The sequence below is a fragment of the Cavia porcellus genome, unplaced genomic scaffold (assembly GCF_034190915.1).
Source record: "Cavia porcellus strain 051 isolate PalLab524CR breed Dunkin Hartley unplaced genomic scaffold, mCavPor4.1 scaffold_3, whole genome shotgun sequence".
NCBI classification, from domain to species: domain Eukaryota; kingdom Metazoa; phylum Chordata; class Mammalia; order Rodentia; family Caviidae; genus Cavia; species Cavia porcellus.
In genome coordinates, this window is record NW_026947486.1 from 101,442,062 (window position 1) to 101,514,150 (window position 72,089).

Below are 72,089 nucleotides of genomic sequence, written 5' to 3' on the forward strand. Positions count from 1 at the left end.
TAAACTCTCTGGGTCTTTTCCACTCTCCTCTCTATTCCTGTGCCCTTTGGTGTCCATACTCCGGTGGGGCAGTGCAAAAATACAGCTCTAGTCCATCCTCAGAGGTGCAGGTGAGGCTAGGAGACAGAGAGAGGAGAGGCATCTGAAGACATCTGGGCCCATGACCCCTTTTCTGGCTACATACTACCAAACCTTGGCCATGAGAGACACAAGGAAGGCCAAGGGTAAAGACGTAGCAGGAGTGTGAGCAGGAGACAGACCAGAAGATCAGACAGTCAAAGAGCAGCATCCTACACTGCATGCTCACCCAAGCACAGAGAGCATTTAGCATGGCATATGACACCAAGAAGCTAGGGGGAATGGTACAATGATCTTACTGAAGGAAAAGAAGGCAGCTCAGTGAGAAGAGCTGAACTAATAAAGTATAAGGAGTAAGACTTGGCTATGTAAAAGGATTCACGGTAGCATGGGAGAAACTTGCTGTGTAACCATCCAGGGTCACAATCTGCTGCACCCTCAGAGTAACTGGTAGAAATGGTTAGACTTCTAGTGGTGAGTTCCCCACTAGAGGCAGGCATGTGGCTGGTTCTCATCCTCCCAGCACTGGGCATTCACTCACTGGTTCATCCCACAAGGTGTGGTGGCTTCCCGTATGCCAAGTGCTAGGGCTGTGGTTCTGACTCCATGGATTCCCCATCTCTCAATTCTGCAGTGGGGCTGAGGTGGAGGTGTGTTCTCTGAGAGCAACAGCACATGGTCACCCCACTTAGGTGTGATTCAGTCACAGCTGCTGTTACCAAATGTCCTCCCTGGCCTGAGGGGGTTACTTGAGCACCTGGGGAAACACACTTGTCGGGGTGCACAGGTTTTCTTCATCTTTTTATGAAGCAAACTCCAGAATTCCTTTCTTTAGTTTCCTGAGGAGGAGAACTTTACTGGGCCACTGGGAATGGGGTTGCTGATATTACATGTCCTCAGTTCCTTTTGGGACACATGCCTTGAACAAAAGGAAAGAAGACAAGGGTCTTCACTAACAGTTGACAGATTATGGAGTCTGGCTCAAATCTGGCCTACTCTGATGTTTTGTTTTGTTTTGTTTTTTGGTGTTTTGTTTTGTTTTTGTACTAGAGATCAAACTTTCAATTGCACACTTTCCAGGCAGGTGCTTATGCCGCTAACCTAAATCTCCAGCTTGATTTATTTTTAAAAAGATTTTAGAGACATAATCTATGCAAAATCAAATCACTCAATTAAAGTGTACTGTACAACTATCACCACTAAGCAATTTTACAATATATCTGTTCTTTTTAAAACAAGCAGAACCCTTGGCTGTCACTTCCAATTTGTACAGCTTGTTTTATAAATCAACTTTATTACAACATGGCTACATCCTTCATGTCCTTATTGTCCACCAGGACTGCTTTTTAGCACCACAATGGCAAAGACAAGAATTTACAGAATAAAGCACAAGGCTCCACAATGAACTTACTCTCATTCATTGCATCTGTCAACATGGTATTCCTGGTATGTACTTCTCTTCCCAGGCATTTTCTAGAGTGGTGTACTGGTTGCTGGGTCAAGTAGGCAGATTGGAGTAGTGACAAGATAGTATTAATTTTCTCTGGAGCATGATCTAAGGTCTTAACTGTACTGAAAACTATGCAATCCATGCCAGGATGCATGCCCCAGAGCCACTTAAGGAGAGCCCTAATTCTGTACTTCATCCCTGTCTTAGTTATTTTCATTGCCACTGGGATACAGTACCCTATATCCAAAAAATAATGGAGGAAAGGATTATTTTGGCTCACAGTTTGTGGAAGCTGCAGTCCATAGTAGGCTGGCTCTAAGGCAGGGCAGAATAGTAGAGAGGCAAGCAGAGGAGAAACAGCTCCTGGGATGGCAGCGAGAAACCGAGAAGATCAAGGGAAGAGAAAGGCAGATAAATCCTTTTAGGCCATGCCCCCAGTGACATGCCTCCTCCAGGGTGTGTCACCTCTCAGCATCACAGTTAGCCATAGACTCATCCATTGATTAATCCACCAATGAGTAGCATGTACCCATGATTTATGCACTTCCTCAAAGCTCCATCTATGAACCCATAATGCTTTGAAGGGACATCTAGATATAAACCATAACAGTCTCCGAACACAAGATGAGTATGAAAACTTTCAGTTTAGATTCACTAGATCTCACTGAGAGGCTCGTTTGAATCCCAGAGTGGGACACAAAGCAGCAAAATCTGGAGCTCAGGAGACAGCAGCTTCAATACCTACTTGGATTGAGCGCAAATTTGACTACAAAATGCTGGCCACAAAGAAGAGAGACCCCTGGTGGTGGTGATCAGTATCTTCACATCCTATCACAGGGCCAGCTGTGGGGAGCATATGCACAGACTGTCATAGCTGCTTTGGTAAGAAAGTATGAATAAGTTTCACTGGAGGGCAGGGGAATTCTCACTACTCAGAATGATATCCCCTGTCTGTAAGTTCTGTGTTTCTGGGTCTGGCCTTCACTACTAGAGACAGGTTTCTGACTAGTGAATCTAACTTCTTTAGAAATCATAGGAATCAACCTAAGCTGGATGAAGGGGAAATACGGAATTTTCTGACTCACATATTTAAATGATCATTTGTGGCTAGTTTCAGGGTTCAGTGGGCTCCTATATGCCCTTGACATACCTCTGTCACAGTGTGTGTGTGCAAGAATGTGTGTGTTTGTGTGTGTGTGTGTGTTATTGACACTATTAGATGTTCCAATTTTATCTTGTATAATCCCCATCTCAGCTTTAGAATCAGTCATTTCATCTATCAGGCTCTAAGACTATGAAAGGAGTGTGCATTGGCTTGATGGTCACAGAAGTCTAAGAACTGACTGCTTCATTGAGCTTAGGATGCTGATGATGCCTGTTCCCCCTGGGAGACGGGCTTTCCCCAAGCTCTGAAGCTTTCTTCCCAGTATCAGCATGAGCAATTCAATAGAAGTGTCATGGGAGAAAGAGGCAAGAATAGGGGTGCTGAGACCTTGTTGCTGGGGAGAAGGGCAGCAGCCCTGTGGTGAAAAATAGAGAAGACGCATGCAGGGACATGTGGGAGAGGAAGAATCATCTGTGAGTGACAGAAAAGGGCCTCCTAAGAGGATTGCTCTGGGAGGAGGAAGGTGCTGGTGCAGTGACAGCGAAACTTTCAGAACGTTCCTAATAACAAACATCCTGCTACAACACGTGTAGGTCACCACTATCGTGCTAAAGGAACAAAGGAAGTTTCCACGCTGTCTGGAAACTCTATTGTCTCCTTCATTTCATGGAATCCTCAGAAAGAAAGACAGGAATGCACGAAGCAGGTAGTGCAGAAGGTGACATAGATTACAATGATTGCTCCCGATATCCCAAGGGTTATAACAACATACATCCATTCCTCTAGGCGCAGTCTCTGCTCCATAAAACTAAAAATGCTGAAGAAAGAAGGCAGCTGAGGCAGCAAGATATCCAGAATCATAGGATCACAGTAAACGAACACTAGGGGATTTTTCTTTTCCATTTTTCTCCCTACACTGGGGGTAGAAGATGGGGCCTTGCCCAAGATAGGCAACTTTTCAGTCTCTGAGCCACAACCGCAGCCTAGCAGACTTCTTGCTGGAATACAAAATCCCAAGTTTCCAATCATTCAATAGCCCCCCGCCCAGCACACAGAAAAAGCCCTGTGCCCACCAGGTCTCAGGCTCCCTTCCCATACAGATGCACTCTGTGATTGGTAGCACTGGCAATGGAGCACTCACCACAACAAAGTGATTGCTCTAAGAACTCTCTCCTTCAACAGGTCCAACACTGATCATCCCTAACCAGGGCATTTGTTGCTGGGAAGTAAAGCATAATGAATCTGGTTAGAAATGCCAAGCTTGGAAAATGTTCCCCATCTGAGAGGGAAATTTTGCCTCAAGAATCTCCCAACAGGGACTAGGGATTTGGCTCAGTGGCTCGAGTGCTTGCCTGGTAAGCACAAAGTCATGAGTTTGAGTCCTAGTACCGAACACAAAACGAACAAAACAAAAACTCCCAATACTGCAACATTCTTCTCAGAGAAATCAGCAGAATCTTTTCTCCTATATGGAGCCTCAGGATAGCAAGGCCAGGGGAAACACCTTTCACCCTCTCAAGCAGCATCAGGCGCAAACATATGTAATAAAACATACGTAACAACATAGTACTAAACAATCTCTGAAAAGTTAGACCATCATTAAAATATAGCCTACAATCAAGAGACATGGTCCAGCAATGTGCTTTACACAAGAAACACATTTAATACAAATGGAGTCTTTAGACTGAAAGTCAAAGATGAGAAAACAACGCTCTATGTGACAGAGAACCAGAAAAAAAGTGGGGGTAGCTTGCAGATCAGCTACAGATAAATTAGAAAGCCATGACACTTTTATACAATGGAAAACTACTCAGCTATAAAGAAAGGTAACCTTGAGGCTCTTATAGGTAAATGGGTACAACTTGAGATCATGCTCAGAGGTAAAACGGTTCAGGATCACTTAGGTGAATAGCCGGTTGCCTCCCTAGCATAAAAACTAAAGGAGTTAGTGAGATACAAAATGCACAATGCACCCTGTGAAAGTGAGAGGAATTGTCTAAAAAGGGAAGGCAGTGGCCATTGTTAATCTATTACCATGATTTGAAAGCCATATTGTTTTCATCTTTCTGTTTAGTTTGGTTTTATTCTGTTTCAGTTTATCTAACCGTATTATATTTGCTGGCATGGAAACCTATTCCAGAAATAACAAAATACATCATAGTAACCATTAAAAAATAAATAAAATAAAATACAGCCCACAAAAGTAAGCCAGGATGTACTGTAGAATCTAAAGAACAGCACAACTCACAACTAAATCTTGTAAATAGTCTATATGTCCATCAACTGCTGACTGGATAAAGGAAATGTGGAATTTGTACATGACGGAGTGCTACTCTGCCATAAAGAAAGATAAACAAGCGATTTGTAGGCAAATTAGATGTACTTAGAGACCATGATGCTAAGTGAAATAAATCCAACACAAAACTTCAAGTATCACAGTTTTTTTTCCATATGAGAAACCCAAAATATAAATAAATTAAAGAGCAAAATAAAAGAAAGTAAGACGTAGGGAAATAGCTCTCTCGCAAATGAGAAGGGGATCAAGAGATGGAGGGAGGGGATGAAAGGAGACAAAACAAATTACTATTTGTTATGTACATTTACCAACTCCACACAAGGAATAGAAACAGTACAGTACGTACTGTAAACATGTACTAATAAAAGTATAAGTAAAATAAGTGAACAAAAAATACTGTAAAATAAAATACAAAGTTTAAATAGCACCTAACAGCTGACATAGTGTCCTAAATTCTAAGATGTAATAAAGACATCTCTTTCTCATACAAAAAAATTGGGAAAGTCATAATTTTCATGACAAAAAGTAATCGACCTGGCCCTAACATAAAAATGAATGAGGTATCACAGTTGTCTGACAAGGGTTTTAAAACAGCTGTCATGAAAATAATTCAAAAAGGGATTATAAATTCCCTTGACATAAAAGAAAAATAGAAAATGCTCCTCTGGCAACATGGCCCCTTGGAGTCCGATGAGTCTGGCTCATAGCCCTGCCCCCCAGGGTCTGCCGCGCACAGCCCCTCCCCCCGCCGAGGCCTGGGCACCCAAAGTTTTGCAGCGCCACTGCTCACATCCTGGCCAAAAGAAGAAAGAAACAAACAAGTGGACCGGGGATTTAGTTCAGTGGCACAAGCACCTGCCTGCCAAGCATGAGGTCCTGAGTTCAATACCCAATTACAATAACAACAGCAATAACAACAAAACACCAGGAACTAGAGCTTAGCCCTTTTACAAAAGGGAGGGCCTTCTAAAAAGCTTTCTAAATTTAAAACAGGGAACCAACATCATTACCAGGGACACAGAGAGGGCCACCAGGGCCCTGAGCCAATTCTCTGAGGGTGGAGGGTGGGAATGGGACAAGCTGGGAGAGCTGGCTTCAAATCCATGCACCAGTGAGGCAGACAATTCCCGAAGGTGGTAGGGAGCCAGGGAGGACCCAAGGGGACACCCAACATGTAAAGAGGCTTTCTATTTTCTCTCTCTCTCTCTCTCTCTCTCTCTCTCTCTCTCTCTCTCTCTCTCTCATGCTCACTCGACTGAGCCAATAACAAAGTACACCCCTGAAATGTCTTCTTAAGCACTGGAGAGAGTTAGATCCCCAAAACTTTAAAAAACAATGTCCAAGAAAGGCCTTTACACTTCACTGCACTAGAACCTGGCCAGGGTACCCCTGTAGAAAGCCAAGAGAGGTAACCATATAAAGAGAGTACAAATCACAACCATTCGCCAGTTAGATCTGTTTTGTAGAAAGAAAGGAAAATGGAGTGAAATGGCTTATATTCAAGTGTTCTTTATTCTTTTGTTTAAATATGCAACACCTAAAGTTAAAGGAGGAAAGGTTTATTTAGCTTACAGTTTGAGGAGGTTTTGTTCCGTAATTGGCTGGCCCCAAAGCAAGGTGACACAGGGCAGAGGGGCAACTGTTCAAGAAGGCGCAAAATAGCAAAAGAAACAAAACAGGGAGAGATTGTTAATTATTGTTAAAAAGCACCCAAGTATATGTCTTACTAACCCTCCTCAATTAGCTGGTTGGGGACCAAACCAACTTTCCTTGTCCCATTGGAAAAAGTTCAGACTTTGAGCCTCCAATAGAAAAAAAAAAAAAAAAAAAAAAAAAAAAGCACAACCCAGAGAGCGTCCTAGAAAAGAGTGCAGACTTAAAAGAAATTAAACAATATCTAGAGAGTTACAGGAATGACCCTGATGGATATATACAAGCTTTCCTCAGCATCACCTCTCTTTTCAAACTCACTTGAAAGGACACAAAGTTTCTCTTTAATGAGACCTTAAACTGAAGAAAAAATAAGTCATGAAAGCTGCATTGAGAGTAGGAAATGTCTATTTTGAGTGCCCAAAAATACAATGAATGAAATAGGTGACAATGAAGATCCTCCATATGGCCCTATTGAGGAAGAGGCCTATCTCTTATCTCTCATCACGCCCCACTGAGATTATCCAACATCCCTTGAAGAAAAGGCCCATTCACCTAATCTCTATTACATTACCAAAAAAGGACTAAGGGCAGCAAGGGTCAAGCCCATGAAATTACGCTAAACTGGGACAAATTTATCAGGAAAAAGAAGAACCCCCATCTGTAACTTATAAAACGCCTCAGAGATACTATGGCCAAGTACATCCTACTAGATCCTAAAAGTATGCAAGGTGAGGTCCTCCTCAAAGACAAATTTATCACCCAGTTTGCCTCTGATATCCACCACATATCTTAAAGCTGACAGCTGAACCCAACAAAGGTTATTTGAGCTAGATGATTATCTCCAGAAGGCTACAAAGACAGTTTTCAAAAGAGATCAAAAGAAAGTTCAACATGGAAAAAAAGAGAGACATAAGAAATTAGTTGCTGCTCTTCAGGGTTGCCCAAATAATGAAACCAAACTTTGCTGTGACTACAAAAATCCTTGACACTTTAAAAAGAACTGCCCCCCAACAAAAAACAAAGAAACCCAAAATAAACCTCCCAGCCCTTGTCCTGCTCATCAGAAGGACCACTGAAAGAGCCAATGTCCCCTTCAGAACCAAAAACTTTCCAGTGAGGGTCCCAGGGGCTTAATATTCAGGCTCCCCTCACTCCTATTCAAACAGAAGAGCCCTGGGCTGACATTAATGGGGGGCAAGTTCATAGACTTTTTGGTGGACACTGGCACATGGTTTCCTGTTTTTGCTTTCTCCTCCAAACCATGCTTTATGTGCACATGCTTTATGTTGAGGGCATTTCAGGACACCCTGTAGAAAGATTCTTCTCTAAACCTATTTTGTGTACCTGGGCAGAATTGAATTTTGTCCACTATTTTCTAATAATGCCTGAAATCCCAACCCTGCTGCTAGAAAAAAAAATTTACTCTCCAAAGCTCACATTCAAATCCTACTTCCTCTGAGGCACAGCTCCATGGGAATTTCCCCTTCCAAAAATTACAGGTAGACACAGCTGTATGGACAGATGGACACATAGTGGGGAGGGCAAAGACAACTTCACCAGTTCAGATTCATCCCATAGACCTTACACGTTTTCCCCACCAGAGACAGTACCCACCTCATCACAAAGTAAAAGAATGACTACAGCCTACAGTCCAAGGACTACTTAATCAGGGACTCTTATGAGAGGCTGTCAGCCTCTATAATATTCCCAGCATCAACATTAGGAAAGAGCCTAATAATAAGTGGATCTTGGGCCTCATCAGTGAGGCTGCGGTGCCTCTGTATCCAGCTGTGCCTGATTCCTAAACTTTGTTGACACAAACTCTGGCCTCAGCCAACTTCTTTTTTTTTAAAGAGATTAAGACGAAACAGGACATAACAAAGCAGATCAGAACAGAACAATGTAAGCAACACAGTATTTCACCAGAAGACAAGCTGTAATTAACAGTAACTACCATAATGTCTCTTTCTTTGAAATAGTTGAGTATAACTTCATATACAATAGTATCAAACATAACAAAATAGTATAAAAAGCATTCAAGAGAATGAAAGTACTACAGGGATTTCAGAACCAAATAACAGAAAACAAAACAACTTCTTTCCAGTTTTGGATCTTAAAGATGGTTTCTTTTCTATCCCCTTGGCATCCAAAAGTCAGGACATTCTTGTCTTTAAAAATCCACTTATGTGGATGGGACCATTAATCTGGACAATCCTTTCCCAGAGACTTTGAGATAGTCCTCATTTCTTTGGTCTTTCCTTAGCACAAGACCTGCTAGATTAAAAATAAGGCCATCATCCTTTTATAATATGTGGATGATTTGATCCTCATGGAGACACAGAGACGCAAATATTGGAGGAAACCGAGGCCCTCCTCAACTTCCTAGCCTCCTGAGATTATAAAGTTTTCTGAGAAAAGGCTCAAATCTGCCAGTCCTAGGTCACCTAGTTAGGGCTGCTCACTTCACAGGACAAAAGGGCATTAAGTTCAAAGAGAATCCAACCTATCTTAGACTACCTTTTGCCAAAACATATCAAGCAGCTGAGAGCCTTCCTAGTGGTGACTAGGTTTTGAAAAATTTGAGTTCCAAAATAAGCTGAAAGAGCCAGGCCCTTTTACCAACACCTTTGTAAAGGGAACCTGGAAAAAGAGAGTCACCTCCTTTTGTAGAGCCCAGAGACCCAACAGGCTTTCCAGGTCCCAGTGGAGGCCCTGTGAGAAGCCCCAGCACTGAGACTCCTAACTCAAGACAAATATATTCTCTTCTTGATTGAGAGACGCAGACTGGCTTTAGAGCTCTTACCCAGTCTCCCTAGGGCCCAGATCCCAACTAGTAGCCTATTTAGGCAAGGAACTAGACTTTGTCACCAGAGGATGGCCAGGCTGTTTGTGGGCTTTAGCAGTAGCAGGCACATTAGTATCTGAGGCTCTTACATTTACCTAGGTGAAGGGTTTCATAATCAAGTCCCCCCTATGATATTGGTAGACTTCTTAATGCCCCAGTTCATCCATTGGTGTCTGATGCACAGATTTTAAAACATGAGTTTCTCTGGTTGAAAGAACCAGCTGTAAATATTTAAGGCTGTCAGAGCCTTAATCCCACCTCCTTTCTGTCAGATCTCTGAGAGCTGAAAGTGAACGTAATTGTACAGAGGTTCTAATCCATACCCAACAGTTAAAAAAAAGGATTAATGAATCAGCTTCTCAGTGAATCACAAGATGAATTGTTCATTGATGGCAGCTCCTTTGTACAACATAGACTCAAAAAGGCAAGTTATGCAGGACTGGCCAAGTGAGAGTGTTACAGTCAGGCCTGTTACCTGATAGGTGCTATAAGGCAGAACTGATTGCTGTCACCCAAGCAGAGACATTGAAAGGAGATAAGAAAGTCAAGATTTATACTGATTTGAAATACATATATCATGTGGTCCATGCACATGCTGCAATCTAGAAGAACAAATGCATGTTAACCTCTGATGGATCTCCCATTAAACATGCCCCAGAAATTCTACAGTTCATTGAGTCTGTGCATGTGCCTCCTGGAGCAGCAATTATTTACTGTCAGGATTTCGGGGAGAACAAAGCCTATTGCTGTGGTCAATAGAAAGGCCACTGAGGGCCGGGGATATGGCTCAGTGGCACAGTGCTTGCCTGGTAAGCACAAGGTCATGAGTTCAATCCCTCGTATCAAAGGAAAAAAAAAAAGAAATGTCAATAAAAAGTCAAAGGCAGCTGCTTCTTGACAGCTAGAGTGCCCCTTCTTGTGGCCAATAGTCTACTCCCTACTTGCCTGCCTGTTTGTTCTGAAAAAGAAATACTACAGGCCAAGAGCCCGGGATGGATCCCTAATTCAAAAAAAAAAAAAAAAAAAGAAAAGAAAAGAAAGAAAGAAAGAAAAAGAAAAAAAAGGTAGGCTACCCCTAAATGTCACCAGTTTCCACCAAGGAGCTTGGCTCAGAAAGTAAAATTCTCCATGATATTTGCCATTGAAGACAAAAACTACCCTTACTCTAGTTACCAATTTCTTCCTGGGGAAGGACTAAATGAGGTAACACAACAGGTGGTTAAAGGATGCAACGTACATGTCAAGGTCAGTCCTCAGAATGCTCAACTAAAACCACAAAAAATACAATATTGAGGCAGTTGGCCATGGAAAGACTGGCAGATTGATTTCACCCACATGCTTGGGGGCCAACACAGTCAGTTCTATTGGTTCTGGTTGTAACCCATATGAGTTGCACTTCCTACCCAAACTAAAAATGCCCAAGAAGTAGTCAAGGTCCTTGTCCATAAGATTATTCCAGGGTTTTGGGTGCCTCAGAGTCTACGAAGCAACAATAGGCCTGCTTTTCACTTAAAAATTACCTAGGGAGTCTCAAAGGCTTTGGGCATTGAGTATCAGCTTCACTGTGCATGGTGACCTCAGTCATAAGGACAGGTAAAGTGAGCTAATGGAATACTCAAGAGACACTGTCTTAAGCTGGCACAACGGTATAAATCCCTTTAAAAATGTTTTCTATCGGTGTCCCTTGTATGAGCCAAAAAATACACCCAGGTTTCAGGGGCTATCTCCCTTTTAAACTTCCATATGGGAAACCCTCCCTCAAATGACATCCTAATCAATGAATAAACTGAGAAAGCCTTGAGGCAGGTTAGGTCTTTAGCCCAGTTCCAATAAATCCTGTCAGTCTTGGGACAAATGAGTCCCAGGTCTACTCTGTCTAGCAAGTCTCTCTTTTACTCTGGGACCCTGGTACTGGTACATTAGATACAAAAAACTGAAGCAAACTGAAATGGAAAGGTCCCTACCTGATTATCTTTTCCACTCCCACTGCAGTTAAAGTGACAGGACGTGACACCTGGTTTCATCACTCCAGAATAACGCTATAGACTGCCTCCATGAGCTTCCATAACATGCCTCCAGATCATCCCAAGGCCACATCCAAAACCTCCTCTACCTGTGAATCTGTGGAGGCCCTTAAGTTCCGTTCAAAAGACAAAATAAAGATAGGTGATGTCAAAATCTATTTACACATGTCAAGTAGTTCAGTTTTATTCTTTTTGGGGGGAGGTACTGGAAATTGAACTCATGACCTTGCACTTTCCAGGCAGGTGCTTATGTCACTGAGCTATATCCCCAGCCCAGTTCAGTCTTATTCTATAGCCACTAAACAGGACCTCAGTGATACCATATATGATCTCTGATTTCAGGTTCTTTTTCTGACTTTACCCCAACACAAAGAGAATTCTTTTGCTTCTGCACTCTGATCCTATGTCCTCTGTCAGAGGAAAAGAAAGATATTGATGATTCATAAAGAGGATCCTAAACACCTTCTGTTTCTACTGTGTGTTTTACTGTAAATTTTACTTACAGTTGTGGCTCCAATTCAGTCATTTTCTGCCTGAGAAATGGGATCATTGCTTATGCTTTCCCTAGTTGGATCTGCCCACTGTCTGTTTTTTATGGGACAAAGATACTAAAACCAAATGGGTGGCATATCGACATATTTAATTAGATATGGTGCATAGATATAAGGCCAAATTTCCCATTCAAAAAAGTTAAAACACACTCATTAGACTGTCCTATGCACTCCACAAAAAAAAAAATGGTGGGAAAAAATTAAGAAAAGTAATTCAAGCTGGGGATTTAGCTCAGTGGCTTAAGCTCCTGCCTGGCAAGCATGAGGTCATGAGTTCAATACCTGGTACAGAAAAGAAAAACAGTTCAGTAGCTCAGCAGCAATAAAAATGCCTGCCTGGCAAATACAAGGTCCTGAGTTTCATTCCCAGTGCAAAAAAAAAAAAAAAAAAAAAAGAAAAAGAAAAAAAAAAGAAAAATAATTCATCTGGTAACATTTTAGCACTGTTTCTCAAAAAGGGCCCACTCAGGTTATAGCCAAAAATCTACTTCCTACTGATACAGGGGGAAGAAACTCCCAACCTACTAGATGTCCGGTATGAGTTCATGTTCTTTAAAACTGAAGAATGAATTTTAGGAAAATGGAGGTTAAGAGCAGAATATATTTACTGAGAGAAAGAAAGCTTGAGCCTGAGAGAGAGACACAGGGGGTCCCAAGTGAGTTGCCAAGGACCCTGCTTTTCCTAGGGATTTTATAGAGCAAAACTCCAAGGCGAGGCAGGTCCAAGGTGGTAAAAAATGGAAACTCACAAGGTGGGACAAAACTATGGCCAATCAATAAGATTAACTGTTCGAGTAAAATTGACTAAGTTGGGGACAAATGGGAAGCTGAGTCACGTAGCAAGGGAGCATGCATACAGAGCAGTGACTCTTCCTGTAGGGGGCTGGGTTAGTGACTCTTGGCTTCCTTGAGGTGTTAGAGACTTACTTAAAATATCAATCCCTGATGTTTATCCTTAGGAAGTCTGTGGGTGTACTGGTTTTATCTTTTGTCTTGGTCTGGCGCACAGTGGAAGTGTCTGTCTCCCGCAAGGTACATCATATTTTGCACTGGCTCCTTTGAAGGCCCAGCCCTTTCTGACTGCCTATAGTATTTCTATCTAACTCAGTTGCCTGTAACATTACCAGTCTCACAAACAGAGCTCCTGCTAGTCTATGTGTCCCCACCATACTTGTTCTATGACACACACCTGATCCACAATAAATTTTGATCTTGGGAAATACAGTCCTTAGATTCCTATAAATGTGAGGAAAGTTGGGGCTTGTTCAGATAAAACCTCAATCCTGATGTTGCAACTGCCTTTAATCACTCTGAACTGAACCAATTAAAAACATTTATATCATAAGATACTGATATCGGAGCTGGGGATTTAGCTCAGCAGCAGAAGCACCTGCCTTGCAAGCAGGTGGTCGTGATTTTGATCCCCGGTACTGATAAAAAAAATACTGATATCTCTCTGTCTTGACAGAAGTGAGAGCCTGTTATCCTCATTGTTTTAAGAATTACAGCCCTCCTAGCTGCATTGGGAGGAATTACCCATAAAATACTTGCCAATTCAGCTCAAATAATCAGCCTCACTGCTAATATGACTGACATGGCCTAAGGGTCTCAGAGCAATTTCAGGAATCTCAAGGTTTCTCTAAATTCACTTACAAGAATGATGGTAGAACATCACGAAATTCTAGACTGGATGCTTAATCATGGTGCAGGGGGATCTATGCAGTACTATACAATAACTGCTGCACATACATTAGTGCCTGCAGACAGGACTCAAGTTATCTTTCAAAAAGTCAAATAGTTACATGACCAAGAGGTTATAAACTCTCTGGCTTCATGGATCTTACAAGTTAAGGGATGGCTTCCTTCCATGTCCACTTGGTTGTTGGGCCCTTTGGTAGTCATTTTTCTGTTGTTTATACTCGACTATGTACTCTCAACTTTCTCTCTTGCTTAATTACAGCAAAAATAAATGTCACAAAACTTCAGATGATGCTTCAAACAGACCCTCAAGCAAAAACTTCCTCTTTTTACCAAGGTCTGAAACACCAACCTCCCCCTAAAGACTTCCATCTACTACCATCCCAAATATGACCCTGTTCAGGGTCTGTAATTAACTTCCAGATTGGTTATGGCCTATTTCCCCAAACAGCAGTTGGGTGGAGGTCTGGGGGTGGGGTTACGGATGTAGGGAAAGGCAGGGAAAGACAAGCTTTATTAAAAATCAATAGGGAAACTTACTAAAAGAAGTTTCTGCCTCTACTGGTAAATTCTGCTTTTCCAGCAATTAAAGACAAAAGAGGAGAGAGAGAGAGAGAGAGAGAGAGAGAGAGAGAGAGAGAGAGAGAGAGAGAGAGAGAAGCTAGATTGAAAGAGGTGCAAGATAACCCAATTACCATAACAATTTATCAGGAGAGGAGTTAAGAGAACATGAGGAAGCTAGAAACATAAAAAGATCAAGAAAATCAGCCCCTCTCATTCACCTGATGAAATGCAAAGGAGATAAGGGGCAGCCGCCAAGGTCTTTTATTTAGTATATAAGATATGCACAAACACACATACACACACCTACACTATGCACACTTACATTCTCACTTTAACATCATTATATTATTGCACCAGATACATGCATGTAAACATATCCCTTTACTTAATCATTAAGTCTAAGCTACGGCCTATGAAGTCCCCTCTGCGCTTCCCCACTTATTCATTACAAAGGGTCAGGAAACCTCTAATAGCCCATATATATATATATGCAGACATGCCCGGGTTAGCATCAAAGACAGTTAAGAGAGCCAATCAGACTACAATTTCTAAGTGCCCAGGTGTTGAGGGTGGAGGGGAGGGAAAAATCACTAAATCACTAAATAAAAGGAGCCAGGAACAAGAGCTCAGAGGCATTCAGCTCTGATGTCCCCTGCCTCCCCAAGGCACTATCTTCTTTTCCTGCATCTTTTTTTTCCCAAATAAACCATCTTCTTTTATTTTAGACTCTCTCTTTAATTCATTACTGAAGCTGAGAGTTTATGTTCCCAGCGATTGCATGTTTCAGAGAGGATCAATGCATTCATCCCATCTTGCTCCAACACTGCTTACATTTAAAGGCACTAATGTCTATTTCCAAAGATAAAGAAGGCCCTGATAGTGTTTGATAATGACTGGCAAACACACATATGCAAAGTACCAGCATTAAATATTCCTAATCTTATAAAAAGTAAGAATTTGAGGAACCACATAATGTATACCTTTGAATATTTTTAAAAAATTGAAGAGGAGGGCCTGGGATTTAGCTCAGTGACTTAAGTGCCTGCCCAGCAAGTATGAGCTCATCCCCAGTACCAAAACAAACCAAAACAGAAACTGAAGCATATGAGGAAATTGCCTATTTGGTCTTAACTGGGGTAGAGAAAATGGGAAAGGAAAAGGATGATCCTAGAAATTCACATTCTCAGCTCAAGTTCTGAAAAATGAGCAGGAGTCTTCTGTTTCTGCCCCAAAAGAAACTCTTATGTCATGATGCTACAGCGCTGAGATTGCTGTAAACCAAACGCAGACTCCCATCCTGCTAGTGACTGGATTACAATGCAAGTTAAATATGAAACATGCAATGTTGCCTTTTACTAAGGTGAGAGCATTAATTAAAGAAATGGGACCCTGAACACTGGAAAGGATGTAAGAAATGAGTTCTTTTATTCATATGCAAAGAATGGATGTCAGAGTCAAAAAGAACAGCCAAAGTGGTACTTTATTTTTCAATTTTGCAAGAATGGGTGACAATCCAATGAACAGATTGACACACCACAAAGCATTTAAGCAATTTATCTCCCAGCATGCAGTTTCCTTTCTCCTCCTAGCATGCAATTTTCTTCTCCCTTTCCTCATTGGCTTGAGTACTGGGGAGAGGGGAGGATTATAGCCTCCAACCTTGGGGGTATACCCTTAACTGTTTCCCTCTGTAAACATTTTGTGGTTTTTTTTAAACAAATGATTAAACTGCAAGGGGTAACTTCTTAACTGACAGTGCTTTTCAAGGCCCAGTTAGCATAGTGAATTCCATACTTTATTGACTATCTACCCTCCTCCATTTGTTTTGATCCTCCCAGATGCATGACCTCAGTCACATCTTCAGGCAAGTAGAGTTTTTCACTCAGAGTTAAAGACATGATCCTAAAAATAGACCACTTTAAGTTTTTATTTCTTGCAAAGGGACATGGGAAGATCCTGCTAACGCTGAGGACCCCAAAATACTGCTGAATTTCTTCTGCCAACAGAAATCCCTGTTTGAGGTTAACCCTGGTTTGCCTGGAAACACTTTACTAGCCTTCCCTGAGGTAGTTTCTTGCACAGCACTTCTGATTCTCCTAAGAATTTATCCCACCCCAAACATCCATCTTTTTTCTAGGCCAAGTTTTAGTGCCAACAGGTTCCAAAAGGTGAAGCACAATAAGGAGATTTCTATGGATTTCAATAGACCAAAGATCCAGTTTACCCAGAGAGTCATAAATCTGGAGAAAAACTGTGGGAATGGATAATAGGAATGTGGAATAATGTAGGAGAGGGACATAAAGTTCAAATGTATTGATATAGGCTCATCAAATTCTAGATTTAATGATACAGCTCAAGAGGTAAGAAGAACTAAGGAGTAATATAATCCAAAATGTGTAAATTTTGTTGTAAAAAAGAGAGGGAGGAAAAAAAAAGAGCTCTAATGGATATAACAGCAAGGATGTTTAGGGGTGTCAAATAGCTGACTATATTAATGTTTTTGGATCATTGAACACAGCTGTTTGCAGTCTCTCTGTTTGAATGTCCACTTTGTATTCTTTGATACTGTGATTTGAGCAACTATTTCCAAGATGATAATATGTAATCTATTAACAGGTGATTTCTTACTGTTATGTTTTTTTTTTTTTTTTTTTTTGTAGTTCTGTATTATGTGTAACCTTACACAGCTTTGTTTTGTTTTGTGTTTTTCTCTTTTTCCTCTTAAATAAAATTAAAAAAAAAAAGAAATGGCTCCAGTAGTTTGGCTGGTTGATTAAAACATGGACCAAAAGGCGGACTGCACTAAGTGGAGTTCAAATCCCTGATCTGCCTTGGTAAACCATAACCAACAGTTTAGGCAAATCGAAATGTTAAAGTGGATTTATTATGTCAGATCCCTTGACTAACCTGGAGGATCCAAAGATCACATCATTAATAACTGTGAGATATAAATATACTTGATGATCTCAGTGGTTGCTGTTCTCTGAAGGCAGACATTCCACTAGAAACTACTGCCACTTAACCTTAAATACAATGGAGATAAATGGATTTCCGAAGTAGCAGGGGCCAAGTAAGAACACTTAATGACAAAAGTAGGTGAAGTTATTGTTAAGGGCAGTAATAAGAGTCTCACTTTCATAGACTTATGGCATGGGCTAGATGATTGTGGTACTTCTTGGCTAAGTAATCTGCTAGGTTCTTCCTTGATCTTTGTAAGCTGACAAGTTCTAGATAGAGCTCACCAAAGACTAAATTGAATCACCAAAAAAAGAAAAATCATAGCCTCTCAGTCAATTTCCAGATTTGAGTTACTGTATATGCCTAAAATTTCTTGAATTAAGAAGTGGGTATGTCTTTTTAAGACCTTATTAAACTTCCAAAAATGTATACTGCTTATGTTCATGCCAGCCTTCCATAAAGAAACCTATACAGCCTTTCACTGGGTGAATATGCATCAAGGAAAAGGAAATAATCAGACTTCAGAGACAACTGGCCTGACCATTGGAAATAACACTAATTCAAGATCTAAAACATTACTGTGGTCTACCAGTAAGTAGAAGCTTATAGACATTAGGTTATTAATGGAGTTTTAGCTCAGGCCCATCCTATAGTTAATTTCTCCACTTACACAGAACGTATAATTGGAAAAACCTATGCCTCAGCTGGTAGAATTCCCATATTGTTACCCTGACCTGTGGAGTGAGAACCATAATGGTGAGAAAACCCAAATAAAATCCTTTACCTAGGAAAGCAGTCAATGAAAAGCAATGCCACATTCCTGAAATGATTATTAAGGATTTCAAACAGGTGATGATTCCGATTGTAGCTGCTTGCCCGGATGTAATTTGAATGACCGAGCAAATTAGCATATTTGCTGAAACCTAGTAAGCAACTACTGATTTGCAAAATGCTTTATTCTCAATAACTATTAGTGAAAACTTTTGGAAATTTTGCTTTCCAGTATCGAGACTAGTAATACACTCTCACTCTCCTAGCCCCCAAGTATATCAGTTCCTGTCCCAGACATCAGTTATATTTTTCATTTTATTTTCCATTTATAAAATTTTTAAATATTTTTTCTGATCATTGTCTTTACTAGCCCATGTTTGTAGTACATACTGTTTATATCCTTGTGTGGAGTTGGTGCATATACATATCTTCATTCCTTTTTTTATCTCCTTTCCTTCCCTATCCTCTTCCTCTCTTTAAGGTCTTGAGCCTTTCCTCTTAGAGAAAGATCTATTCCCCTACTTCCTACTATCTATTTTTTATTTTGCTATTTATACTTTGAGTTTCTCAAATAAGAGGAACCATGTGATATTTAAGCATGTGTGTCTAATTTATTTCACCTAACATTATGATCTCTGGATGTACTTTATCATAATATATTTTGCAGAGATCTTAATCATCTTTCTGTTTTGCAAGACAACACACTAGTCTATTATATTAATGTGGTATAATAACTAATGAGCAACTTGTAACACTCAGCTGAATTGAATCAACTTGACTGGGTGTGGATGGCTCGCCTGAGGATTGTTGCCAACAGCATAAAAAGAAAACTGGAGGGGAAAACGGTATGCTCTTGATTCTCGTGGAGAAGTTTGTGCTAGTTTTCTTGGTGTGAACTCTGCTGTTCCCATGGTTGGAGGAGCTCAAGTCCTTGCTGTCACTGAGGATGGCTACATTTCTCTTTGGGGGAACTTTGGTCCTTACTTTGAGCATCACTTCCTGGCTCCAGTGAAGACCCTTCAGCCTGCTAGCACGGACTTTCTGGCTTCCTTCACTGACTTTTAGGTCTTCCCAGTGCAGTTCCTTCATATGAACTTGCGTGAGACAATATTGTAGGCTCATGTTCTCCAATTGGACTCATGGAGGATATTGCCATGGGCTGTAAGTCTTCAGCTGGATTCTTTGTTCTCCAATTGGACTCATGGAGGATATTGATGATAGGATTATTTCCAGAAGATGAAAAATATTTCCAAAAGATGAGGAGTATAAAACAAAAGAGGCCTTTATTCTGGGAACATGGAGAGAGAGGACCTCTCTCACGCGGACACGTGGTGTGGGAGAATATAAGTAGCCTAAGCTTAGGGCAGTGCCCTAAGGCCATTAGAGATGCACAGGTATTTCATTGGCACACGTTTGGCGCCAGGGGCAGATTCCGAAGGGTGGGGGGGGGTATAGGGTTACAGGTAAATCTCTAGGGGCGGGGGAGACAGGAGCTCCCTAATTCCAGCTGAGGCTTTTTCTGGCTACACTGTCCGGTCTGGGTCAACAACCCTTTCAATTGCCATGGGCTGTAAGTCTTCAGCTGGATTCTTTGGGTTTCTTGGTGTGTGGACAGATCTCCCACACTCTTTTGCATTTGAATCTTTGCGTGAATATTAGAAAATATTTTCTCTTGTAAACCCTGACTATACCAATTGATAATATTCTAACCTGAGTAGCAACCACACTATAGTGCTTTTCTCAGTGTTCATCCTCTTTAATTGGAAACTCAGTGAATTTTATGCTGTTTCATTAGGCAAAGCCTATAATCTTGCAAGATGTTACAAATTAGGGAAACTAGGTAAAGAGAAAAAGGGGAACCTCTATTTCAACTACACATCAATCTACAATGATGTCAAAGCTATATTTAAAAATAAATTCTACCAAGAAAAGTCCCCCTCCACCAGGAAACCCAAACCTCTATTTCTGAGGTCTTTCTTCCTTGGCTTAGGCGTTCTCTCTTCTCAGTAGGTACGCTCTTTCCTCCTGGTGTCAGTGAGGCAATTCCCAAGTCCCCCTCACCTCTGACCTTTCCAGAGAGCTGATTTTCAGCCCTCACTTTTAGGGCTCCATGGTCCCTTTGGGAGTTTTGGCCTCATAGCTAGCGTAGCCTGAGTCAGAGCTTCTCTCAATACTCAGGGTTTTCACTGGAAGGTCAGTGGTTTCCATGCTATTCCTGAAGCCAAGGCTTTTCTAAATGTAGATCTCTTTCCAGCCCAGGATTTGTGATCTCAGTACCAACCTGACATCATTCATCACCACTGTAGGTCCTACCAGAAAGGGACCACATCACAAGAACCTGAGGACAATCTTCTAACACAATCTTGTCTGTTTATTTAGACCACACAAGAGAAAGAAATGTTTCAAACTGGAAGTTTTTTCCACACCATGTCCATGGGTAAACATGTGCATATGTGATTGTATGTGCAGAGTGTGGAAAGAGGTCCCAGACAGCACACACTTTTCCTTACCCCAGGTCTTTAGGTAATCTCCTCTGCCTTTCCCTCCTCTACCTTTTCCAGGTACCCCTCAATATCAGGTAAGCTAACTTGGATCTCCTGGGGAATTGACCCCAAAGCCACAGTGGGAATTGGTTTTCTAATCTTGTAACTAACTGAGATCCGCTACTCTGCAGTGGTGATGAGACTTCTGACCCTGACATAGCAGCAAGTGACTGCTGTTTAAGTACTGCATACCATTAGTGTGATCACCATGCACTTTGAGGTCTATTGAATACTCAGAACAACCCTCCAAAGATATTTGATCACTGCCATTTTGCCCACAAGAAAATTGGAATCCAGAAAGAAATAGTAATTTGTGCAAAGTCACAGAGCTAGTAGCTAGCAGAGCCAGGATTTAAAATTTACCATGTCACTAAATCCAAATTGACATTGCCTTTGCCACAATACTGCCTCTCTTTGGAAACTAAAAGCAACAGCACGCTGTTCGCTGTACTTCTGCAGTTGGTGGTAGTGAGGGGGTAGTTTTGAGGACAATGTCTAGACTAAACTGTGACAGGATCAAAGGAAGACTGTGTGACCACACCTGAAGAAATGCTATGGAGGAGCCAACTATCCAGCCTTTCTGGTAAGCCATAGCAAACTGCACAGCTTCCAGGAAGAGAAAAGTCAGCGCCTGTCGAGAATCAGCCATGCTGGGGCTGAGAGGATCCAACAAGAAGCCAACCAACCAGCCTTTCTGGTAAGCCATGCAAGCCAGGTGGCTTCAAGGAAAAGAAAAGTCAGTGCCTCCTGTGAGTCTACTGACTTGCAGACTGAGAATCAACACCAACTCCCCGTAAGGAACTGGCTGGGTCAGAGGACAGGCTGAGTTGATAGTAACTAAGGAACATAAAGCAACTAAATGTGTGTATGTATTGTTTGGTTGATTTTGCAAACCTGGGGCCAGTGGTCTGAGCATTGCTTGGGAGGATGACAGTATGCAATATACCAAATATGGGAATTTCCTTCTATCTTGTCTTTGAAATCCAATGTTGTTCTCATTATTTTGATTTGTTCTGATTATTTTGCTTTATTCAATATTCTGTTTTGATTGGTTTGATTCTGTTTTGTTTTACCTGATGGAATGCACAACTGTTGTGAAGATAACAAGATGTACTATATTAGCTATTGTTATTTTCCTCGTATCCTGCTTTGAAGTTCTGTATCAACTTTTCTGCTGTTTTGATTGACTTTGTTCTGTTTTGTTTTGTTGAACTTTACCATCTTTAAAACAAACAAACAAATAAAAAAAGAAATGCTATGGAAGCCTTCACAGAACAAAAGAGAACAACACAGCATATTTTCTATGTACACAAGTGTAATTCTAACATGGCTCTGAAACACAGATTGTACCCAGCCAATCTATACTTTGATAGTGTGCTACCATATAAGAGAGATAAAGACACAAGCATTGTATAAAAGGCAAAATTCCACCATGCTCTGGGCTTAACCTTTGAATGTCAACCCGATGAGTCAGTGCTGGCTCAAATAAACACTACTTCTTGGAAAGAGCCTCGGTGTCCACTCTCTCTATATGAAAATCCTGCTATATTTCTTGGGGGCTTGCCAGGAGGCAGAGATGGTATTTCACCTCCCTTGTTGCTGGGCTGTGAATCTTCCACTACTAGGAAAAGTGATATCATCAGGCACCAGCAGACCATTTGATTCATAGGAGATTAACTCCTCCCATCTCTTTAGGGCAAGAGTCTCCAAAGCACAGGCCTAGGAACTAGCTTGGGAGCATTGCCCATCAGACTGGTAAGAGCTGGGTTCATTTTTGTACCTGCCCCTAAGAGGCAGAAGGGAGCCTCATTACCTCCCAGAGTTGCCCAAGTAAATTTCATCAAAACCAAAACTGTGACCAAAACTGTTGGAGTTATTGTGTATTTGCATGTGAATGAGACAGGCAGTAGGAAGGTTCCAACCTGACCAAATAGGCCAAAGCCAATGTACAGCTCAATCTGTGATTCCCAGGTAACCTCATACAGCTTATAGCCATGTCAGACCTCCTCAAGAGTCTGATCTGGGGCAGATTTACTGAGCCTGCCAATGCCAAGAGATACCTAACATATCTCTGCCAAAAGAGTTACTGGAGATAGATGAAGTCAGTGTGTGTTCCCTCCCTATTAGCTCCTCACTTCCCCATTTTCCTCTCTTGTGCCTGAAAGTTGTCTAATCAGGGGGGGAGATGGGTGGAAAATAGAAAAAATTGATTCCTCTAGAATGTATGTTAAAAAAAAATTTAAAAGGGATATTCAAGTCACTATGGTGGTAAGTTAACTCCTGGAAAACTCCAGACATTCTCTAAAATTCATTGGCCATCAACTGGGATGGGCTGGCCTCCTAGGGCTCACCTGATAAGGAAGGGTCATTATAAAGGATCTAGGCCACCTCAAACAATTTCCTTACATTGGCTGTTAACAAGACTTGGTCCTGTCAAGAACACCTTGGCTAAAACCCTGTATTGAAAATAACTGCAGGATCATGATGGCTGGATAACAACCACCTCCAAATGTTGGTCAAAGAAAAAAAGTCTCATCTCCATATTCCCCACTGTAGGCATATGCCACCATCACCTGCTGCCCCCACTGCAGGGGCACTACCAGAGATGGCCCCCCAAGGTTGCCTCTTCTTCAGTGTCACCTGAGGCCTCACTGTAGATTTCTTCAACAGTACCCCCCCAAGCTTCCTGTTCTGACCCCTCACATACCTGTGGGCACCCATCAAGAGGACCTCTTAGGCTACCCAACCCTCTAGCACCACCAAGGCACTATACAGATACCACTTTGAGAGACAATGGGCACTCCTTTACTATACCAACAGTGGCAAACCCAGACAGACAAATGAGTGTTAGTGTACCAACCCTCCGCCACCACTGACCTCTTTAACTGGATGAATCATACCCCTTCCAATACAGAGAAACCTCGAGCAATGATGGATTCGATGCACTCCATTATCCAGATTCAGGGGTCCACATGGACTGATTGCCAGCTGCTCCTTTTGACCCTATTATATACCAAGAAATGTTGCTGGGTTACTCAGGCTGCCCTATGGTAGTTGAAAGAAAATGTCCTAGCCAGAACATTGGGCCCCTAAGTTTAAGCCCATGACTATTTCCCAGGAGAAGATCCCCAATGGGATCTGAATGCAAAATGGAGACTCACCATGACGGAGTAGTACCAGGAGGTGTTTCTAAATGGTTTAAAGGCCAGGAACAAAAGTTTCATGAACAAGGCCTCAGAGACATTCCAGGGTCATAAACAAAACAAAACAAAACAAAAAACAAACGTGAGCCAGTTCTAAAAGAGTCTATGTAAACCATTCCTTCTGTAAACCCTCCTTGACCCACAAGTGGCTGAGAACTAATGGATGGTAAATGTGGTGTTCATCAGCCAAGTTTAGGGAAATAAAAGAGTAAACTATAGAAGCTGGAGGGTTTTGCTGGAATCAACACTAGCCAAGTGTTAGATGTTGCCACAAAGGTGTTTGTCAACCAAGACTGGGAGGCCTGACTGAGAGAGGGTTGTCAGATGAAAAAAAAAGGCAGATTTGCTGATGGCTGCCCTGACAGAATGACCAAGACATCCCCAAAAGGTCATAGTCAAGGGCAAAGGGCAAAACCAAGGAGTAGGCCAATGGAGAAGTTGACAGAAGGGGCCACCCTAGCCAGGAATGAAGCTAGATTAAAACCAATGTGCCCACTGTCATAGGTAGAAGCATAAATGCCCTTATCAGCTGGAAAAATCCCTCCTTCCCCCTGAACAAGAGGACACAGGTCAAGTAGTACAGGGACAATTCCAGCCGGCTCAGAGGCCAGGTGGAGTGCCAGAGGATGATTTTATAGGACTGGCTTCCATGAGAAAATATAAAAATACTAGGACAGACTGGGTTCTATTATGTTAGGACCCCAAGAGCTTACTGTCTCAATAAATGTAGGGGGTTGGTCCATTGACTTCTGGGTGAGTACTGAGGCAGAGCATTCTGTGGTGACCCAACCCCAATATCCCCTCTCACAGAGATAAGCCACCATCATGAGGGCCACCGGCAACCAAACATACTGTCCTTACCATGCTCTGAAGATTTATTTTAGGTGGCAATAAAGTCATTTGGAAATTCTTATTCCTTCCTGACTGTCCTGTGGCTTTTATGAGTTGAGACCTGTTAAGAACGCTATAGGCCCAAATAACTCAACTCCTACACACAGGCTTCTCTGAATCTGTGTAAATCAGAAGCAAAAATCATGACTCTTTCAGTTCCCCAAAGAGAAGACTGGTGCCTCTACTGTCCCATGGAGAGGTCCCAACAAGGGACTTGAGTGTCCCTTCAGAATACCTGGGGTATAAGCTGAAGACAATCCACTCAGATTAGTCTGGAACATACTTCCAGTAACTGTAGTTAATTCTACAACCAGGGGCAGAGCCAATTCACCAGAAACAATATTTCATCCCGTGCAAGGCACTGATTTGGATCTAAAAAGAAGCTTCTAAATTACAGGATTCTTCTATCATTCCAGTCACCTTAGAACACACTTTGCTGTCATTTCAGAAGCTGGGCATGGATGACTCTCAGGCAGTTCAAGATTTGCAAGTCGTAAGCTAGGCCATTGTCACACTATACTCTGTTGTCCCAAACCACTACACTCTCTTGGGTCTTATCTGTGGCAAAGCTGCTTTGTTCTATGTGCCTAGAGCTCAAGGGTGCCTTATTCTGCATCAGCCTGAATCCAACAAGCCAGCTGATTTTTACTTTCAAGTAGAAAAATTTATAAAAGGCTTTTCCAAGGGTTCAAAAATTCTCCCATCGTGTTTGGCACAGCACCAGCTACAGATCTGAAAGCCTTCCCAACAGGCCAACATGACTGTGTCCTGTTTCAGTTCAGAGATGAGTTTTTGCAGGTTAAAAGGTCTTAGGAAAATTATATAGAAAGAACTTGACAGCTCCTTACTCTCCTGTGGCCAGCTACAAAGTTTCCAGGAAAAAGGCCCAGATTTGCCAGGAGGCAGTCAGATACCTCACTTTCTATTTGTTGAGGAGACAGCACCAACTCAGGTCCAAGAGAAAGTAGGCTGTTTGCTCAGTTCCAGTTCTGACAACCTAATGAAGGCTGAGAATTTCTCAGTGCCACAGATTTCTATTAAATCTAGATACCTAACTTCTCAGTCCTGGAAAAACCTCTTTATGAAGCCACAAGCGTGAGGAAAACAAAAATCTCTGTTTGGGACCAAGTACAGCACAAAGCCTTTGAAGAGATCAAATAGACCCTCACCAACGCACTGCACCTGGGATTTCCAGACACGGCTAAGCTTTCCTTATTGTACATCCACAAATGTATCAGCCTAGTAGCTGGTGTTTTAACTCATGTGTTAGGATTATGACATCGACTGGTAGTATACCTCTCTAAGCAACTCAACTCTGTTAGTCAGGGCTGGCCACCCTATTTGAGAGCACTTGCAGTTATAACCATCTTGGTGGCAGAAGTTGGCAAACAGACTGTGGGACAAGAGTTAACAGTCCAAGTGCCACACTCAGTACTGATATTAATACAATACAAGGAGCAGTACTGGTTAACTAATGCCCAGGTGGTCAGATATTAGGAGATGTTCTGTGGACAGCCCCACATTCACCTAAAAGTAGTATATAGATCCTAAACCTGGCTACCCTACTTTTTGTCAGATCAGGCCAGACAGATCATGAGTGTACTGAAATAATTGATGAGGTGTTTTCCAACCAGCCAGATTTGAGGAACTAGTTCCTCAAGCACCCTGACACTGAGTGTTTCACTGATGGCAACAGCTGTATAAAAGAGGGAGAATGCTTCATAGGGTACTCTGTGATACTGCTAAATTCTATCACTGAGGCAAAGTTTCTGCCAAGAGAACTTGGCACAAAAGGTCAAACTCATTGCACCAACCTGTGCCTTCCAACTGGTGTCAGGCATACACGTTAATATATACACAAACTTTAAGTATGCTTTCTGATAGAATTTTCCGTGTGACTAAAAAAGATAGAAATATGAGATAAAAGTGGCCTTTATTTTAAGAATGCAGAGAGAGACTTCATGACCTCAGGGTCTGGCTTTCTCTCTGCCAGACACGTGGTGTGGGGCATACATATAGCTTAGGTTTGGGGTGGTGCCTAAGGGGCATTACTGATGCACAGCCCACTGGAATTCATCTTGCACCACAGGTAAATTGCCTAGAGGCAGGGAAGGTGACCTCAAGATAGAGCCCCTTGGTTCCACCCCAGGCCTCCCACTGCTGCAGCTTCCCATTCAGGGCAAAGTCCTTTCACCTTCATCACCCTTCATGTATATGAGGCTTTATATTAAAAAAATCCTCAAACTCAAGAAAAAAAAGAAATTAAAAAATGGCAGAAAAATCTTTCAATGATTAGGTGCTGTATGGGCTCCTAAAAAAGTGACAGTCATGTACTGTTGGGGAGATACCACAGCTACTTGGGAAAACCATAAATCAGACTGAGAAGCAAAGCTCACAGCTTCCGGAACAACTGAATCAATGATTGTGGCTGCTGTGCTATTCCCTAATCCACTGGCAGAATGGGGTACTAATTACTTACAACATGAGAGTACTACTTTGTTTGAGAGACCAAGGATAGAAGGTTCTTCTTAGGTAGATAATAAAAATTTTAAAATGGCCAGAGAGAAATCCCAAGCCTTGGTTCTAGCTTTTGCCAAAATTTTTCATCAGGAAAATCAGATGGGTTGGACAGCTCTGGAGACCACTGTAGGTTGACATTTCTACATCCCATGGCTCTCCAGCATAACCCAGATAGTGTGTGAAAAAAGTAAGACATGTGCCCACCATAAACTGCATCAAGGACCCAAGATCACTCCTGGGGCACAAGGAGAGCCCCATTTAAAAATGTGGTTGTAGCCTTCAGTGAGCTTCCAAATCCATGGCTATAAGCACTTGTTAGTATTTGTGTATACCTACAAGGTGAGATAGAAGCCTTCTCCACCCATACAGAAAAGGGGCAAAGCTAAAAAAAAAAATCAAAAACAAAAACAAAACAAAACAAAAAAACCCAGAACAAATGAATCAGAATATAAAGCTAGAGCTGAGAAAACTGTCAGGAGATTCACTTGCACTTTGACCAACTCTTGCCAAAAGTCCTTCATAAATTAGGGCTAGCCCCATTAAACAATTGGAGTTTTCCTCGTATAAAATTCTCTATGGGTGGCCCCCTCCCCTTATTAAGGGCATAAGGGGGTTCTTAAAAGAGCTTAAAAATCTTACTCTAAAACAACAGATGCAGATGTTATGCTCTATTCTAGTCACTACGCCAAGGTGTTAAGAAATGACTGCCTTTGAATCTGACCATAGACACTCACTCTTATAAACCAGGAGATGCACTGTAGCTAAAACAGTAAAATAGTCAATCCCTAAAACTGCTCTAGAGGGGACCATTCACTGTTATCCTATCCACCCCTACTGCAGAAAAGGTAGCCAAGTAAGTCCCTTGGATTCATGACAGAAGAGTAAGAACAACATCTCAGAACTGAGAGTGCCTCCCTGACCTATGGGTGCTGTGTAAGCTAAGGATTAGAAAGAAGCCAAACTTGACTCCAGATACCCCACTGGGAAGTGGCAGCCCTGTGCAAGTCACTCTGGAGGCTGACAAGTCTAAACACACAAAAACCCAAAGATAACAACAGAAGCAGACTGCATCCCTTTTGTGTCCAGCCTCTTATTCACTGCTGTCCCTTGTTCTTAACTGTAAATGGGTCTCTAGCTCTGGTTTTCACTATAGCCCTAGCTGAGACTACTCTGGCTGGCTAGAAATGTGGCAAGAGGTGCCTACTAGCCCTCACCTTTTTCTTGTGGGTAAGGTATATTGCTGGTATTGGCTATTTTTACTAGGGGCCAGTTTGGGAGCCATTGAAGCTAGAAACTGACCACACACGCAGGGTTGCAGCATGGCAAGGACATGACCATACCAAAAAGAAAGGGCGCCTGGGGCAAGCAACATGAAAATATTGCTACAGCCCAGAAAAACACCAAGGCCCTAGAGGATGCTAGGGTTGCTAGGCTGAGGGTTGAAATTGACATCCTCCTTCTGAGTATATAAATAAACATGCTGTATTGGTTGAGCAGTTCTTATGCTCCCATCAGGAAGATTGGGGCTCCATCTGACACCAGCTTTGTCTCTTCTTTATTTTCTCATTCTATTTTGGGCCTTTACCTCAAGAACCTCAAGGGCCGCATGAGTTGCTGCAAGGCCCCATTCATAATTGTGAGCTCCCTGTCATGTGACTCATATGTCTGTATAACCAGGTCAGGCCAGGGAGTCACTCAGACCTTACTATACCATACCCATTTCTCATGCCAAGACAAGGTCCTGGAGACCTACAAACTCAATAAGACCACCTATTCTATCTGCCAACAGGTGAATCAATACATGTGTTTCAGTATTCCCCAACTGAGAAATGGTGCTTTTTGATGTGTGTGTAGCTATTAATAGATACTCTTCACCAGTCCAAAATTGTAGATGCCTACCATAAGAACAAAAATATAGGCTCAATGACAAATATATGTACAAACAGTCCTTGCCCCAATCCATGTGTTACAGTGAATGCTGGGCTTATTGCCCCTATTAGAGCTGTGTCTCATGGGTAACTTAAAAGGATAAAGATAAGGTGGTACTACTCCAAAAGGGGCTTGCCACCTCCAGCTGTAAATTGGGAGCCTATAATTCTGTTAATTTTACTATCTGAAATCTAAAAGACCCAAAATTGAAAAATAGCCTCAGGATTGATATATATATCACTGACCCAGAAACTATGTTAAATTTCAAGAAGGTTACCGTCTCACTCTAAGCCTCAACTCATAAGACCTTGAATTCCTTTTCTAAGGGCATAAAAAGTAGTTCCCTCCCATTTCAGTACAACAAAAAACTTGTTTCTTGCCTTAGCAAAGACTATAGTCGAGATCCTAAATGTCACTTCTTGTTATATATGTGAGAAAATCAAGATGAGAGATCAATGGCCATGAAAGGCTAGAAAACTAGATCTTCATGAACCCTACAATACAACAAGGTACCCCAGCCCTACTGTTACAGCCAGCTGAGTTAGACAGAAATACTATAGGCAGTCAGACAGAGCCAGTGCAAAAGCATAGATACCTTGCAATTGTGTGAGAAAACAGACACCTCCTACTGTGGGCCAGGCCTCAAGACAAAAGATCAGACAAATGCACCCATATCCTAAGAACTGATATTCTAAATAGGTCTCTATCACCCCCAAAAAGCCAGAAGCCACTATCACAACCCACTAGGAGAGTCATTGCTCATTAAACATGCTGGATTTCTACGTGACTTGCTTCCCCATTTGTCCCTGATTTGATTAATTTTATCTGACCAATTAATCTTATTGATTAACCACAGTTCTGTTCCACCTTATTCTCATCTTGCACGTTCCCGGGTTTTCCTCACTTTGGATCTAGCTCACCTCGTGGTTTTACTCTATAAAAGGCCCTAGAAAAGACAGAATCTTTGGCAACCCACTTGGGAGACTTCTGCCTGTCTCTCTCTCTCTCTCTCTCTCTCTCTCTCTCTCTCTCTCTCTCTCTCTCTCTCTCTCTGTGTGTGTGTGTATCTGTCTGTCTGTCTCTGTCTCTCTCTCTGTGTCTTTCTCTGTCTCTCTTTAATTCTCTCTCTCTTTCTCACACAGATTTCTTTCTCTCAATAAATATATTCTGCTCTTAACCTCTGCTGTTCCTAAAATTCATTCTTCAATTTTAGAGAACACAAACTCCTCTGGACATATAGTTAGGTTAAAAGTTTCATTCCTCTATTTCACTACCATAGGAGTGAGGATCCTTAAAACCTCAATTATTAAAAAGATTGCCTTACCTGATAGAAAAATAAAAGGTTCACCATCTCTGTTAAAAGCCTCACCTGCCTAGCCCAAAGATTTTATGACTCACCTGCCTGGAAAACCAAATGGTGGAGGTCCCCAGCACCTTGAGCCAAATCTTCACCCTTTACCCAACTTCTCTCATCCTCTGGGGGGCTAAGATAGTATTGACATAGACATCAAATGGAGGGCCCCAGGCAGTTTATATTAGATATGCAAAAGAACAGCCTGTATTACACTCCCCCTAAATTGATCAGGGTCTTATGTGTTAAAGACAATTCCTCCATCTTTCTTCTTACTCCGTCTTACTAAGAGAGAAACCTGAGAGCCCAGGTATATGGGAACAGAGAGACAAACAAATATGATGCGCCCCACAAATTGACAGTTTAAAAGATGATAAATAGCCTCCCAAGCATATAATCCAATATTATTATTGTAATCCCAAATACTGTGTGCAGTGATCCAAAGTATTGTAATCCCTTTGTAGTCTTTCTCACAATCCAAAAAGTTATATTTACAATCCCACTGAGAGGTTATTGGAATCCCAGCACGTTAATTCCAATCTACCACCTCCAATGCAACCCAGGACGAGAATAAAGACACCAAGACATTCCAAGTTAAGGGGAGCCAAGGGGCCCTAAATCCAATCCTTATGGGGACATGTGGACAAAGGCCCTAATCCTAGACCTCTCTAGAATTTATTATCTGGTGAAGAAGGGGGGTGGCTCAGGGATAAGTGACAGTGAGCATGGCAGAGAATTAAGAGAATTAATTATCTGAGTAACTTGAGCTGGCTAGCCAGCTGGGGAGAAAAGCATCTCTGCAAGATGCAGAGATAAGGATACAGAAGGATCAATTTGCATAATTCAATTAAGGTAGCAGCTGAACTGTTTTAGGAGGCTGTTGTTTAGATTTCTGATACGTAAATTTTGTGCCCTGGGGAGTCATAGTCTCTTTACCTAGACACTCATACCCAGTTAAATGTCAATTCCTGGAGCTAATGACTCTAATATCCTGACCCCTCAGCTCATATCTTTTGCAGAGAGCATTATGTGAGGAACCAGAAGACAGTCTGATGGTTTTAGAGATTACATACAAGTACCTGACTAGCCTTATTTGCAATGATTAGAGCCAACCGAAGAGAGAAGGAAATACTACAGCCAGCTCTCTATATATCAGTATAAGGAAATAAGTCTCCATATAATCAAAGTTGCAGCAATTGTTTTGCATTCAAGTGGGATCACTGGATTTGTCCCCCACATCACTGGCCTGCCACCTGGGCAGAAAATGGGCACTGGGACTACTGCACATTATTTACATGCTAAACCACATACTGAGACTGTAAGCAGTTGTAAAAAGTATAACTAATAAAACTGCCACAGCTTTTAATTTATTAGGTAAACAACAAACCAAAATGCACAATGCTAATCTATCAAAAATACTTGGCCTTGGATTACTTCCTTGCTTCAAAAAAAGTTTATAAAAAATTTAACCTGTGCAACTGCTACCTGCAAATAGATCATAAACCACATAAAAATGATGGTTCATGTCCCAGTCCAGACCTAAAAAGCCAGTAGAGTTGTTTAAAAGGATGTTTTTCCACCTTCAAGTGATTCAAAATCTTCATAGATATTTTCCTCTTAATTTAAATATTTTACTCTGCCTAGCTCCCCTAGTCATCTGGTCTTACTCCAATCTCATTTAGGAACTTGTCAAAAACAAAAACAAACAAATAAAGGCCAAAAATAAAAACAAAGGCCTCGCATAAAATGATGCTATAAAAATAAAAACCTTTAAGCCAATATAATACTATTTGATCCAAATAGGGGGTCCTGAGCATTGAAGGGGGAATGTCACAGCACGCCTCCTAAACAAATGTGGTGAGGGCCTTCTCAGAACAAAAACAAGGTCACACAATTAGCTCCTATCCTGGCAAGTATAGTCCTAGAACTGCTCTGAACAAAGATAGTAACTAATCAGATTATACTATGTTAGTGTGTTACCACATAAGAGATAAAGACACAAGGGTTGTATGAAAGGCAAAGCTCCATCATGCCTGGGGCTCAGCCTTTAGATGTGAACCTGCAAAGTCAGTGCTGGCATAAATAAATGCTACTTCCTGGAAAGAGCCTCATGTCCTATCTTTCTAAGTGAAAATCCTGCTACAAAACCACAAAAAGTCACTGGTCACTGTAAGGTCTACTAGTGTAAGGTCTACTCAAGGTACTCAGGAAAATTCAAATAAGGAACTAAGACAGCAAAATGTCCCAGACCTTGGGGCAACCAAGCAGCAGACAGACCATCCTCTCATCTATTCCTCAGCCTTTCAAAGCTCTCAAGGAATCACACTTTAAGAGCCGAGGCTTCTCTGCAGCTCTTCGAATGCATCATCTGCACCTTGCTGTTAATCTCCTGGGACAGGATTATTGAAGTACTGCGGCATTAGAAACTTCACACCTGCTCCCAGGTGCACAGTTCAGGCTGGAAATGTTATGCTCCAGAGACTGCTTGAGGATTTCTCAGCACCCAGCAGTCTTTAGGAAGTAAAATTCTCAAAAGTAAAGTGGAAGGCCTCCAGGCTGGGCACTGAATCAGGTAGGGACAGTTGCTGGCTCCAGTGACAGTGTTCCTGCACTTTCCACTACCACAAGGACCCCTTTCCACTGGGAGCCAGGCCCTGATGCCACCATTAGGCTCCTGGATCACCTTAGCTGGGAACAGGCAGTGCCCATCTTCAAAAGTGACCATCTAAAGTGATTGCAGCTATGGGAGAGAAATGACAGCGTCTCAAGGACCCCGGGTTCTTGGGTCTCCAAGTCTTGGCCAAAGGGAGTAACCTGGGCCTGGGCAGAGATGTTTCCAGTGTCTTGGTCTCAGTGGGCTCCTGAAGCTCAGCGCTTGCTACTCCATCCCCCAGCCTGATTGGCTTCCATGACAGCCTCCTGGAACCACAAGGACAGGCAGGTTTAAATTCACTCTTGTAGACCCACTTATTTCTAGGTCCTGGCTCCCACATACGAAGTCCTAGCACTTAAATTTGCCAACTGCATACCAACAGTGCCAGCCTGGGACCAGTCTCAGAACTATTTTTTCCAATTATCATCACTGTATCTGGGGGCTATTGGCTCAGGCCTCAACACAATTTGCTGCTGTCTAGTTGAGAAGGGAAAATTTGCTTCCAGAGGCAGGACCAGCAAGGACCAATTGGAAGACTCGAAGCACACCGATGGAGAACCCTAGGACCTAAGAGACCTCTGGTATCTGTTGGAGGTGGAAAGGAACAACAGGGTCCATAAGTGGAAAATCAGTTCTTCAGGAGGCAACTACCAAGCAAATCCAAGGCCACTGTGACCCGCAGGAGAAGACCAGATTTATGAGAAAGTCTATTAAATACGAGTCCCTAAGCTCATACAGAGATCCAACATGTCAGTATGTTGGGCTAGACCCAAAAATTTGAATTTAAAATAAGTTCTTCCAAGACCCCTATACACACACACACACACACACACACACACACACACAGAGGTTTGAGAATCACTGACTAGGTACAGCAGATTTTAAAAATGTTTCCATCTGCTCTGGTTACGCTAAGAAAATTGGGCAGAAGGCCTCACTCAGTTCCTGAACCCTGGTTCGCCCCACTAGGCCCCCTGGGGTACGAAGTCATTAGACCGGAAACGGGAGCATTTCCAATGCAGTTTAAAGCTAGGAAGCTCCAGAGAGCCCCAGCCCCTCCCACGTCAACATCCTTATGGGCTCTAAACGCAGCGGGCGGCGTCAGGGCTGTCGGGAGATGTAGTTCACAACACGACTCCGCGCCTGCGTCCTGGGCATTTGCCGGTGAGCTTGGGAGAGCAGTGGGCGCTGAGGCGGTGAGTCCCGGAGCGACCAGAGGGTGTGGCCGTCCCTGGGGCGCGGGTGCGGGTAGCGGGGTTCCCTTCGCTGGCTTGGGCCAGGCGAACCGGTGGATTCCAGATGTGTCGCGGGCGGCGGGCGCCGAACGCTTCGAGGGGCGGCGGGCCCCTATCGAATCAGGGACCCCGCCGCCGCTCCTTGAGACCCGGCCAGGCCTTTCTGGGAGTCCTCCGGGCTGGGAGTGCTCCTCTGGGCGGCAGGACCTGGATGCCCAGCAGCGCTCGGGGACCACACCCAGAACACCAGAGTCCTTTTTTAAACCGGTTTTTAGACTTTTCAGGGATATGTCACTCTTGCCTTTAACCAAGTGCCCTCTTTTCTCACATTGCTGGACTCGTAGGCCCGGTGAAGGTGGGTTCACTACAGGGAGGTTTTGGGGGAAATCGGTTCCCCAGTGAAATTAACTTTTAACTGGGAAGGGTCGATGAAAGGAAACTCAGAGGGTCATTTCCCTGGTAGACGTGGTGGAAGGTTTTGGGTCAGTTAGGGAGGGCTGGCCAGCTGTGAGGCTGGATCGGATTAACGGGTGGGTCCACCGCCAAAAAAACACAGTTCCTGGCTGCCTTCCAGCAACGGTTAGACGGCTAGGCTCAGGAAAGTAGAAGCTTCCTAGAAAGGAGTCTTGACCAGCAACAAATCTTAATTGAACCTTTTCCTTGTGCCAGGCACACCGCTATTCGCTTTCCATGCAGTTGGATCCAGGCAAGATATTTTATGAAGTTAATGTTACAATTATGCATGTTTCAGATGGCCACTGGCTGTCAGGGCCACACAGCTAGCCGGTTATTATGCCTAAATTCATCTTCCACAAAATTCAGGTCAACATCATAATAAAGGGTGATATGGGAGCAGAGATAAAGAGACAGAGATTGATTCAGCAAATGCAGAGAGAACTCTAGTACATGGGCAGGTAAAAGTCCTGAGACCTGTTTAGGACCACTTATTAGCCTCTTCTGCAATCTCAATAAAAACACAGCGATGGTTTTAGATATTCTAATTATGGGGGAGTATCGATTCTAACCTCATAACCATTTCCCTTTGGCATTTTCACTATGACCTTGGAGGAGTTACTCAATTCCACTAGGTGTCAAATCTCCATTCCTCATCTTCATTGGGGAAATCACATTAATATCTTGCTCCTAAAGTTGGAAGAGGTTTAACTGAATTGATATATGCAGGATACTTAGAACAGTGCCTGGTATATTATATGAATTTGATGAGTCCTTCATTACGAATTCAGAGGAGATTCCTCATGGCTTGTCCTATGCAGTATATTTTTCTCATAGGAGAGCTACTTGACATGTTATAGAAGAATGAGATTCTTAGTGATTTTGACTGAACTATACATGTTTTGGGTGGAGAAGAATGAGAGATCGACAATCTTCTGTTTTTACAAAACATAACTCTACCTAGATTCACCTTGATTGAATGATATTAAGGTATACTGAGAGCTATATGGATATTCAAAATTATTTAAAAATAATGTTCACAGGCTTCCTATACAGTATTTTCATATATTCAGAAACACAAGATACTTGGAATTAGACTGGCAGTGGGGTTAAATATCAGTAGATCTATGGGGACTTATTACGGGTAAGGTTCATGTCATTGGGACTGTGGAATTACAGAGCAGAGCTCGCCAGTAGAAATTTGGCAGTGATATTTATTGTGCAACATGAAATTTAGCTAGAACATGAAATTCAGCTGAGAAACTGAATTTTGAAGTCATGTGCTACGTGGTGCAAGTGGCTAGCATATTGTAGAACACCATTGTAGAGAGTATGTGGAGGAACTTTGAGATTTTTTAAACTATTGAAATGTATTAGGAATTGGATGTATATGGATATTTTTCTCCGAAGTGAGTCTAGCTTTTACCAGACTCTCAAAATGATCAGAAAGATTATGAGTTGTTCACTTTGGTTAAAAACATAAGTTAAGGGCATTGAGTGTGCCCTATTGTAACCACTGCTGTTGTCATTTCTTGTGTCTCCCTTCCTTCAGCTGCAGGTGGCTCCCCGCAGGACTATTACAGAGACAAACAAACTGGAATCTGAGACCTCAGGCACCAGATAAACTCTAAGCTTCTGGAAGGGGCTATGGCTGTGGCCTTGGGCTGTGCAATCCAGGCCTCCTTGAATCAGGGCTCTGTGCTACAAGAGTATGACACTGACTGTGAGGTCTTCCGCCAGCGCTTCAGGCAGTTCCAATATACTGAAGCAGCTGGGCCTCATGAAGCCTTCAACAAACTGTGGGAGCTTTGCTGTCAGTGGCTAAAGCCAAAGATGCGTTCTAAGGAACAAATCCTGGAGCTGCTTGTACTGGAGCAATTTCTCACTATTTTGCCCACAGAGATAGAAACCTGGGTGAGGGAACACTGCCCAGAAAATAGAGAAAGAGTTGTATCACTGATAGAAGACCTACAGAGAGAACTTGAGATACCAGAACAACAGGTGAGAAAAAGGTTTGGGGTCTTTGTTGTTAGACCAAAAGAGGAACCAAAGCAGCTGGGTCAAGACCAGATATTTTATCCTTGTGTTATTATAGTTTTTCCATAGTCCTTTTCATTTTAATCTACTGCAGTTAACATATAAGTCAGCAGTTCTCCACCCTGAATAGACTTCATGCTGTTCTTTAACATAGACATTATAATGTGTCTTTTCCTATCTGTAAATGAGATTTACAAACAGTCCACATATATCAACCAGAATTGTCAATAATTTGCTGTATTTGATCTTGGCTCTTTTTATGTGTACTTGGGAGTAGACTTTTTCCTTTGTTAAAGTGTTTCTTTTGGGGAAAAAAAAGAAAGAAAGAAAATAAATGAGACAATAAATGTAGTCCCTAAAACTGAAAATATTTACTGTTTGGCTCCTTACGGAAGCAGCTTGTCAAACCCTAGTCAGCTCGAGTCTAGAACAGATAAAAAGGGAAAGGAGCACAGTCCATTATAAGCTAGTAGGCATTTCTGCATAAGAATGCCTAGACTTGACTTCAGCAGAAGAATTCATGAAGTGGTCAGATACCTTTATTTCTACTTAGAATCACTGTGATGGGGCAGTCAGGATTTCAGACTACGACTCAAGTACTATGAACAATATTGATGTTTCTCATGTAAGTTTTCAAAACGCAACAAGTCCTTTATCAACTAGAACAATAAATAGTGGAGTCTTCCTGGGATTTGCACAGTAAGACATTCCTAGAAAACCCAAGCCATGCTAAAGTATGCAAAAATGCTTTGTTTCTGATCAATAGGATGTGGTTTTACCTACACAGACTCTTGGAGGTAGATTCCACAATTGGTAGGAAAATGGAAAAACTCTACATTGAGAGCTCTTGTTTCTGGTCCACTAGCGGGCAGGGGCTTAGCAGTGCCCCTTGTTTAGAGCCACTACCATACAAAGCCTCTTCGGGAAGGGCAGGCTGAGCAGAGGGCAGTGTCTGGAAGGAGGGAGCTTGTGCTTCCATTTGGACATCAGAGACCCTGGGTGTGGGATGAGGTGAGTTTAGCAGGAGCTGGCGGGTTCCAGGGCAAATCAGCAGTCTTCCAATCATTCCTGCCTCCCTAGAGTAGCTTGGCCTAGTGGTTTCCCTTTCTTTTTATCTGTCATTTTGTTGCCTTTGTATGAATTTATCTCCTAGTGATCTAGGGAATCCCTGCTCAGTATAGGAGCCACTAACAATGGGTTGAACTTGAGCACTTAAAGTGTGGCCAGTGCTGACTCACACCCTGCATTGAGTGGGAAATGCATACCACATTCAGAAGATTTAGTATTAAGGGGGACAGTAGGTGGAGTTAAATTGATGACCTACTGAAATACTAATGGCTGGGATATCTTGGATTCAGTATATCAGCTGTGTAGGTTGACCTGTTGTATTTCTTCTCATGTACTGTTTCATGTGGCCACTGAATCATTTATAATTATATCCATGGCTCTCTTTGTACTGCTGATGGCCAGTGTACTACTTCTGAATGAGAAAAAGCTAACCATACATTCAGCAGGTCTGGACAGAAAGCATCAGGTTCTGGCATTTCCCCCAGGTTGATATGCATGACATACTCTTAGAAGAACTGGCACCAGTTGGAACAGTACCCATGCCACCAGATATGCATCTGGAGTCACCTGATCTTCAGGTAATGGGCCCTGTCCAGGAGGCCCCAGTCACAGAGGCCTGGATCCCACAAGCAGGGCCGCAGGAGCTGAACTACGGTGCTGCTGGAGCATGCCAGTCCTTTCTGGACCCTGGTAAGGAGAATGTCTTCTTTTTGCTCTTTGGTTTCTGTGTGAGAGCTCAAGATTGCTTAAGGGCTGGGGTTGGGTTGGAAATGTAGGTTTCCCAGTGGGAATAGACCATTCTATTCTAAGAGGAGTAGGAGAAAGAAGACAGGAGGAGAAAGAGGAGAAAGGGTAAAAACAAGGAGAAAAAAAGACAGAGTAAGGAAAATTTCTCTTCCTGGAATAGCAGGGAACAATGCACTTTGGAGAGAATAGCATTGAGAAGTGAGGAAATCAGTGCTCAGAGGACTTTGATCAAGAATGCTAGGTACCCTGGATGCAGCCTCATTTGTTCAGCAAATTTTGATCTGCAGGATCTGTGTTATTGCATGTACCTAGGGCTGCAGTAGCTTAAGAGCCTCATTCAAACTTAATACTCCAGCAACATGCTCTCTTTAGATCCTTTAAGAAGCTTCATTATTTTTCATAATGAAGGAGAAATACATATATCATGAAATCCCTACCTAGATCAGTATGTCGTATATTGTATGTCTGTATCACCTGGGCATGTTCAAGTGCACCAGGTGACTGTTGCCCACACAAAAGCTTGAGAAGCATGGCCTCAGACAGGACAAGGTGAATTCTAGAAGGAAAACTTCTGGGAGGAGAAAGGCCACTGTACCACATGGCCCAGATCCCCCTCCGTTTCCCTTCCCTGTGGGCTTTTTGTTTCTTGGTACACATACTCCATGGCCCAGCTCTTTCTTTGTCTCCACTAAGGCTTTAGCTCATGTGAAGCCAAGAGTCCTCTCCCTTTTCTCTCTGAGATACAGCTTCAACATGTTGGTGCTCTGACTGCATAATACTGGGAACAGAAGAAGATGACATAAGGGAATTAGGTGAGAACAGTCCAAATTACAGAAGTAGCAATGTCTGATGCACTCATGACTAGCAAAGGGCCATGTCAAAGTGGAACTATATAATATTGTCATTTATGTTCCAATCTTTACCTTCATTTCATGATACGCTAAATTTTAAAAGATTATGTATATTTACTTTCAACAAATGATAGAACTTAACTAGTCCTATTAAATTATGAATTTTTCTTCCTGTACATTCTGATTCTCCATGTTAATTATGTTTCTTTTGTCAGTGTTGCAGGTACAAAGATCATACAGCAACAGTATTATTGATGTTAATATTTTACTCTGAATCATGTGGAAATTGTATTTACCAAAAAAATGGGTATAATTAAGTTTTTAAAAGTACAAATTTGAGGCCAGGATATTATCCTGTTTATATCACTGTTTAAATCAATAAAATATGCTTAGCTTTGCAAAACTATAGAAGATTTACTGTTCCATCATTTAATGGTTACTTATTCATTTTACCTTTTTTAATGAGAAAATTTTGTTGTATCACATTAGTGCATCCTATTGGAGAGGAAAAGCGCAAGATACTGGCTATGTGAGAAGAAATTTAAAAGTAATGTAACAAATTGATTAATTTTATTTCAAAGGTTGGAATTTGTCCCTGTCACCAAAAAACTAAGTTATTGGGTAGATACAAAATGTGCATGTCACACACAAACAGGTGTGCACACAGGTTGGTCATTTAATGATGTTTATATAAGTAAACACACAGACACATTCCTTGAAAAACAAAAGACTGTTAGTTAAAAATAGGAAATGATTCAAGGAGGATACTAGCATTAGAAAAAAAGAAGAACTCTTGGCCAATCTAGGGTAATCTTTGTCAATTTTGTTTTCTTTCTTTTTTTTTTTTTTTTTTTTTTTTTTTTGTTGTTGTTGATACCAGGGATTGAACTCACAACCATGCGCTTAACAAGGCAGGTGCTTATGCCGCTGAGCTAAATCCCCAGCCCAATTTTGTTGTTTTCAAAGAAACAGCCTTGGTTTCAATGATTTTATCATTTCTATTTCATTAGCTAACCACCGTAATCTTTCTTATTTCCTTTCTAGTTGTTTACAGCTTAATTTGCTGTCTTTTTCTATAATTTTAAGGTGGAAAATTAGGTTATTATTTCAGTTTTTCCTTCTGTTTAATGGGATTCACAGGTATAAATTTCCTTATAAGCAAGCTTTATGTATATTCCTTACATTTTGGTATGCTGTGTGTTCATTTTTATTTATCTCAAAATATTTCTGATTTATTTTTTGATTGTTTTAAACTGATTAAGGAACATACTGTGTAATTTCTACTTATTTGTGAAAATTCCAATTTTTTATTTTATTTTGGTGGGAGACTATGCTTTGTAATTTTGATACTTCTACATTTTGGAATGTTTATTTTATGGTGCAGTGTCTAATATGCTCTGGAAATTTTTCTCTGTGTGTTTTTGAAGAATGTGTTCTGTTGTTAGAATGTTCTATGAATGTCTGTTATGTTTAGTTTGTTTATATTATTTTCTATATCTTCTGTTGCTGAACTTTTACCCAGATTTTCTGTCTACTTTTGCAGGATGCATTGAAGTATCCTACTGTAGACTACTGTAGGACTGTCTAGTTCTGCTACATTTGTCAGTTTTTGCTTCATGTATTTTGACTACATATATGTTCTTAGCTGTTATAGTTTCCTGATAGATTTATTCTCTTTATCATCATAAAATCATTATCTTTGTCTGCAGTTACTCTGTGGGGGGGGCAGAGAGAGAGAGAGAGAGAGAGAGAGAGAGAGAGAGAGAGGCAGACAGACACATATACGCTGGAAATTGAACCCAGGGCTTTCGCATAGAACTATATCCCTATCCCTTTTTACATGTTTTATTTAGACAAAGGTTCTCACTGAATTGCTAAGTTGCCCAGAGTGGGCTTGATCCTATCTTAGTCTATCAGAGTACTGAGAATACAGGTATGTATAGGCATGTGCCATCATGCTTGGCTTGATTACCCACCACCCCGTTTTCAAATGAAGAAACTGAACGTAGAAGGATTAATTGCTGTTTCTCTTCTCTATGTTGTTTCTTTCTTTCTTTCTTTGCTAATACTAATGATTGAATGCAGAGCCCTTGCACTGAGCTCCCTCCCCAGTCCTTTTCTATTTTGAGACAGGGTCTTGCCGAGTTGCTAAGTTACCAAGGCTCTGCCTGAACTTGTGATCCTCCTGTCTTAGTTTCCCAGAATCCTGGGAGTATAGGCATGTGCTACCATACCTGACTTTTTCTAGTTTTAATATCTAGGTTGCTTCATTATTTTGTGCATATTATTTATAGTATGTGTTTCTCCGTATCTTTACTTTCAGTCTCTTTAGCTTTGAACCTAAAGTGTATCTTCTATAGTCAATATAGAGCTGGACCTTTAAAAAAATCCCAGTATGAGCTTCTCTTACCTTTTCATTGAATTGCTTAATCCATTCACATTTTATCTTTTGAACTTGGTTAGATTTAATCTGTCATTTTACTTTCTATTTCAGTTTCATGCCCTTATTGTTCCTTTGACCCTTTCTGTTGCTTTTTTCTACATTGAGTAAACATTTATAACATTTTACTTAGTGAATTTTCAAAAATTTTAAGTTTACTTCCTTAGTTATCAATCTGTGGTTTTCCATGAATATCTGAATTTATAATCAGCTTCAAAGACATAGTAACTTAATACCAATGAGATATAGAAATATTTGTTTTATATAGTTTTATACCAATTTCTTCCTTTTTGTGATATTGCTGTCATACTCAGTATATCAAAATATTGTAACAGTTCATTCTTGTAGTTATTACTTTGTATAATTTTAAGACTTTTACAGAAGCTGAGAGAAAGAAAACACATACATAGTATAATTTTTATGTTTTCTTTTAAAAAGTTTTTGTTAAATTTATTTTTATTAGTATATGTTTGCAATAATAATGAATACATTCAGCATGTGGAGTTGGTACATGTACTTATCATATTGTAGTCCTTATACTTCCCTTAACCTTCTCTCTCTTCTCCCTCCATCCCTAGATCCTCTTCCCATCTACAAAAGATCTACTCCAACTTCTGTTGTATTCACATTATTTATCATTTCTGATTTTCTTTATTTGTTCCTGTGGATTTGAGTTACCAAAGCAGTTATTTCTTTGGCCCTGTATAACTTTGCTCTTACCCATCTTACCTGTGCTCTTATTAGCAAGCACATTACATTTCTGTTACAGCACTTGCCTTTTCAGTTGTTAGGAAAAGAAACAAACACTTTCAGTTAAACTATCCTTCCTAATTACATAATTACCTTTATCTTTGCTGTTTTTTAAAATGTGGATCAATTTCCATTTGGCATGAGGAACTTCCAAGTCTACTAAAATTTGTTCTCTCAATTTTGTTTCTTAAGAATATCTATTGTATATTCATTTTTGAAAGATAGTTTTTCTGAATATAAGATTCTTGGTTGAAAAATTTTCATTTTTCTCCCTTCACTTTGAGTATGTCATGTCATCTCGCTGCCTCCTAGCCTCCATTGTTTCTATGTGAACTGAGTTTTTTATTTCATTGAGTTTCACTTGTAACTGACTAGTCATTGCTTGCTTCCTGTCTTTCAAGGGTTTTTGGGTGTGATTTTTAGTATATGTCTATGGACCCCCTCGATAATATGATATGTTTGTGGGTCCCCTTGTGTTCATCCTGTTTGGAGTTCATTATACTTACTAGGTACTGGATTAATTTTTCTCAATATACCTGGAGAATTTGGGGCCATAATTTTTTTTCAATTTTTTTTCTGCTGACTAGTAGAAATAACTGGTTCAAGGACGACTGTGCATACATAAGGATTTGCCCCAGGAGAACAGATTAACATTTAATGTCAGATTAACATTTCTTAATAATACTTATTATTGTAGGGATTAGACTTCACTAAAATTGGCTAGCCATTCACTAAACAAATAAAAAACACAGTGCAAAGTTCTGGGGGGATGACATAGAGTTGCTGTAATATATTATCTAAAATGTCCAGTTTCCAAGAAAATTATGAGGCATGCATTAAATGGGAAAGTATGAACCCATATTATTGAGGGGAAAAGGCAACAGAGCCTGCTCATGAGTTTTTACTAGGTACCAGTTTTAACAGACTACAAGGTTGTCATTATTAACATGTTTCAAGAACTTGAGGAAAATGTGATTTAAAAAGTAAAAATGTTACAGCAGTATCATATTGGAGAATATCAATAAACAAATTATAAAAACAAATCAAATGGAAATTTCAGAGTTGAAAAATCAAATAACTCTCAGTTTTCCATTAATATAACAAATGCCTGAGATAATCTGTTTAGAAAAATGAAGTTTTATTTTGACTCATAGTTGTGGAGGGTTAGAGTGGCTGGCCCCTTTGATTTTTGGATTGTGGAAAGGCAGCACATGAGGGTAAAGAGCACATGGTGGAACAAAGCAATTTATCTCATAGCCATGAATGAAAAAGAAAGAGAAGAGACTGGGGTCCCACAATCCTCTTTAAGGGTATCCCCCCTCACGAAGTCCCATATCTTAAAGTTTTTACCACCTCCCAGTAGTGTCAAGCTGGGGACCAAGCCTTTAACACATGACCCTGTAAGGGACGTTGTAGATCTAAACTAGCATACTGTGATGAAAAGAATCACTAAAGTGGTTCTGATGTGATCCATCAGAAGAGAGAATCAGCGAACTTGATAACAAATTTTGCAAATTATGGTATGCTGTCATAAGAGCAGAGGCAAAAGTGAAAAATGAATGGGGTCTTAGGGAAAAGCAAGGTGACATTGAGTATATCACCTTGCATATATTTTAGTAAAAGTCCCTGCATGTAGCTGTGGGACAGAGGGTATCCAGGCCTCTTGGCTACACCATTCTGTGGTGGAAGTAACTGAAAGTGAGAGATAAGGGGAGCCATTGAGATACCTTGAAGTCACATTGTTCTTAAAGAATTTTAACAGATTTTCTCAAATCTTTCTTCATTTGCTTTGTGTCCTTAAGGACTGTCACCAGTTGGCTGAGGGTCCTTTTACTCAATGCAGGTAGAAATAGCAAACTTGATGTTAGCAGTTCTAGTTGAGTACCAGTGACTCTTACCCTTCAGGGTTACAGTTCTGAGCTTTCAGGACCAGTGCCTCTGAGTTCTTGATGTTCCAGCTCTTGGTAGCTCCTGCCACCTCTCTTAGCACCTCAGGAGTTAAGGCCATAACTACCTTGGCTGCTTTCCCCAGATCTTGCAATAGCTTCTGTTTCCTCTGTGGTGTCTCTACAGTTCACTGCAAGTCACCCCTGGTTCCCACCAGTCTTGGCTCTTCACTGCTCTGCTGTTTTCTAGAGCTTTTTAGGGCTAATAGCTCCAGTATTAGCACTTTTTATTGCAACCTTCTCATCCCTCTTTACCCAAGATATGAATCATAAGTCTCCTCAAGCAAGGCATTACTAGGCCTTGTGTTGCCGGAGAGGTGGGTAGTGCACAGGAGTTAAACTGATTCAAAAAGTGTAAAGGAGTTCTTATATAAAGGAGGGACAAGCACTTCATAGCCCTTCTTGGGGACTTTTACAGTAGTAACAGAGGGGATGAAGGGGTCATCGGAACACTGAATTGTAGAAACTTTCAGAGTGCTTATAAGGTAGTGTTATCTGGGGTAAGTTCATTCCTGCTTGGCCAAGGCAAGTATCTCCCCAAGTGGCTGTGGAGCAGTGTCAGCTTCACTAACAGATCTGCCAAACTTCATGGGAAGTAGCTGCTTGATTGACAGCTCTTGTGTTTCCCAGAAATGGAGGGGCTAAAATCATTACCGCTACTTCTTTCAAGGGCTCTTCAAGAGACATGGCTATGCTGACCAAGGCCCACTGGGTTTTGGAGATTCCAGGGATGTCAGCAGTGGGCCCTATCCCTCCCTGATCTTTGTCCTGTCGGTTGCCATTTTCTACTGATCCTCAGAAAGTCAGTAGCAGCAATTCAGAGCCATGCAGAGACATCATAGCTGTCAGAGGAGGCTTGGCTTCTGTCAGCATGTCCTAGAGAGTAGATGCTGAAGCAGCTGCAGAGGTGACAAAGAGGCTTAGGGTCAGTGGCTCCAGGCCACTCTTGGGGAGGAGAGCCAGAGCAAGAGGGTGGGGCGTGATAGTTGTCAGATCACATTGTCCCCCCATCTATTGAAGTTGAAAGGGTTAGTCCTCATTTTGTTTTCTTATCTCAAGATCATTTGGATAGACTTTATGTGTTTTGTTTTTTTATTTTTAAAAGTTATAACTAGTTTCACTGAGACATGGGTTTTCAGAGGTCATTACTTTCCTGGAGTCTACCTACAAGCTCCCTCTAAATTTAGATTATAAATCAATGTTTTACACCTAAGCCTTTGCTATTTACCACTAAGTTTCCCTATCTTACCACTAAGGCTCCCTATTTTATTGGACAACTGCTTTAGTTTGATCTGTGGCCCTCATTTTTATTTGACATTCAATTACCCTTTAGTGTCATCCAAATAAAAACAAAATAGAAAATTTAAACAGCGTTTGTTTGAAATCCATCTTTGTGTTGCCTAATATTTAAAAGGAAATATATGGTCTTTACTCCATAAAACAAATAAAATAAGACATTTTAGTCTACTTCTTAGATCTTGATATAATGTTCAGACGTGAAATTTTCCTTTGAATTAACATTAGCTATACTAGTTTGCTCATGCTATCTTAATAATACTAATATATAAAAATTACCCACATTTAAATTTCAAATTGATCATTTCCAACCCACATTTCATTGCAAAGCAGTACAGTTGGCCAGAGATGTGAAAGTGACGAAGTGGCATGGAAAACAGGGTGCCAACCTCAGTGGCTGTCAGTGAAGATGGGCTGGGAGCAGTGGCGAGACAGGGAGAGCAAGGGGTAGAAACTTCACCTGTGTGTCATGTCCTTACACTGATAGTTAGAAGCACAGTTTGATCATTAATTGATTTAACTTCAACAAAACCTATTTCTGGACAGTAACTGAAACAAGGCCTACTTTTCCTGGCTGTCAGCCCAGTTCAATTTCCATTTTAATTTGGCAGTCTTAACTGAACTTATTCCCTTAAACAGTTTACCACCCACTACTTTTACCTTTATGTCTTGACTCAGCATTCAGCAATATTTTCCTGTCTTAGCATGCTAAAATTTTATTGAACATTTACATCATATTTTTGCTCTAAGTTAAATAGATTATCAGAATAGGTGTATAAGTAATTTAGCAAATTGATTCTAGCACACAATTGATTCTCTCACCATCCATAGATTAGAGAGTAGTTTTTAAGTGAGAACAAAAGGATGTTTTTTTTTTATTTTTGTTTTCTTCTTATCTTTAAAAAAAAACTCTTATAAGCGAATCCAGATTAAATCATAGTAACTGAGGAAGAAGTGCATATTAAGGGGCCCCGTGTCCAAGAAATCAGCTGAATTCTGGAGAACCCTTTGATGAACTATACGATTATGCTTCTTTTCTTTCCTATAACCAGGATATCAATTGCCAAAGCTTGATGTGAACTTCCCACTGGAGCCCCGAGAAGAGCCATGGGTGAAGGACTTACAGGATTCCAAAGAAATGAAACAATTACTTGATTCCAAGATAGGTAAGCAGTTGTTCATTGATGTGCTAGGAAAGAAAGAATGGAAAAATGCAACCTTAATCCAGGTGAAGGGCTTGGTATTCCACTTAGGAATTTTTGTATTCCTACTAATGGTTTAATATGACTCTTGGATTTCCTTCATTTATTTTTCTCTTAGAATACAATTAACATCTTCAATTTTTATTTCTTTTCTCAGATTTTGAGATGGGGATAGGAAATGAAGAAGATGCTTCAAAACAGAAAAAACTGGAGAATATATATCCATTTATTGTAACTTTAGAGGGGAATTCTCTCCATGGTCCCGTTATGCAAAAAGACTATGTTCCATTAGAAAATCAGTGGGAACCACCCCCGGAGGATTTACAGACAGATTTAACAAAACTTGTGGACAATCAAAACCCCCCTTTAGGAGAGACACCTGAGAGCACCAACTTGGAAGAACCTCTCAACCCTAAGCCCCAAAAGAAAAAGAATCCAGGAGAGAAACCTCACCGATGTGCGCAGTGTGGAAAATGTTTTGCTCGGAAGTCACAACTTACTGGGCACCAGAGAATTCATTCAGGAGAGGAACCTCACAAGTGCCCTGAATGTGGAAAAAGATTCCTTCGTAGTTCAGACCTTTATAGACACCAGCGACTTCACACAGGAGAGAGACCCTATGAATGTACTGTATGTAAAAAGCGATTCACGCGACGGTCACACCTTATTGGGCACCAGAGAACTCATTCTGAAGAGGAAACATACAAATGCCTTGAATGTGGGAAAAGTTTTTGTCATGGGTCAAGTCTTAAACGACATCTGAAAACTCACACAGGTGAAAAACCTCATAGATGTCCTAATTGTGGGAAAAGTTTTAGTAGACTGACTGCGCTTACTTTGCACCAGAGAACACATACTGAAGAGAGACCTTTTAAATGTAATTACTGTGGGAAAAGCTTTAGGCAGAGACCAAGCCTTGTTATTCATTTAAGAATCCATACAGGGGAAAAGCCATACAAGTGTAGTCATTGTTCTAAAAGCTTCAGACAGAGAGCAGGCCTTATTATGCACCAAGTCACTCATTTTAGAGGACTTCTTTAGGAATTGTTGAGGGAAACAGGTCCTACAGAAACTTAACACTAACTTGAAAACATTGTAACCTGTAGTAACCTGTTTTTCTGGAAGGACATTTTTGTTTGAACTCATGAGAACAGCTTTGGGGGAGTGGGACTGGAGGGCTGGTTTTTGTTAGCATTTTTTATTTTGACAATTTAAAACTGCAGACAGTGTAAGAATTCCAAGTATTGATGTATTTCAGCCTTTCTTTACAAAATGTAGGAAGACTATTTGTTTAAAATCCATCTTCCAAGGTGTATGAGCTCTAGAATAGCCACCTACAGTAGCAGTTTTCCTAACTTGATTTATCCTGTCTCCACCTCTTTTATTAAAATGGAAAATTTTGTGTTCCACGCATAAATATGATGAAAGTCCCTTTAGGGGTAGGATCAGTATAATGGATAACCTTGCCTACCTGACATATCTATTGTAGCAGTACCATACATATTCTGCTGTGTAATTAAAGGTGAACTAAAGACTTTAGATGTGCCTAGGTGGCAGGAAGGGAGACAGTGAATTTTGCCAAATAAAATGTGAGGAACACAAGGATGGAGGGGTTATCACTTGCCTGGTGAGAACTGGGCTCTTTGCATTAAAATATTTATGTTTAAGAAAATTAATATTTTAACCTTTCCTTGTGAATTTTGCAAAGTTTTCTGGTCTGCTTAGTTGGAAGTCTGTGGCGGTAGTGCTTGGAGGGGAGTATTTGTTTGGTAATTAAGCTCTAGGTCTGGAATGGTCCACTTGAAGCCAGGTTTGATGTTGTACACATGTAATCCCAGAACTCTGGGGGGCGGGGGCTGAAGCAGGAGGATAGCATGTTCAAGTCCAGCCTCAGCAAATTGATGACTTACAAGAATTTGTCTCAAAATAAAATAATCAGAAAAGGGTTGGGGAAGGCCCTGGGCTTGATCTCATTACCACAAAAAGTAAAGAACCCACTTGAGTGTTGAAATTGTACAAGTAGGATGCAGTTTAACTGAGATTGAATTGAAGAACCAGTATCCATGGCTTTTTGCTCTCTTTTGATATTCACTTATATTCCTTTCAGTGCTTTTGAAATTTTACCCATTCTTTAATTCATTATCTTGCTAAGAATGTGTCACAAAACATTTGTTTCTGCAAGATATTCTGCAAGTTTTCAGAATTGCTTCCTCCTATTTCCCCTTCCTGGATTCATAGTGCACACCAGCTTATGAGACTTTGGGAGAGGTCTGCCAGAAAAGGAGGAGAAAGCACCTCTTTTGGCTCAATATTTTCCAAACTTACTTGGACCCAGTACACCCTTTTTCTTGTTCATCCAATAATAGCTGGCAGAACTATTCTGCAAATTGTCCCTTAGAACGCACTGCCTTAAACAGATACTTTTGTAACTATCAATATTGTTCTGTTGCTCCCAAGCTAGTTATCTCCAGTTGTTTTAAAGGTATTATAAAAATTCTTTAAAGATACATATCTTTTGTATAATACACACATCATTTCAAGGAGGTGAGGATCACTAATTTATATCATTTATAAATTTCTCAGTGATTCTTAACCTCTTAATTTTCCTTATAAGTACACACACACACACACAGATACATACACACATACCATTTTAAGGAGGTGAGGATCACAAATTCAGGCAAATTAAGTTGTCAGTGATTATCATCCTTTTTGAATTTTACTTATAATTACATATGCACACACAGCTGTTACTTATATAAACATTCTCATATAATCCTGGTAACAACTCAAATTCCCACATGAGGGAAGAAGTCTCATAATCAGTTAGTATGTGAAAATATTTATTGAGCCTAGTTCCTTGTTATGAGATACAAGAAATAAAACATTCAAGTGTTTTTCTTATATGAAGCTATCCAGTCATTCTTTCCTTAACTAGGACTAGGGAAGTATATCTCTTCTATTGCATTGAATTGCTTGCAACTGATGTCTAAGCGTTTGGGAGTATCTATTATGTGCCTAACTAGTCCTATTCTAAGCTTAACAGACACTAGTAAAGAAATACAGTTCGTGGGTCAGGCTCATAAAAGTGTTTGTAATGTATCTAGTTATAAACAAGAGTTGGGGAACACATAGAGAACAATGCAAGAGAGTTTGTAATTAAGTGCCAAATAATATCAAGTGCCAGAGCCAGGATGTGTCTTTAACTTTTCACATCCAGGTCCCTGTATGATGCTGCTATACAATTGGGGTTAAAATTGAGATCCCAGTAGCAATAAACATGTAATATGAGAGGAGTCTGAATGTAGAGATGAAAAATACCGAATGTAATGGCTTCTCTTTTCTCTTGTGGAATTGCATTCAAACCAGAATAGTGCCTTAGAATGGATGTGCCCAACTGCTCTGTATTTATACAATATTTTAATAAAATGAAATGTATATGCTATCCCTGGTTCTCTTGCATTAAGTAATTGTTTGAACAACTTCAGAGATGCTTCCCTGAACAGTGGCAATAAACATTACATTTGACTTCTGTCCCCATTCTGAGTTGGAATCACTTTTCTGTCTACAACCATAGTACACTGATTACATTGTTTTTAGCATTTAATACTGACAATTGTAGCTTGAAAAGTTAGCTACAGTCATTGTAGTAGCTACAACCTTATCTTGATTACAAATAAATATGAGATTTTTTATGAGGCAGAATGTCTCATATTCATATCTTTGTTACAGTGCCCTGTATATAATAAACATTAATAAATATCTGTGGCATTCAGTGAAGAAATGTGAAATATTTCTTGGAAACATTACATAGTTGTAATATTGCATGGGTATACCTAACTAAGGAATATACAGTACCAACCTCTGATGTATTGTGAAGGACAAAAAACAGTACACACTTTGTAAGTACTATAAAGATAAAATGAACTATATGTTTCAGGCCCTGCACAGTGTAGGTTTTCATGAGATACCAAACATATTATATTGTCATTCTTTTTAGTGATAAAGACATTTAAAGCTAAAGATGTTCTAAGTATGGCTTCGGTAATATTTATCTATAATGTTCTTAAGAATGATTTCAAAATTGTTATTTGAGTTTCCATTATAATTCCTCTTTGACTTAGGAGCTGTACAGTGTTGCCATTTTCCTTTTTAGTTTTTGGTTCTGTTCTATTGTGATTAGAAAATAAGTTTTATTCTATATCAACTTCTAAAGGTCATTTAAGCTTTTTAAAAAACATTTGTTAAAATGTTGTAGTTTCCTAGAGACTAAAAAATAAGGGTTCCATTTGTGGACACGAATTTTGAATGTATCTTTGGCCTGTCAGTTACTTTAATGCCTTTAGGATTATTCTTGTGGCAGGGCAGAGACAAAGAGACCAGGTTGCTGCGAATTCTGCATGTTCCTACTTATGTACTCTCCCCTTTTTCTTTCTTTGTTTTTTTTCTTGCTTTTTCTTTCTTTCTTTTTTTTTTTTTTTTTTTGATATATAACATTCTATGAATGTTGTATAGAAACCTGTTAATAGTTGTTAGTATTGACACTACCAGCAAACACAGGAAACTAAATGGAGGTAGAAGAGGCCTTGTAGTCCCTTTTAAGTGTTTGGCCACCCTCATCCTCTTGAGTCAGCATGGCCTATTCTGTAGTGTTTTAGGGAAATATATGGGTCTCCTTCTCAAGTGGCTCACCACTAGGTGGAGGAAAAGAGTCATTGCCCTTTGTTCCCTTGCACCTAAGTTCTGGATGGCATGCTGAAGAGGACCAGATTGACACCTCCTGGTCACCACATGAGCATTATTCCTTCAAGCCCCTCAGCTCTAGTCTCCTAAATATAATATCCGCACAAATGACCAGCGCTCACGCGTAAGCCCAGGCCCGGCTCCAGCTTTGTCTCTACTCCTGTAGCACGTGTGCAATGGGGATGGGGTGAAAATTATCTTAGTCTCTCCTAGGCATCAATAATCAGACTTCAATCCCCAATTCTGCAGCTTTATACACTGCAATTTGGGAAGAGGGAGAGAAAGGAATCTTGTGATGTGTAAGTTATGGAGTGATGGGTGCATAGCATAGCTTCTATCAAGTCTTTTCCACCTTACATTGTCAGAGATCTAGAAAGACCCAATTTTGTATTTTTAAAGGCTCTTAAGGCATAAAAACATTATAAAACATTTCATATATTTTAAATATTTACATTTCATAATTTCTTTATCTCAGTACAAAATATGAATGTGTAAATTACTGAAAATGATTTCAAAACTGTAAAATTGAGGCAGTGTCTGAAAATCAGGCCATATCTGTTGGCCCTGGAAGAGGCCCTACTTTCAAATATACAGTATTCTATAGTATTTCTTCAGTCATAGCTTTCCAACTAGGTTCCCTTCCCATGAAATGGGACAGTAGGTAACAAGTAGCAAAGAAAAAGCCTTTTTCTTCTTTTGAAAGAATAAAGGAAACACTTGGGCTCCCTTGTCTCTGGAGGCAGTGCCCTTCCTCCTGGGAAAGGTGGTGTCCCTCTTCCTAAGGTGGGACTTGCATGTGCTTCTCTCACCCCACACATACGCAGCAAGGGAAGTGGGAAGAGGGAAGAGGGAAGGAAGTCCCTAATGCTTTTCAGTTCCTTTACTTTCAAGCAAAGGAATATTATAATTAATACTGAGGAGTTCTGTGTTTACCCCACAAATGACCTTGGCACAATATCCGTGTCTTGATTTCTTCACTTATTATAGCAATTTTATACACTACCTGCAAATTATTTGCCCATATTTCCATCAAAAGACAAGGTCTGTATCCGCTGCCCTGAATCTGGGTAAACCTGAGGCTGCTACAAAAGGAATACAGAAGAAGTGACGCTGTCTACTTCTGAGGTAAGGTCATAAAAGACTTCGCAGCTTCTTTTTCACTAGGAGCACTTACTCTTGGATCCCTTTTGAGTCAGGCATGGTGGTGCAAGCCTGTAATCCCAGTACTTGGAAGGTGGAAGCAGAAGGATTGCTGCAAGTTCAAGACCAGTCTGGGCTACATAGTAAGTTCAAGACCAGCCTGATTTACAGAGTGAAACTGTCTGCAAAAGAGAAAAATAAATAAAAGTTTTAAAAAAGAAGTCTTGGAGAGGCTAGTGGTAGGCTCTCTAGTGGCTGCACAGGAATGAAATTTGATTATACTCTGGGAATTAAGTTGATATTAACCCAAACTAATATGTTATAAATTAAAGTATGAACTGTAATCTTTGGACCTGCTAAGAAATTTACCAAAAGATGTAAATAGCAAAGAAAAAAATTATATACTAAGATATCTATTTTAAACAAAAGAAGGCAGTAAAGGGACCACAGACAAGCATAAAGATAGAAAACAAACTGCAAAATTTAGATGTATAACCCATCTTATAAGCAAATTAAAGTGCACTAAAGCTCTAAGGAAAATGTAAAGATTATCTGAATGAAGTTTTTAAAAAAGCATTATTCAAATATAGGCTGGATACAAGAGACTCAAGACAAACAACTCAAATAAAAGAATGCAGAAACAGATTGAAATATCATATTGTATACTATAAAAATACAATCATTTGTCAATCAAAAATAAAAGGCAGACATGATACTGTATACCTGTTATCGCAGCTATTTAGGTGAGTAAAGCAGAACTGCAAGTTGAAGGCACCTGGGACATTTAGTGAGACATAAAAAAGGGACTGAGGATGTAGCTCAGTGGTAGAGCATCCTTGGATTCAATCCCTAGTACCACAAAATATATAAATAAAAAATTTCACAAAGATATTCAAACAATACCCAGAAGAGATCTAGAGTTTCTGTACATAATGAACTTTGAAACTATTGCTAAAGTCAAAGAAAGACTTTATGTAATGATAAAAGAAATCAATCTAGCAAGAGATAACAACAGTTAAAAATATTTGCAGCTAACAGTATATTCCTAAACTACATGAAGCAAAATCTGACAGAATTGAAGAAACAGAAAGCAGTAATAGTTGGAGAATTCAACATCCCTCTTTCAATTATGAATAGAACAACTAGGCAAAAGATCAACTAGTAAATAGAAAACTCAAACAGCACACCACCCAGCAACAGCAAGAAAGCACATTCCTCCCAAGTACACATGAAATATTTTCCAGAATACATCATATGCTAAACCATAAAACAAGCCTCAATAAATTTAAAGAAATGAAATCATATGACCTATGTTCTCTAACTAAAGAGGAATGAAATGAGAAGCCAAAAAGAGAAAGAAATTTAGAAACATCATAATTTTGCAGAAATTCAGCAATATACTACCAAGTAACAATTGTCTCAAAGGACATATCACAAAAAATAGAAAATACTCAAATGAAAATGAGCACAAAACATACTAAAACATATGAGATCATATGAGATAGAAGTCCAGCTGTTCTCTCTCTCTCTCTCTCTCTCTCTCTCTCTCTCTCTCTCTCTCTCTCTCTCTCTCTCTGTTTCTCTCTCTCTTTCTCTCTTTCCTCTTTTTCTCTTTCTTTCTTTGGACTCAGAGGAAGTTGACATTTTCATAGAAACTCTAATACTACTTGTGGTGTGGTGTCTTTTCCCAGGGCCCAGCCACACACAGACCAAAGATATTGGCTCAAGCCAACAGTTGCAGTTTTGCTAACCCAACAAAACATTTTTCCAAAAATGATAAATGACTAGTCCCCATCCCTGCTCTGTGCCCTCCTGCCTCCTGTTGCTTTGGGATCCGAAACAGTACAGTCTTCTCACAGTCCATCAGACACAGGGTCTCTTGTTTGCCTACTCAAAGAAGGCAGGTGTTTTTTTTTTTAGGTTTTTTTTATTTAAAGAGAAAGAAAAAAAAACAGAAAAAAGGGTAGAAATAATACAGAATTACAGAAAAATAAAAAGTAAGAAATCACCAGTTGATGTTACATATTGTCATCTTAGAACTATTTGTTCAGGTTACAAAATTAAAGCATGCAAAGTGACATTCAAATAGTGACACTGCCAACAGTTCTGCTCACTGATCCAACAAAAACTTAGTAATATGGTTATCAGTCCTACACATTTGTTTTTTATCTTAAAGAGGGTAAGGTTAAACTTATCAAAACAGAACAAAACAGTTCAAAAAGAAACAATTTAAAGAATTACAGATTTCAAAGCAAGTCCACTGGAGATCCTTATGTCCATCTTATTGTCTCTAGTTTCTTCCAAATAGTTGTCCCCATCTTTGCACACATTGAATACATACTGCATATTATAGAACTAATCAAATCATTATAGAATGATGAAGGCTTTTTAGCCTCAACATCTGACACTGGGGAAGACACTAATGACTACCATAGTGTCTCTCATTCTCTTTGTAGTAGTTGTCCTTATCTTTATGTATGCTGAAATTGAACTTAAGAGACTAGACTAATATCACTCTAAACAATGAATAATAGTGTTGCTAGATTTTATATCATAACGCTACAGAATTAGCTCTGGGTTTCTTAGTGTCTCTTCTTTGGAGTATCTGTTCACTATATATTGCATTATATAATCTGTTCCCATAAATAGTTTAAAAATTCTTCCCATGTGTGAATTTCTACATGTGTATCTATCCTCTCTGTATTATAGGGAAAAACAAATCATAACAAGACAGCAAAGCAAATTCCTAGAAAAACATGCGAAGGAAAAGATGCATAAGACCACACTATTAGGTGATCTACCATAGTTACTATGATTTCTCTTGTTATTTTCAATAGACTTGTCCACATCATCAGGCTTAATACAGTTAAGCATAGTATTACATAGCTATTTTTATAAAAACACAACTTTGAAATCATTGTTGGATTTGAGAGCGGTTAATAATCAAAACCGGTATGGGTATCTTTCACATCTTGTCATCTTCAGAGTAGTTGCCTCTACTTTTAGACTTGATACTATCAAGTATACCAAATTCGAATAAAATCAACCAAGGCAAAACCATGGTCTAACAAACCAGATTCAAATGAGATCAGTCATAGTAAGACAATGTAAGTAATACAAGGTTTCAGTCTAAGATAATAGGAAATTAAGGATAGTTACCATGATATAACTTGCTATTTTTGTGTTAGATGTCTGTGCCCTCAAATCTGATATGAGTGGACAGACCAGAACAAAATAAAGTCAAACTAAACAGAGCAATAAGACTACTGTGACTTTTAAATCCTGATACACTATTAACAGTGTCCTCTGCCTTCCCTTTTTAAGCTATTTTTCACCTTTCCCCTTCTCAGGATGCTTTGTATGTTTTGGGTCTCACTAGCCACTTTAGTTTTTAGATTAGGGGGCCAGCCCGTTGTCTGAGTGCTGCTGAACTTTTCTACCCCTGAGCTTGATCTTGAGCTGTACTCCTTTACCTAGTAAAGTCAACAAGGTTTTCCTTCCTTCCAGCTGTGTAGTTCTACACTGCCCAAAAGTGTCATAGCTTTCCAATCTATCTGTGGCTGCTGATGAGTTGTCCCTATTTCTCTCTGGTTTCCTGTCACATATAGCTTCGCTTTCTCATCTTTGACTTTCAGTTTTATTAACCCTTCTTTGGGTTGAGTGTATTTCCCATTTAGAGCATCTCAATGGAGCCTGTCTCCTAATCTACTCTGCCTGTTTTTGTCTTTTTTTTTTTTAGTATATCAAGGCTATCTACATTAAAGATTATAGCTTGCCGTGTCTGCCTCATGTCTGCTACTCCACTTTACTGCTATAATTTGTCCACCTTACTCCCTCATTCCACTGTCTGCCCCGTTCATTGAGGCCTCTCTGCCACTGTTGCTGGAATCCTGGTATCCCTTCCTCTCTCTCTCTGGAATGTCCTTCAGCACTCTCTGTAGGGTTGGGTTAGTGGCCATGAACTTCCACAGTTCTTTCTTGTCTTGGAAACATCTTATTTCACCATTAATTTTGAGAGAGAATTTTTCTGAGTACATCAGTCATGGTTGCAAATTATTTTCTTTCAAGGCTTGGATAATTCCCCCCAGGCTCTTCTCAGTTTGAGAGTTTGTGTTGATAAGTCTGTTGTTACTTTGATAATTTTCCCATTGTAAGTAATCTGCTTCTTTTCCCTGGCCGCTTTTAGTATTCTGTTCTTTTGGTGGATTTCTGGAATCTTGATTATTATATGTCTGGGTGTAGATCTGTTTTGGTTGTAGGTGGCTGGAGTTTTGTATGCCTCATTTGTCTGGATATCATTTCTTTTTCCTATGCTTGGGAAGTTTCCCTTTAATATATCTGTGAATATTCTTTGTAGTTCATTTTTGGTTACTGCTGCTTCCTCGCTCATGTGTTTATTCTCAAGTTATGTATCCTTTTGTCATCTTCTAGCCTTTGAATTGCTTCTTTCTGTTTCCTCATTATTTTAAAGAGGTCTTTTCTTTCGCAATCATATATCATAAATCTCTCTTCAAGTTTCAAAAGGCTAACTTCAGTTTCTGTCAAGGCATTTTGCCAGTTTTCAATGGAGTTTTTAGTTTCCTGGTAATGTCTTTGGAACTGTTTCATGTATTCTACGTTATGTTTAAATTCTTCATCAAAGATTTCTCTTTCTTTACTGATTTCCTCTGTTCTTCCATCTGTGTTCTCTTGAGAGGGGCTTATAATTTCTTTAATCTCTTTATATCTTGCCTCACTTGGATCAGAAGTACAGTTTTAAATTCGTCTATGAAGTCATGAAGGTATTTCTTTATATTGGCTGATGCTGTGTCTAGTATTGGATGGTTACTGTGCTGGTTGTCTTCTGTATTTACTTCTCCTGGGCTTATTTTCCCAGGTTTGGCAGCTGGAGATTTTTTTAAAATTTCTATCTCTTGTCATGTTTCTGATTTCTTTCAGACTGGTGTGTTCTGGGGGTCTCTGGCCCTCTCTGTATTGCTTAGGGTCTTTCTGAAGTTCATTGATTGGAGTTTTTGCTGCCCTCCCTAATTTGCCATTATCTGAGGTACAGGCAGGGATGCAGGGATGGTGCAGGCTAGCCTCCAGCCTCTGTGCCAGTCAATACCTTGTGAATGTCACAGAGTCACAACAATTTTGTATCTGCTTATTGGGTGCCAGCAGACATGTGGTTCAGCCCCAGCAGACCCTGCCAGTTCTCTCTGTGCCAGGGATGGCTGACTAATGTCACTGCAGTACAGGGCTCTGCCCAAATCCAAGCTGGTCTCCACCAGACCTCTCTGCACCAGGGGCGAATATCTGATGTCACAGTGGCACTGGGCTCTGCCCAATTCCAAGATGTCCTCCAGCCAGCGACAGCAGCAGCAGGACCCAGACCCTAGTACTCACTAGGACTCAATGCAGATCTTCCTCTTGGGTTCACTGCACACCGAGCTATGTGTCTTCCCAGCACAACGCAAATTGGTCAGAAAACTGTGCAGTGTCTGGCTTTGGAGCCCAGGAGCTTCACGCAGTCTCCTCTGGTGTGGCCAAGTGGCTCTGGCTGCTTCACAGGGCTCCAGGTCTCAATTTCCAGCAGTCACTGAGAGCCAATAATAGCTTTTCCCCTTGGATCCACTGCTCACTGTGCTGCGTCCTCCCGTTAAGGGTCTGAGATTCACCGACTCCCATTATCAGCAGCCAGGGTCTCAGTGTGTACATGGCTCAGTGAGCATGTCGGGCTTTAGCTCTCCACCCGTGCTTTTCCTTCCTCTTCCTAGTTTTATTTTTCCCTTCGGTTACTGCCTTGGTTAATAAGAATCAGTATCCATTCATCTGGCCCTCTCCATGTTGTCATATTCTAGCATCTGATCTGATTTCTCCACAGAGACTCTGCACCCAGCCCCCCAGGAAGCTGCCATTCCATCCGATTTTTTAGTTTTTTGTGTTTTTTTTGTTTTTTTTTTTTTTTTTTTTTTTGGTCATTCTAGCTAAACATTTGTCAATTTTACTGATTTTTTTTACTCATTCTCTTATTGTTTCTTCAGTGTCTATTTCATACACTTCTATTGTGGTTTTTATTATCTCCATCTTTTTTTAATTTAAAAAGCTTTTTTTGCTTTGTGTTTAGTTTCTTTTTGTAGTTTTTTTAATGTAGAAAGTTAGGTGAGTGCTTTGAGGCCTTTTATACAGATGTTTACAGTTCCAAATTTTCCTCCAAGAACTGTTTTAGATAATTTTCCATAGACTGGGCCACCTGCCTTTACTCCAGATGACCAAGCCCCACTCCTTTAAGTTGTATACAAGATATACAAGTTGTATATCTTGCCTTCTTTGAGATCAATGCCCATATGCCTTAGGTATGTAATAAATTTTCATTACTCTTTTTTATTTTTTATAGTTATTATCTATTTCTTTATTTTACTTAAAGTGAAAAAAATAATAAAAACAATGATACAAAACTTCAAGATAGTAATAATGGTTAATACATTGCATGTTTTTATTTTCAAAATAGTTGCTCATATTATGATATAGACATGAAAAATTGATCAAACAATATGAACACCAACCTTTATTTTCAGTGAACTAATATAAATTAATAGTATAACTATTTTTACTAGTGTGTGTATATATATAATTTTTTTCCTTTTTCCTTCCTTCTTTTCTCCTTTTCCCCATCCCAGTTTCTCTTCCCTGTTAAACAGTTTCTTCCCATCTCACAACCTTTATTGTACATTTTGGGTCTTATTTACTCTTTTAACTTCTTACATGATGTTTGTCTGATTAATTTCACTTATGAGTATGATGTCAAGTTGCATCCATTTGCCTATAAAAGGTTCAGGTTTATACTTTATCCTTCTTTATACATGAGTAATATTCCATTGTATAAAAGCACCAATTTTTTTCATTTCAGAAAGTTCAGATGTGTGTCTTACAATTTCTTCTATGTGTGATTTACAATTTGTATGTCAATATCTCCTGGACTTGTTCTGGGTGGGCTGGAGGCCTGAGATTGCATTTGGCTTTTTTGTCTTGTCATTTTTCTATTTCAAAAATTTTCCGTTTTGTTCTCTGTGATGATCCTTGTGGGTTTTTGTAGTAGATAGCTATATTACAACTATCAAGGTGTCTCTATGAAATGTCTGTTTTTCAGAGGTGTCTTCTGTGTGTAGGAGATTATTGGCTTATGTCTGTTACAAGATCCTACCTTCCCAATTAATTAAGAGTAGGATGTCAATATCTGGCTCTGTCCCTGGTCCTTTGATGTAGGGTTGTGGTGAGGTTATTACCCCAGAGATTACCACTATTGTTACAGAAGGAACAACAACTGATTACAACAGATATCACATCCTAGCTAAATTAGTAAAATTAGCAATAACAATAGCATCAAGCACAATCTAGAAACTGACAAATTGTGATAGCTATTGATTTTGTACTTTAGAATATAGAAGCAGAATCTATAGTTACATAAGAGAATTGATCATAAATTAGGAATTTGTATGCAAAGTGTTTCCCCTTCGTAGAGAGGTTTTAGACAGTGCATCAAACAAAGATAATAGGCCAGGAAGTAGAAGCAAAGCTGGTGGACAAAGGATGATTGCACAAGGTTCAGGAAACTAGAGAAGGGGAGACAATGCATGAGTATTTGAGGGACTATCTGAAGTTGGTCTCTGGGTGTGGGAGATGGAATCAGTTTTCTGTGGTTGAAGTTCTTCCCATTTAGAAAAGAGAGGAATAAAAGAGCAAAAGAAAGAAAAAAAAGTAAAGAAAGGAAAGGAAAAAATGAGAGAAAAGTGCTGGTTATCAAGTCCTGGATACTTCCTGAGCTGGGTGTGGGTTGCATGGAGACCTTAGTCACCTGTTGGCTCATTTTATTATTGTTATTTCAGACTTTTCACACCACCAGTCTCATGTGTCCATCTTGTGTACCTTAGTTGGGACCTTACTGTATCACAGGTATTCTGTCTGATCTCTGGGCCTTCCCAAGCAGTTCACCTCAGTTGTGGCAGCAGCAAGGGCAAAGGCTGCCCTCCTCTAGCATGGCTCACAGGAGTCCTGTGATGGCTAACAGGCAATACTACGTTTTTAAAAACCCATTCCTCAGTTGATGCACATTTGGGTTATTTCCAAGAGTTCACTATTACAGATTGTGCTGTGTAATCATGAGTGCACATATATCACTGTGGTATGAAGTTTTTAATTCTTCTGGGAAAATATCCAGAAGAGGAATAGCTGGGTCAAATGGGACCCTAATCCTAGTTTTTAAATCAATCTCCACACTGATTGTGCCAGCTTACACTCCCACCAACAGTGAAGAGGAGTTCCTTTCCCCCCACAGCCTTGCTAATATTTGCTATTGGCTGAGTTTTTAGTGATGGACATTCTTTCTGGAGTGAGATGGAGTCTCAGTGTTGTTTTAAATTGCATTTCTTGAATGAACAATGAGGTTAACATTTTTTCACATATTTATTTGCCATTTGTAGTTCTTCATTTGAGAAGTGTGTATTCATCTTAGATGCTCATTTTTGGATTAGGTCTTTGAATGTGGCAGGTTTCATTTTTTTCCAATTCTTTAGATGTTCTAGATAGAAGTCCTTTGAGGGACATGTGGCTAATATTTTTCCCAGTTTGTCAGTTGTCTCTTCACTCTGATGGTGATTTCTTTTGATGTGCAAAAGATTTTTAGGATGAGATCCCAGCTGTTGATTCTTTAAAGTACTTTCTATGTAGTTTGGCTTTTGTTAATGAAGTCTCTGCCTATATCTATGTCTTCAATATTTCTACCTACTTTCTCTTCCACTTGATTTAGTGTTTCTGTTTTAGTATTTAGATCGTTGATCCATTTTGACCTTAGTTTACGGCATGGTGATACACATGGTCTAGTTTTAGCCTTCCACATGTAGAAAGACAGTTTTTCCAGTACCATATATTAAAGAGGCTATCTTTCTTCCAATGAACATGTTTGGCTCATTTGTTGAAGATAAGATGGTTTAGTGTGCTTGTAGTTGCACCTGCATCTTCTGTGCTGTTCCACTGATCCTCAGGTCTGTGTTTTTGTTGTTGTTTTCTTTTGTTTTGTTAGTACCATGCTGATTTTATTGCAGTAGCTTTGTAGTATAATTTCAGATCAAGGATTATGATGTCTCTTGACTTGCCTTTGTTGCCCAGAATTGCTTATGTTAGTCTAGGTCTCTTCTAGTTCCAAACGAATTCTGGGAATTTTTTCTCTAGTTCTGTGAGTTATGCTAGTGTTATTTTGATTGGAATTGCATTAAACCTGTATAACAATTTTAGGAGTAGGGTAATGTTCATTGTGTAAATTCTTCCTACCCATGAGCAAGGGATATCTTTCCGCTTTTCTAATATCCTCTTCAATTTTATTTTTCAGAGTACTGTAATTTTTATTGTATAGATCTTTTACTTCACTGTTAGATTGACTTGTATTTCATTTTTTGATGGTATTGTGAAGAGTGTGGTTTCTCTAATTTCTCTCCCAGTGTATTGTTTGTGCACAGGAATGCTATTGATTTTGAGTGTAGACTTTGTATCCAGCTATGCTACTGAATTTGGTTATTAAATCTAGAACTCTTTTGGTGGAGTTTTTGAGGTCTTCTATGTAGAATACCGTGTCATCTTTGAAGAATGATAATTTAAATTCTTGATATCGTATCTTTGTTTCTTTTATTTTTCTTTCTTGTCTGATTTCTCTGGCTAGTGTTTCCAGAGCTATATTGAATAGGAGCACTAACAGTGAACATCCTTGTCTTGTTCCTTATTCTAGAGTTAAAGCTTTCAGGTTTTGGAAATTTAATATGATATTTGGTGTTGCTTTGTCATAGATGGCTTTTATCAGATTAAAGGAAAGACTATTTCTTCAGATTTTTTTCTACGATTTTTATCCTGAATGAGTGTTGAATTTTTGGGGGGCATCTATTGAGATGATCATGAGATTTTGGCTTTGGCTCTGTTGATAAGGTGTATTACATTTATTCATTTGCATATGTTGAATCATCATTGCATTCCTGGGATGAATCTGACTTGCTTATGGTGTATAATTTTCTTGATGATTTGTTGCATTCTGTTTGTTAGTATCTTATTGAGAATTTTTGCCTCTATGTTTATTAGGCAGATTTGCCTGTAGTTCCTTTTCTGGTTGAGTCTTTCTCTGGTTTTGGTATCAGGGTAATACTTGTCTCCAGGAATGAATTAGGGAGTATTGCTTCCCTTTCAATTTCATTAAAAGTTTGAGGAATATTGGCTTTAAATCTTCAGTAAATTTCTTGTAGAATTCAGCAGTGAATCCATCATGACCTGGGTTTTGCTTTTTTGGTACATTTTTAATTACACTTGCAATCTTATTATCTGATATTGGGTTATTCAAAAATTTAATTCTTTATGATTCAACTTTGGTAATTTATTTGTTTCTAGGAATCTGTCCACTTCTGTGTTTTCCACCCTAAAAGAGTAAGCACTTTTAAAGTAGATATTGATGATATTCAGAATTTCCACAAGATCTGTAGTGATTTGACCCTTTCCATTCCCAAATGCATGCCTTTAAGTCTTTTCTTTCCTTTTTTGATAGGGTTGACTAAGGGCTTATCAATTTTATTTATTATTTGAAAGAACTTGACTGGGGATATAGCTCAGTGGCACAAGTGCCTGCCTAGCAAGGGTGAAGTCGTGAGTGCCATTCTCAATACCAAAAAAAAAAAATGAAGAAGAAGAAAAGAACCAACTCTTCAATTCATTAGTACGTTGTAATGCTTTCGTAGTCTCCACTGTGTTCATTTCTGCTCTGATCTTTATAATTTCTTCCCTCATATGGGCTTTGGGTTTGTCTTGCTGTTCTTTTTCTAGAAGCTGGAGGTGCAACATTAGGTTGTTTGTTCGTGCTTGTTCTGTTTTCCTAATATGAGAATTCTCTACTATGAATTTCCCTCTTAGGACTAATTTCATTGTATTTGTTTAGTTGTACATAGTTTAATTTTTTCCTTAATTTCATCTGCAGCCATTGGTTATTAATCATAATGTTATTTAATTTCCATATATTTATGGAGTTTTTCTGGTTTCTTTTGCCATTAATTTCCAATATCATTGCACCATGGTCAGATAATATGCATGGTATTATTTTAATTCCTTTGCACTTACTTAAAGATGTTCTGTGGGCTAGTATATGGTCCATTTTAGAGAAGATCCCATGTGCAGCTGAGAAGAATGTATATTCTGATCATGTTGGGTAAAACTCTCTGAAAACTTCTAGCAAATCCATTTGTTCACAGGGTTGGTTCTGTCCTGACATTGTATTGCTGATACTTTTGTCTAGTTGATCTGTGTTTTTATGACAATGGGATATTAAGGTTTCCCATTACAATTGTGTTATTGCTTATTTGATTTTTTATGTTATTTATACTTGTCTTATATAGTTGGATACTCTTGTGTTTGGTGCATAGATATTTATGATTATTATCTCTTCCTCTTGAAGTTTTCCCCTAACAAATATGTAGTGACCTTCTTTATCTCTTTTCATCATTCTTGGTTTGAAGGTCACATTGTCTGCAAATACAATAACTACCCTTGCTTTTTTTGAATTCCTGTTGCATGAAATATTTCTTTCCATCCTTTGACTTTCAGTCTATGAATTTCTTTTTGAGTTAAATGTATTTCTTATATACAGCATATTGTTGGATCTTGTTTCTTGATCCATTCTGCCAGTCTGTTTCTTTTGATAGGTGAGTTGAGGCCATTTATATTGATTGTTATAACTGATATACATTGGCTTATCTTTGCCTTATTTTCCTGCTGTTGGTCCCCTGCTTTTTCCCTCTGTCTAATTGCTTGCCCTGCATGTGGATTTCTTTCTGTTGTTGTTCTTTGAATTGTGATCATTTTTAATCTCTGTACAGAATGTCTTTCACTATTCTTTGTGGGACTGATTTCCTAGTCATCAATTTCTTTAGCTGTTCTATGCATGGAAATATCTTATTTATCCATTAATTTTGAAAGAGAGTTTTTCAGGGTTCATCAATCTGGGTTGGAAGTTGTTTTCTTTCAGGACTTGAAATACTTCACTCCAAGCTTTTCTTGACTTAAGGGTTTGTGTTGAAAAGTCTGCGGTGATTTCGATGCATTTTCCTTTATAGGTAATGTTTCTTTTCTCTAACAGCTTTTAATATTTTGTTCTTTTGCTGAATTCTGGGATCTTGGTTGTTATATGTCTTGATGTAGTTTTATTTTTGTCATGGCTGTTTGGAGTTCCATATGCTTCATACATTTTTATGTCAAATTCTTTATCCATGCTTTAGATTTTTTCTGATATTATTTCTGTAAAGACTTTTTTAATGACACTTGTGCTGTCTCCAGCTATTTCACTGACCACAATCCTTTGTTACTTTTCTTTGCCTCATCTTTTAGCTATTAGAGTGATTTTTTATGTTCTCTTGCTATTTTTAAGATATATTTATTTTTATGATCCCTAGCTGCAGTTCTTTCTTCAAGGTCTGAAATTCTATCTTCTCCTTTGTTCAATCTGTTGCATAATATTTTCAATGGAGGCTTCAATTTCTTTGATTTTTATTTAGATCTGTTTTATGGATTCCTTTTCTTACATTGGACATTTTTTGTTTCCATCATTTTTATAAGCTCGTCTATTCTTTTATCTGTGTCTTCTCTAATACCTTTGATTTTGAGCTTTGTTTCTCTTTTTACCTGAAAGATTATTTTCTGTATAACCTTTTTTCACTTGTTTTTTCACTTTTGTTGCTATCATTTCAGAAAGTTCCAGTGTTTGACTTCTAATTTCATCTTTCTCATTGAGTTCTGGGCTTGTCCTTGGTAGGCAGGGGATCTGGAGTTGTATTTTGCTTCTACATCTTGTCATTTTCTATTTTCTCTTTTTTATTTTATTTTGTTTTCTATGGTGATGCTTGCAAATTTCTTATGATATATAGCTTTATCACTAGCATTGAGAGTTCCCTAGGTGATGTCTGTTCTTCAGGGATGTCCTCTAGATATAGATGATTCTTTATATCTATCCCAAGAACCTACTTTCCCAATTTTTAAAGGATGCAAAATTTCTATTTGGTTAAGTACTCGAACCTTTGGTACTGGGCTGTGTTGATGATTATGACCCCATAGGATCACAGTGTTATCATACAGGGTAGAAAAACTGATTTTAACATGTATGACATCTTGGCTAAAGTAGTACAGTAAGTAATAACAATAGTTTCAAGTATTGCTTAACTGCTGACAAACTATGGTAGCCATTAACCTGCTACCTCTGTCCATAGGAACAAACTCTAAAGTTATATAACAAAACCAAACATATAGCATGTACTTGTATCCAGTGATTTTCTCTTTAGTGATTTGATTTAGCCTTCTGCATTGAGCAGTGGGGGTTAAGAGTGGTACAGGACAGGATAAAGTGATCAATGAGGTCAAAGACAGTAGAGTCAAAACTTGTGGTCAATGAATGATCACCTGAGTTTTGGGAAACTGGAAGACACAGGAGGGAAATAAAATCGAAGGGGTAATCCAAAAGGGAAGAGACAATGTTCACTTACTTGAAAGTTTAAATTCAAGAAGTAATTGAGGTAAAAAAGAGACTCAATAGAAGAAAATGAAAAAAAAAAGTTAAGAAACCTAAACAGTGACAAAAGATGGAAAAAATAGGAGAACAGAAAAGAGAAGAAGAAAAGAAAGAAAGAAAGATGACCAGAGAAAGAGAAGAGAGGGGAGAGGGGAAAGCCCAAAACAAAAATAACCACAAAATACAAAACAAAACAAGATGACATCCAACCAAACAGGAAAGGGATAGCCAATCAAACAAACAAGAGAGCATAAGAGTAGAACAGTACCTCTGGTGTGAACAGCTCTGGCATAGTGTCCATGTTAGATCCCAGTAATATTCTGGGCCCGAAGCTGGATGTGGGATCTGCGACTGGTCTATTGGTGGAGTTCTTCAGTTCCCAACTGCTGGCTCCTCACTGCTGCTTCAGACACTTCCGTATTGCTGCTCTCCCTGATTACTCCACCGTTTGAAGTCGTGTGCGCACCGTTTGAAGTCCTGTGTGTCTGGGCTCTGGCTGTCCTGGGTCTCAGTGTGTTGGTCAGTCTATCCGCTAAGGACATGTGTGAGCCAGCGCACCTGGGCCTGGTTGTCCTGGTTCTTGGGTTCCAGTCAGTCTGCCTGCCAAAGGCATGCATCTTGATTTATTTCTTTTTTCTTTTTTCTCTATTCTTAACGAAATTATAGTATTCAACAAGAAAAAGAAAAGGTAATTTGGGCTCCATGAAAATTTAAAACATTTTTGTAGCCAAGGTCATTACTAGAAAGTAAAAAAAAAAAAAAAAAAAAAAAAAAACCCAGAAAATGGGATAGAGCCAAATATTTGCAAACCATACATCAAAGACTATGCAGAATATACTTAGAACTCTTACAGTTCATAAAGAGAACTCAATTTGAAAATAAAGGATTTGAGTAGATATTACTTAAACATATAAAAGTGATCAACAAATGCATTAAAATGTTAATAATATCCTTAGTTATTAGAGAATAGCAAAATATCAAAATAGAACTGTAAATTACTACCTCACATTCAGTATGATTATTATATAATAAAAGAAATTTGGAAAATAAATGTGAGCAAAGATATGGAGAAATGGAAAACGTATTTATCTAGTGGGAATGTAAAATGGCACAGCCTCTGTGAAAAGCAATTATTGCCTTATGAACCATTAATTCCACTCCAAAGGAACTGAAAAAATATGCTCCAATAAAATTTACACCTGAATATTCAGAGTAGTATTATAGCCTGAATTGGAAACAACCCAATGTTTATGAACTAATGAAGGTATAAATGGAATGTGGTATATCCTGCAGTGGAATATTATTTGGCCATATATAGGGAACACTGGTATATACCAAAACAGTGATGAACTTTGAAAGCATTATGCTAAGTGAAGGACATTAGTCATTAAAGGCCACCTATTGGGATGTAGTCCAGTGTAGAGGGCGTGATTTGGCATGTGTGATGTCCTAGGTTCTATACTCAGTACCAAAAATCAAACCAAAATCAAAGAACCACATATTGCATGTTTCCCATTTGTATGCATTCTGATTAACCTTGATTGCTACTTTCATTGCCTTGAGAAATTAGTATAGCACACTTCTGGGTGTGTCTGGTGGGTTTCAAGGGTTTATATCTCCTCCTCAGTGCACAATGTTTTGAACAACTGAATGCCCAAATTTTGGAATCTAGTTTCCAATAAGAAGACATTGTCTAATTTCCTCATGCATTCCTATTCACCTATGTCAGTACACCTAAGATGAAGAACATCAGTGAGCTCTTGGGTTAATATTGCTCTACCAATATGTGTAAAGTTAGGTCTGAAAATTTAATTCTTCCACATAATATGAGAAAGCCTCTTAGTATGGCATTTGTTTATGGCAAAGGTGCAAGTCTTTACAGATCAGCTGCATTAAAGGCAGGAAAGTGCTACATTATAGTGATGGTTTGTGCTTGGCATCATAAGAATTACTAAATTCCTAAATCATATGGAGCTCCAGTTAAATATAACCATCCCAGAACCAGTAAACTGTGACAAAGAAGCAAACCAAATCTATATATGCTTATTTGAATATGTTTTCCAATCAACTGAAAATAAGACTCTTGATCTTATAAATCCACTCTAAAGCCTTTATTAGTTACTTCTTGAAAAAATGAGGTAATCACACTGTATAGTGTAAAAGGAAAAGAAAATCCTGAATAAGTTTTATGAAGTTGAATATGGAGAATTGTTCAAGGCTTTGCAGATACTTCTTGGAAGCAAAGTCTCTTTGAAGTAACTTAAGTATCCTTCTGAAAAAACCAAAGTGGCAAGATGAATTCCTATGACCAACAGCCAACAACTTTTAACACATTAGAAAGGAGAGTGGGCTATATTCTTGTTGACCAATGAATCTTTCCATGCTAAAGATGCCACGCAGCTGAATCTTCTGGGCATATGCCCTCTTGAGCATTGAAAAATATTCAGGGATTAAGCAACCGATCAAAAGACCTGATTTGGGAGAGTATTGTGTATCCAGATCAATCTATACATGCCCATCAAGACTAAAAGTTCTCTTGCCTCGTGAACATAATAGACGCAGGAGCACAAAATCCATTTCAAAGTTTGTTTCCCATAACCTTGCAAAGTAGTCAGAGAAAGCCCTACTAAAACTACTATCATCCCTTAGTGACTGTGCATATGCTTAAGTCTGTCTTTGACAAAAAAATCATCAGGTTATTCTTGTGAGGAAAAAACAAATGCAACAAAATTGTCCACCTAGATTACTGTACACATAAAGGTTGCTGCAGTGTATTATATCAATAATGTCTAGTATTCATCAAAACATGACAAGAGTGTGAAAAACACAGAGTAATAAGAACTAAAATTTTTCTACTCCAATATATCAACAATAATACTGGGAAAAATGGTCAGAATCAGTATTTTTAGCACTATAGAAATAACCTAAAGTCTTGTAGCTACCTGGAAAAGAATTATGCTAAAACAGTTTTATCTCACTTAAAACAGATTTTATAGCATTTTCAGTTTCCCCAGTACCATCTTCTAAACTCTAGTTCTGCCACAGCCTGGAAAACTAGAAGCTCATGTTTAAATGTTTTTCATATATGTTTACTGAAATAAGTCAAGCACAAAAAGAGAAATACTTCATGATATTAGTAACATGTAAACTACATTAAAATTGACCTTACAGCAGCTGAAAATGCATAGTGATTACCAGAGTGTAAGCAAGAGTAAGAGCTCAAGACAGGACGTCAGTGGCAAGAGTTGGATACAGCAGCCTAGCGAATAAGCACCGCACTGTAGCTTGAGAAAAGCAGGCTGCAAATTAAATGCACAACTGGTGTAGTCCTTGAGGTCAGAAAGTGAGGTGTGAGGGCACATTGGATGACGCCTATGCAAAGATGGCCGGGGATATGACTAAGAACTGACCCTAAACTTCATTATACTCGCTTTTTAAATTTTATTTTTATTTATTTTATTTTAAAGCAAATTAAATCTAACCAAAAACCCAGAATAAAGCCAATCAGAGCAAAACAGTGAAAGTGGTACAGAACTTTAAAACAGAAAAAAAGGAAATCAACAAGATTACCATAATGTATCTTCTTATCTTCAAAATAGTTGTTCATATTATGAGAGAGTAAAATCAAATAAAACAAACAGAATAAAACCAATCAAAACAGAACGTTGAATAAAACAATAAATTGGAACAAAGCAAAACGGTGAGAACAATATTGGATTTCAAAAACAAGACAGAAGGAAATCCTCCATATTTGCTATAGTGCATATTGTTATTCTAGTAGATAGTCAAACTACTGACCTTAGGCCTGAAAAGTCAATCAAACAATAAAAGAATTAAGTTGTTTTTGTACCTCAGTTGTTATCAACTTAGGTTTTCCTCTGAATCAGCTGGTTACTTATGGTGGATGGGGGGGGCACGGTAATCTTGATTCTCAGTCCACAGGCCAGTTGGCTCAAGGGAAGGGCAAACTGGCTTTTGCTTTCCTGGGCCCCCACGTGGTTTGTGTGGCTCACTGGAAGGGCAAATTGGCTTCTTGTTGTACTCCTCCCAAATTCAACATGGCTTCTGATGACTCATGGTAAAGGCAAAGTAGCTTGTCTCTCTGTCTGGGCCCCATATGGTTTGTGCAGTTCCTTCATTTTTATTTTAAAGAAAATCAAAACAACCACAACCAAAAAAATTGATATAGGATTTCAAAACAAGAAGATAGGAAATTAACAGTGCTTATTATATTGCATGTTGTTATTTTCAAAATAGTTGCTCAGATTATCAGGTAAAGGCATGTAAAACTGATCAAACAATGTAAGTACTAACTGTTCCTTCCCATGAACTATTAGCATTAGTAGTACAATTATCTTAGCTATTGTAGATCTATATCTATATCTATATCTATATCTATATCTGTATCTGTATCTGTATCTGTATCTATATCTATATCTATTTGTTGTTGTTTGTTTGTTTGTTTAGAATGTATTTCCTAATAAAATCTGCATGCAGAGGGAGGGAAGGTAGAATATATTTTTAAGCATGTTTAGGCTGTGGACAACCTTATGCATATGCAGTAACTAAACTCCACTCTCTGGAGACCCTTGCCACATTTGGAAGAAAAATATGATTAATGAAATTTTCTAGAATCTCATACAGAGATTTTTTAGCTGCTTCTCTGACTATGGAGGAGACTTTTTCTCTGTGAAGTAGTCAAATTTCTTTTTCCTGGGACTGACTATATGGAAGTCAGCTTTGTTTCTTTCCTATAGTGAACTTGCTCTAGAAATTTATGCTCAGTTTTCATTTCCATTACCACTGAAACGCGTTCCCATGTGAAATGATGAGGGCGGAGGGTGATAATAACAATTATGAATAGTATGTTTAAAAAAACTAAGAGGATAGTGTTTTCACCATAAAGAAATGATAAGTATTTAAGGAGATAGAGGTCTATAACCAGATTTGAACATTACATTTACATATACAATGCACGCATGTATCAAAACATCACATTACTGGGGCTGGGGATTTAGCTTCGTGGCACAAGTACCTACCTGGCAAGTGTGAGGTTGTGAGTTCGATCCCTGGAACCACAAAAAAATCACATTACCCCCACTAATATGTACAATGTTTTTTGCAGTGATGAGGATTGAACCAAGTACTCTACCACTGAGCTATTCCCAGAGCCCCCATTATGTACAATTCATATGTTTTTACGTATCAATTTAAAATTAATTCACCTTAAATTAAAAAAAAATTAGGTATTCAAATCTGCTAAGCTCAAGGATCATATAATCGTTATAATCTCACTTATTTATTTATTTTTTTGGTACCAGGGATTGAACTCACGACTTCATGCTTGCCAGGCATATAATCTCACTTTTTGTATTACTATTCTATTAATTTTGAAAACTTAAATGAACATTATCTCTTATTTTATTCTCAGAGTCTCCTTTTGAAGTGGGTAACTATCAGCCCACTTTCTGCTACTACCCTAGAATACCACAGACTAGATAATTTGTAAATAGTAGAAGTTTATTTAGCTCATTATT

At 39.5% G+C, this 72,089-nt stretch overlaps 1 protein-coding gene across 3 annotated transcripts; it reads left to right on the top strand.

Moving 5' to 3' along the window:
- Positions 1-34,191: 34,191 nt before the first annotated feature.
- Znf449 (zinc finger protein 449) lies at positions 34,192-50,553 on the top strand. 3 transcript variants are annotated; one of them, XM_013146961.3, is made up of 6 exons: positions 34,192-34,279; positions 36,324-36,772; positions 38,362-38,566; positions 39,370-39,435; positions 46,959-47,072; positions 47,266-50,553. In XM_013146961.3, the coding sequence occupies exons 2-6, from the start codon at positions 36,419-36,421 to the stop codon at positions 48,147-48,149; spliced, it is 1,623 nt and encodes a 540-aa protein (XP_013002415.1). In that variant the 5' UTR covers positions 34,192-34,279; positions 36,324-36,418; the 3' UTR covers positions 48,150-50,553. The 3 variants fall into 3 exon arrangements, with proteins under 3 accessions (XP_013002415.1, XP_003464766.1, XP_063102514.1); XM_063246444.1 differs by having other exon boundaries at positions 34,203-34,279; positions 36,330-36,772; XM_003464718.5 differs by lacking the exon at positions 39,370-39,435.
- Positions 50,554-72,089: the final 21,536 nt, after the last annotated feature.

Coding starts and splice junctions, on each gene's coding strand:
- Znf449 (XM_013146961.3), top strand. CDS start 36,419: ATGGCTGTGGCCTTGGGCTGTGCAATCCAGGCCTCCTTGAATCAGGGC. Junction 38,567..39,369: donor CCAGTCCTTTCTGGACCCTG/GTAAGGAGAATG, acceptor TCTGAGATACAG/CTTCAACATGTTGGTGCTCT. Junction 47,073..47,265: donor ATTACTTGATTCCAAGATAG/GTAAGCAGTTGT, acceptor TTCTTTTCTCAG/ATTTTGAGATGGGGATAGGA.